Raw genomic sequence first — 72,089 nt, 5'->3', positions numbered from 1 at the left:
GGGAACAATAGTTAAACAATTAAATCCCGGCAAGGGAACAACATCAATAATCTCAACATCCCGGCAAGGGAAATCATCAAAGCAACAATATCCCGGCAAAGGGACAAGTTAATAACTCTTTCTCTTTCTTTCACTTTTATTTCATAACTCACTTTACCACTTGATCCAATCTTCCAAAGGGTTTAATCATCTCATATACTTTCACAATTCATAATATAACTTGAGTCAATGCTCTAAAGGGTTCAATCATCTCATATACTTTCACAATTCATAATATAACTTGAGCCAATGCTCCTCGATGTTCAAAGGTTACAATTCCTTCCACAAACTTTTCACAACAATTAGAAATCATCACCAAGGCATGAAAGATACAACGAAATCAAGATCTTTAAAATTTAAAGACTCGTGGTCATGCTAGACACCAACATATAGATACTCGTCACAATGCCTATACGTCATACTCAACAATTATCACGTAGCAAATAAGACTCAACTCCTAATCCCTCAAACTAAGGTTAGACCAAACGCTTACCTCGATACCACGAACACAACTCAAGGTTCAATTATAGCTTTACCCCTTGATTCCACCGCCAATTCGCTCGTATCTAGTCATAATTTACTTAATTACATCAATAAACGCTAAATGAATCAATTTGAATGCATGAAAATGAGTTTTCCAAAGTTTTACCCAAAAGTCAAAATCACCAACGGGCACATGTGGTCAAAAATCGAGGTTCGAACCAAAATCCGATTACCCATTCCCCCACGAGCTCAAATATGTAATTTAAAATCGGACCACAAATCGAGGTTCAAATCCTCAATTTTTGAAAAACCTAGGTTCTACCCAAAACTCCCAATTTCCCCTATGAAAATCTGTAATTTTAAGTTGAATCCATGTTGAAAGGTATTAATGATTGAAGAAAACTACTTAAAAACGACTTACAATTGATTTGGAGAAGAAAGGTTGTTTGAAAAATCGTCTCTTATGTTTTTGGGGTCTTAAAAAAAATGAAAAATAACTGAAATCCCGTCTAAATATACTGCTCTCGGATGCCCTGTGCAGACCGCACAAAATCAACCACGGCCGCACAGGCTTCATGTGTTCTGCAGTGACAGGTCTTAGTATTTTGGCCATAACGTTCTCTACAGATGTCTCAATTATGATTTCTTTACCTTTCTGGAAACTAGACACGTAGGGCTACAACTTTCGTTTTTAAATCATCTCATAATTCCTTGTAGATCAAAAGATATAGCTTCTGAAGTCGGACTAGTGAATTGCTCTTCACGCGGACCGCACCAAAACTAGTGCGGCCGCACGGGCCTCTCTGCGGCTGCAGTCCATATCATGCGGACCGCACTGCCCTGTTCAGAGGTCCTCCACCTCTCTGAGTCTGCAACATCTCAGTTTTTAAGCATAAGACACCCCGGAACCTACCCGAAACACACCCGAGCACTCGGAACTCCAACCCAAGCGCACACAAAACCTCAAAAAAATCCTACGGACTTATTCGTGTAATCAAATCAGCAAAATAACATCATGAACATCAAGTTAAATCTCGAGATCAATAAAATTTTCTCAAAACTTCTTTAAACATAAATTTTGGCAATTTCAGTCCGAATCACGTCATATGACATCGTTTTTCACCAAATTCCACAGAAATGTCTTAAATCATACTCCCTCCGTTTCAATTTATGTGAACCCATTTGACTGGGCACGGAGTTTAAGAAAAGAGAGAAAACTTTTGAACTTGTGGTGTAAAATAAGACATATATTTTGTGTGGCTATAAATCATTGCATAAAAGTAAATTGTTTCCAAATAAGGAAAGGGGTCATTCTTTTTGGCACGGACCAAAAAGGAAATAGGTTCACATAAATTGAAACGGAGGGAGTATATAAGACCTGTACCGGGCGCCGAAACCAAAATACGGGGCCTATACCATCATGTTCTAATTAAATTTCATTTCAAATTTCTTTAAACAATTCCAGAAAAACAATTTCCTTTGAAAATTCATTCCTCGGGCTTGGGATCTCGGAATTCGATTCCGGACATACGCTCAAGTCCAATATTTTCCTAGGATCTTCCGGGACCGTCAAATCACGGGCCCGAGTCCGTTTATCCAAAACGTTGACCGAAGTCAAATTAGCTCATTTTATAATCAAAACTTATCATTTTTCACAGATTATCATATTTAAGCTTTCAGGATACGCGTCCGAACTGCGCACGTAAATCGAGGTGACTCTAAATGAGGTTTTCAAGGCCTCAGAACACATAATTTTATTTTAGGGTCATCACAGTATAATATACTAGAGATTGAGCACCGGTGCTCAAATCTCCGGTATATTATAATGTATTATTTTTCCGTATTTTGAACAATATTTTTATTTAGATTTATCTTTACATGAAAAGTGGTTAAATTTTGATTACTTTTGAAACTGTTGCTATTTTTGAGTGACCACTTGTAAATCTGGCTATTTTTGAATTTCTCTCGTCGAAATGCGGCCTACATTGACTAGTGGCATGATATGGGTTGGGCTCAACGAGTTCTCTTCTTAGCTTGATTTTGAAGTCAAATTTGGGCTCAAAGTTAATATCAAATGGGCCCAATAATTAAAATGGGCATGTAAATTTCCCAAAATTTACGTAAAAATAGCACGATATAGCTAATTTCGGACTGATCATTCAAAAATAGCCAGCGTTTACCAAGTCAATGAAAAATAGCCACTATTTTGTTGCAACAGAGATCGGTCCAGCATAATATATTGGAGTTCGGTGCACCTGTGTATGAACTCCAGCATATTATGCTCGACCGGTATACTTTGCTGGCTCCAGTATAATATACAGGAGACTAGAGCACGAATGCTCCAAACTCCAGTATATTATGTTGGACCGGTATACTTGGTGGAACTCCAGTATATTATGTTGGAGTTCTAGTATACTTATGCTGGAACTCCATCATATTATGCTGGAGTTCCAGCATACTTATCCTGGTATGTTGGAGTTCAAGTATAGTTATACTGGAACTCCAACATAATATACTGACGTATTTTTCGGATTTTGAACAGTGTTTTCGCTCAGATTTATCTTTACATGAAAAATGACTAAATTTCGATTACTTTTGAAACTGGGCTATTTTTGAACGACCAATTGTAAATTTGGCTATTTTTGAATTTCTCCCAAAATTTAATTGTGCCTTCAGAGTATCTCATTTTATGCGATTTTTCAGCGTACCAAGGATCGTCTAGTTATCGAGATAAGGACATTAATCTCGATATAAAATTAAGATTATATTTATCTTATATTTAATTGCGAGTATAGCTACTAATATAAATTTTATACACAAATGATACTAATAACTACTAGTATCAATACCCGCGCGATGCGCGTACAAATCATTTTAAATTGCGATGCAGGTTGTTTGAATCATGTACAAATAACCTTAAAATATAAACCCCTCAGATAAAAATTATATAACATGAGAATTTAATTATGAAACATGATATGAAATTCTTGTTCAAATCTCGTAGTGAACAACCAATCTTTTTAATATATATTTGTAGCAACCTGACTCCTTGATTTTGGTACTTGTATTTCGTTCCGCTGTCGATATTAAAGAATACTAAACATGCCACATTGTGACCTATCTTGTTCGAGCACATTAGATCATATTATCTTAACAAAATTCTTATTATCACTTTATTTTTATCTAGAAGTCAAATATATCGTATTCATCACATCACTTTTACATAAATTCTTTTTTTGTTCTTTTCTTATAGTTATTGTATTATTTAATATTTAATCATAATATTTTAATTATTTAAATTTATCAGTAATATTTTTAAATATAATTTAATTATTTTATTTTATATATTTTTAAATTAATTTAAAGTATAAGTATCCTCACACTACCTCTATTTTTTTTTATGTACATTCTCTTCCCTACTACAAATGTTAATTAGTTTTTATATTAATGTTTTACCTAGAGCCAAAATAATGTCATATTTTATTTTAAATTGTAACTTTTAATTAGTCTAAAATATTAATACATAAGTTATTTGATTATCATGTTCCAAATGTATTGAGTTCTCTTATAATTAATTTTATATTAGATGTAGTTAAATTTTCTTTCTTTTTAGCTATAAGATACAATTTAATTTTTAATTTTCATTAGCAAGATTAACAATATTAGAAATTTATTTTGTATTTTTAAAATTTTATTCAATCATAGAAAAACAATTCTTAATTGTTTGAACACATTATTTCTAAATATTGTATTTTAGTTCTTTACGTAATATTTTAAAAAACAAAAAAATAATCTCATCTCAAATTCAAATAATTCTTATCATTTTATTTTCTAAAATGGACCGCATTTTTAAAAAATTATGCTATGCATTCAAACTAACTGCACTCGATTAAGATATTAATCATAGAAAAATATTTTTTAATTCTTTAAATATATTATATATAAATGTTGTAATAATATTTTCATTGTCATTTTATTTCTTCACATAAATTTTCTTTCTTTTTTACTTTTAATATATAAATTTAATTTTTGTAAAATTACCTACATTAGAAATTTATTTTGTAATTTAAATTTTTTATTTTTTATTATTATTTTATTTTTCATAAGTAAGACTTAAACTTCATGGTATTATCCATAATTTGAGCATTCACATCATAGTTTTAAGAATTTTATAATCTCAAATTCAAATAGTCTTTTCTTTTAATTTCTAATAGTAAATTTCTAATAGTTTAACATAATTTTGCTATTTTTTTAATCTAATATATAGTCTTATTACATTTTATGTGGCTTTTTGTTAACTTGTAAATTTATTTAATATCATTATCAACTACTTTCTTTAATAATATAAGATAAATATATAATTTTTTTAATTATGAAATAAATATTTATTTTATTTTAAAAACATTGCTCGAAAATTTTAAATTATTTAAATTTAATAATATTTTTAAGTATTGTATATTTATTTTATTTTATTTTCTAAACTTATGATTTATAAATGTCCTTACATTATCTCTAATATATTTTTATTGTTCAATTTTTTTAGTTTTTGATTTTAACTATTAGACTTGAGTTATGTGGACTTATATTATGACTTTCTTAACATAATATAAAAAACTTTCTCATCTCAAATTTAAATAAGTTTTACCCTTTTTCCTATGATAAAAAATATGAATTTTTATTTTTTCTCTATTTATTCTTTATTTTTGATTTTATATTATTCAATACCTAATATTATTATACTATCATGTGAATTTCTATTAGCCTGTTTGAATTTAGTATCTATTTTTACCACACTCATTCTAATACAACATAGATAAAAATTTAAAAACTTTCTCATCTCAAATTCAAATAATTTTTATCATTCTATTTTCTTAATTGGAATATATTTTTTAAAAATTATGTTATGCTTTCAAATTTAAACTAACTGAACTTAATTCAAATATAATCATAGAAAAATATTTTCTTAATTGTTCGAACACATTATATTTAAATGTTTAGTAATATTTACGTATAAAATATTCGTTTGCACGATTTATCAATATTAATATGAATTTATTATTCTTGTTATTAAAATATCTTTTGTTAATTATTTAATTTTTCTCTCACCTTATAAATAATTTGTATACTTTATGTAAGATCTTATTTTGCTGCTTGAAATTATTTAATTTTTAAACTCAATAAATCCTTAATATCTTAAGTAAATTTTAATTTTATTTTATATTTTAACTTACTCCAAAGTATAAATAGTTATAAGTTATCTCAATTTACGTCTTTATATATATATTTCTATTACAGTTTTTAATTAATTTTTCGCCTCCATATTTCTAGCTAATATAGAAAAAAAATCTATGTGTAGATAAATATATAAATATAAATATAGATATAGATACAAATATGCATATAAATTTAATTATAGATATATAGACTAGATTTGGCTTAGATCTATTTAGATTATGTATAAGACTCATTAAACTACTTCCATTAATTATGTTTCTATATATATTTTTTAGTTGTTAATGTTATCCTAAAATTGCCAAGTGGCTTCATTTTAGCTTGTCACTTGCTTTAACCACAATGCATATTACTCCTCTTTTAATATAATATAGATATAGATTCCATATAAAATATGAGATAGATAAACCCCTAAAATGACCTTTGTTTATATGAGACGTAACTAAATGACAAAGTTAATTTTGTATCTGTATTTGTCCAACAATACAATAGCAACAACAACAAATTTAATGTATTCTCATAAGTGAAGTTTGGGGAAGGTAGTGTGTTCTACTCCTACTTTAAAAAAAATAGAGAGTCTCTTTTCGGTAGATCCTCGACTCAGGGAAGAAGGTTCAATCTAGGAACACGCATCAAAAAAATTAAAAAATTAAAAAATTAACATAATTATTCATATAGGTTTTAGTTTACACAAAACTAGCCAAACCTAATTAAGTTGGCTAACTGGGATGCATAAGCAATGCCAATAATAGGAATACCGCCAACCCTCTTTATAACTGTCTCGTTTGTTCCGATATTTTTTGGCTTTTATAATGAATGGTTGTTATACACCTATAATAACATTTGACGTCTAAATACTTTTTGGCTATAATAGATAAATTTATCCAAAAATCAATTATTTTTCCTTTTTTAATATTATATATAAAGGATAAGAAAATTATTCAAATTTAAAATCTCAAAAGATAGACATATTTCACTAGTTAAATATTGAAGAAAGCTAATACTATTATTAATAAATTCATAACTAAACATATAAAGATTTAGAGGGTGTTTGGTTAAGCTTATAAGCTAGTCAAACTAGCTTATAAGCACTTTTCGGCTTATCTACACGTTTGGTAAAGTTAAAAGTGTCTATAAGCCAAGTGCTTATAAGTAAAAAATAAGCCAAAAGCCATAAGTTGGTCACCCCCAGCTAATGAATTTTTAGCTTATAAGAACTTTAAGTTTGGCCAAGATTTACTATTGTATCCTTAAAATATTTCTTTTTAGAACAAAACTTCTGCATCGATACTCACTGCCTCAAGTATTCAACCTAAACCACCCCTCTCCCTCTCCCCCTCCCCCACCTCTTCAAGTCTGCAATTTTCATTGACTATTTAAGATAAGCAAATTCTTTATTCTTTCGCATACTTATATCTATATGATTGTGTATTAATCTTTGAAATGTATGTAATAAATGAGGACATATCAATTTTTTGATGTATTGCTTTCTAGGTGTTGTGGTGATGAAGACAATATTTGTTTCTCTTCAAATAATTTGTCCTATTTAGGTTTATTTTTTACTGAGAAAATTTTGTCAATTTATTAATTATTATAACTTATGATTATATGTTTATCATAAAAAGTTATCTTATCTAAGCACAATTGTATTTAAAATAAAATGACAAATAAAATATTTTGTATTTGGAATCTAAAATTTTGAAGAAATTACGCCTTTATAAGTGTAAACATTTCAAAGGTTATTTAAGTCATTTTAATATAAAAAGAGCTTTTCGGCACTTTTTATCAAATACTGCAGCAACTTATTATTAATAATTTTAGCACTTGTACCCAAACACGTATCTGTTTATTTATTAAATCAGTTTCAGCACCTAATGTTTATCAGCTATTTCAAATCAGCTAATCCAAACGGGCTCTTAAACTTTAAGGTAAACATTTTAAAGCTACTTAGAAAAATAACTTCTTTCACGATTGATGGAAGAACTTTGAAATTGTAGATTTATTCTCTTACTAGCGATATAACGTTTGAATTGGCGAAGATTCGTACCCGGCTTTTCAGCAAAAAGGTATTGAAACAAGGAGCTGACTAGTGAATCATGGGGACATTGAGGCACTGTTAAAAAGCTTTGAGATACAGGGAAAGTTCAACATTAAGAAAATATATCAATTCTTTACTCCTCAATTTCATAAAGTAGATTGGAAGAAAACAATATTGGTGCAAAGTATCATTCCCAAGCATCAATTCATTCTCTGGTTATCAATTCTGCACATTCTATCTACCGTTGACAGATGTGTGCATCTGATATAGAGAAAACCTTGGAGCATATACTATTTGACTGACCTTATTCACATAAGGTGTCATATACCCTACTAGGCTGGTTGGGAATAAAAAGGAACATAGGCACTTAGCAGGAAGAAGTCACTTGGATAGCAAGCAGAATCAACAATCGACCAAGGACTCACATTCTAAGATTTCTCTTAGTAGCAATTGTCTATCATATCTGGGCGAAGAGAAATGCAAGATGATTTCATCAAAGGAAGCAAGAGGCTAGACAGAGAATGAAGGAAATAGTTATTGATCACGCCCAACTATGCCTTATAAAAAGAACAATGCGGAAGGTGCAAATATAACCTGAGTATTCTGCCCAGAGTCGAATACACAGAGAATTAACCTATCAATCACTATCTTTAGAACTACTAAACTCTTGAGTACCAACTTCCCCAAACGTTTGAATCACAGTTGATGGTGTCTTCAATAACTAAAATTGCAATTAAATAAACAGCTGTAAACTAAGGATGCTAAGGTTGTAAACAATAATGAGAAAACGCTAAGGTAATGACTTCCCCTATTGATGGAATCCCTTCTGTTTATGCTTCACACAAATTGGCCAACACCTTTCTATCAACCATAAACGCTCATCTTACCGTAATTCTCTCCCGAGTAATCACAGTAATATACTCAATACACTCTCCCGAGGTACACTGGCTAGCTCTAATTAACACGGTTCACTTTAGATTGCACTCAAGGCTTCGTTATTCCTAATCCCGCCTTTAAACCCGCAGTTATAGATCCCTCTTATACTTTGGGAGTGGTGTTGTTCAACAATAACCTAAATATGCACTCTCTCCCGAGTTATGCACACTAAATAGGCACAACTAATTGAGGATCCTGTCAATTAACTACAACATACACAAAGTTGAACAAGTAAAGATTGAGACTAGCAATTTATATTAACATAAACAAGAAGTCATCCCCAAATAGGTTCCATCAAAACCTTAGACAAAGGATTTAGCTACTCATAACTATAGGTAAATAAACTAAAACAATATTCATCATAAAACTTGCAAGAAAAATAAAGAGAAGAAGAAACCAAGATGTTTTGGGTGCTCTCTCACACTTGTTCATCTTGCCAAAAAAACTCTCCAAAATAATACATGCCTCTCTTGGGCGAAGTCTAGTGTTTAATATAGGGTTTTGGGCTACAAATCCCGTGTTTTGCACTTTAGTCCCTGAAGTTCTCTGCCTCCGCCGCGGTCAAACCGCGGCCAAACTTGCTCTCTGATTCTCACTTTGTCTGCAGCCCTCTTCTACCGTGGTTCTATCGCGGTCGCGGTTCCAGTACTCTTTCAGTTCTGACTTGAGCTGTTTCGCGTGGTTTACTTGATGGAATTTTACGATCGGCCTCTTTTTCTCCATATTTGATCCCAAAAGTACTCCATAGCCTTCTCTGGTCATATATAACATGTAAAGCATGGAAAACACTAATAAGAGCATTTTGTTATCACTTTTATCATCCAAACTATACAAGAAGGTGGTTATTTAGGGCCTAATTATAGTTAAATTCACCTATTATCAATACCCCACACTTGAACCTTTGCTCGTCCTCGAGCAAGTTACACCACACTTCTAGGCCTAATCGTTCGATGCATTACCCAATTTTTTTTATTTTTTTATGCCACACTCGCCATTATGAAGGAACAACCTAAGCAGTGCAACAGTCACGCCTCAGATGAAGACTCTAACACCATGACACACTCATGCTCACTCTAGTTACTCTAATAGAGGTGAAAACTCATTTTTTTTTCTTCCTGAGTCACATGCCCTCACATCATAATTCCGAGAGAAGTTCCACACATATAAAATTCAAGCAACAAGGAACCAAAGATAGGCAGAATTCACTCACTCTCGGCAAGGAACATTCACATGCCACACAGACACACCATAATCTTGCCCCTCGTGTAGTACTCTACTAATCGAACTATTCAGTCAAAGATCAAGATGTCTTTATTTGGTTGTAATGTAGGCTAAGGGACGAGTAAGATATATTTGGATATAGTGACTAGCCTCTCTAAGTACTTTTAATACACACTTTCTTTTTATTTCAATTTCCATGCTCAGCCCACTCGTTCTTCCATATTTCAGTTCATAGGTGACCCCCACTTTTCTTTAGGTGCAATTGTTGTTGTTTTTTACAAGTCCATTGCACCATTCAAGTATTTCTTTCCTGATCCCCCTTTTTTCTACTTCCTTACCACCCCACACTTTGACTTTTGTATGTTCTTTAGTAATTCAAGTGCTTCTAGGAGGTACAGAGTCAAACAATCAAACTATTCAAACACAGGGATATAGGTCATTATAGGGTTATCAAAGAACAGGATTCAGGATCAAAGGGGGTTAACTATGGCAATATATACAGGTGGATTTACAAATATACAGGCTACACAAAGAAATGCCTCAATCATCTCTAAAACCAAACAGCTTCTATTTCGTTTTGCAAACACACAAGACAAGTTCTAGGTATTACATGCAAGCACAGAATACAAGTAATAGCTCACACACTTGGCATATAACTCATTCCGAATCAGTTTATCAACACACTCATACGAGCGTTCAAGCAAGACAGGATGTGCAAAATTAAGGCATAGATTTATGAGTCTACAAACGAGCCTAGACGTCGCACCCTCATGTTCGTTTTTGTTATTCTCAGGTGTATACATCACGGGTTGCATTCTAGCCTTCACCCATTTTGGTCCTAAAACTACAAACGAAAAATCTACCTAACCCGGTTCAAGAAAATCCCTTGGAAAAGAACCGTGGTCAAAAGAAAAACCAAGGGAAAATTACTACACTACCTAAAAAAGAAAATAAAGAAACTATATGGACTACTTCCCTCAAGAGTACTGTCCAAGTGGTCCATCCTCAGGAAGAGTCCTCTACAATTTATTTATTTTTAAATCCAACTTTGACCCTCAAGAGACCCGTCGACAAGTGTCCGTCGTTGGGCCAAGTCAGTTACTTCGATTGTGAGTACAGTCAATTATACACAACAACACCAATCAAATACTACAACATACATCATGTCTATATACACTACAATACATTACCCGAGCAAGTCTCCTACCCCACACTTAAAAATTATGGCATGTCCCCATGTCATATAAAAAATAACGAGCAGAAGGGTAAGAAGACCTCCCTGAGCCTCAATCAGAGTCGGAGACGGTGCTAGGGTCCACATGGCAAGCTCCCCCCAAAGCACGGAACCAGGACATGAACCGACTCTCAGACTTGGCTTGCTGCTGAGACATGGCATCCATACGCGTGTGTAGGCCCTCCACCGAGGTGCGAAGATCCGCGATCTCGTCCTCCATAGTACGCAATATAGGCTGGGTGGACTGTGATCTGGATAAGCCTGCCCCAGCATGGGGGCGCCGAGAGGGTCCGACACTGTCATAGGATCTCCTGGATGGTGCCATGGGAACCGGGTCATCATCCTCATCATCGATCTGAATGGTGGTGCGGGTACTCCTGCCCACTCTGATGCCCGAAGCTCTGAAAGCTGCTCTAGGGGGCAACTCTCCATCAGTAGGATGGGTTGGGACATTCTTCAGCAGGCACAATGTATTCACTAGGGAGGGCAAATAGAATCCCTTTGACCTCAGTGGGGACCATAAGATCATTTCATCACCAATAAGTCTTGCCGTATCAAAATCTTTCTTTGTGACAAAGCACCACGTCAAGAGGGCTCTTTGGAAGTTCACGTCAGTCGTGTTGCCCGAGGGCAAGAACCGGCTGCAAATGACAGTGAGCCAACACTTAGCCAAATGGGCGAATGAATTGGAGTTCAGGCTGATATGGTCACGTATCCAGATTAGTTGCCCCCTGTGCAGAGTGCATCAGTCATAATATCCCAAGTGACTCCTGGTGCGTCCTGGTAATAGTCGACGTCACCAGTAAACTGGGGCAGCCACAACACCTATTGAATAGTGTCAACTGAGGCATCTACCAATTTGCCCCGCACAGTCACCTCCCGCAACGTATGTGATGGGCAGTTCACGTAAAACTCTCTTACAAGCATCCTGTTCACCATTTCAGGTTCATCAAATAAGAACTTAATTTCCCTCCGCCGGATTTCCTCATACATCTCCTCATTTTTTGCACGGAGGGCCGCCCTGTCAATTGGAATCTCAGGGATGAAGCTCTTTGAGGCCTTGGCATGAAAGTCGTCCTCTGCCAATTCTGATTCGAACCTTGAGGCATCATATGTAGGCTGTTGGGACGTGCCTGCCGATCTCTTTTGCTTCTTACGAGCCATATGACCTGGGCCCGACGGGGTCTGCCGCAATCGCGGTTGAACCGCAGTAGACGAAGTTCAGAGAGGGGTTCCCACCGCGGTGTGACCGCGTTCGCGGTAGAAACACGATGAACGAAGTCCAGAGAGGGTCTCTGACCGCGGTTTGACCGCGGTCGCGGTGGAACCGCGGTCTGGGCAGTTGTCTGATTTTATTATTATTATTATTTTATTTTTTTATAATGTGTTACACTTACAACAATTTCATGGGTTGCCTCCCACGCAGCGCCTGATTTAACATCGCGGCACGATGCAGGATGAGCGCATTTAAGGCTCGCTTGACCTATGTGGGTCAGTCAGGTGCAGTTCAGATACTTCCCTTTTCTCGCTCATGCCCACATATAGCTTCAATCTCTGACCATTGACTCTGAATGTACGAGAGTCATTCTCTGTGTCAATCTCAACAGCTCCTGAAGGGAAAACTTCAACTACTCGAAATGGTCCAGACCATCATGATTTAAGTTTACCTGGGAACAGACGTAGTCTTGAGTTGTATAGCAATACCATGTCCCCGGGTTTGAAATTTCTCTCAACAATGTTCTGGTCGTGCAGCCTCTTCATTCTCTCCGTGTAGAATTTTGTGCTCTCAAAAGCAAGATATCTGAACTCCTCGAGCTCATGCAATTCAGTGACTCTTGACGTGCCAGCAGCTTCTATGTCTAAGTTCAGCTGTTTCAGTGCCCACCACGCTTTATGTTCAAGTTCCACTGGGAGGTGGCAGACCTTCCCAAACACCAACTTGTATGGTGACATACCAATTGGAGTTTTGAAGGCAGTTCTGTAAGCCTAGAGTGCATCATCTAGCTTCCTCGCCCAATCAGTTCTTGTGGCGTTCATAGTTTTGGTTAACACACTCTTGATTTCTTTGTTGGATACTTCAACCTGTCCACTAGTTTGCGGGTGGTAAGGAGTAGCCACCTTGTGGCGCACATTGTACTTAGCAAGCAACTTTTCAAAGGCCCTGTTGCAGAAATGAGTGCCTCCATCACTGATAATTGCTCGTGGTGTCCCAAAGCGGGTGAATATGTTCTTCTTTAGAAATCCCACCACCACTTTTGCATCATTGGTGGGTAACGCCGCAGCTTCCACCCATTTGGACACATAGTCTACAACAACAATAATGTACTTATTACCATAGGAGCTGACGAAGGCACCCATGAAGTCAATCCCCCAGACGTCAAACACTTCCACCTCTTGAATTGGGTTCATGGGCATCTCGTGGCGTCGGGAAATGTTCTCGGTCCACTGACATTCATTGCAGCCCTTCACCCATAGGTGCGCATCTTTAAACACTGTCGGTCAGAAGAATCCAGCCTCTAGCACCTTTGCCGCTGCCCTAAACCCTCCAAAGTGTCCTCCATACGCCACTGCGTGACAAGCCTGCAAAACAGAAAAAATTGCTCTATCTCGGGGACGCATCTCCGGATCATATTATCAAGGCATATTCTAAACAGATAAGGTTCATCCCAGTAATACTGGCGGCTTTCACGAAAAAATCTTTTCCTTTGGACCGATGAAAGGTCGTGAGGAACTATACCACTGGCCGGGTAATTAGCAAAGTCTGTATACCATGACGCTTCCTGATGAGTGGTGGCAAGCAGCTGCTCGTCTGGAAAAGTTTCCAGTATTTCCTCAACCTCAACTACATTTGTAGCTCCCTCAAGTCGTGATAGATGATCAGTAACTTGATTCTCAGTGCCCTTACGGTGACGAATCTCAAGATCGAACTCTTGCAATAACAACACCCAACGAATCAGGCGTGGCTTAGATTCTTTCTTTTCTATTAAGTACCTGAGAGCTGCATGGTCCGTATATACAATTACCTTGGACCCTATCAGGTAGGATCGGAACTTGTCAAATGCGAACACTACAACCAATATCTCCTTTTCAGTCACAATGTAGTTCAACTGGGCTCCACTCAGTGTTCTACTAGCATAGTAGATTGGGTGCTTTCTGGCTACGTGTTACACCCCAAGTTTTCATACGTGAGAGTACATCGCAAGTCATTGATGTAAGCTCGGAAATGAGATTCTATTTGGAAGCAAATAAAGTAAGTTAATAATGTTACCTTGGAGGTTACAAATATTTAAGATCATGAATAACGATTACCAAGAGGGTTGGAAATCTTAGAAGTTAAACCAATTGAAGAAAATAAGTTTCGTCGAAAGTCGACAAGTTTCGAATGTTATAACATGTACTTTGGGGTGAGATTAGGGTTATTAACATGATAAGGAGGTTATTATATGAGTTATTTTAGTCGTATGATATTCATTTTCTACATTTTGAAGGCAAGCAAGTTGTGGAACAAGAGTTGGCAAAGGTCATCACAAGTTACATTCATAAATTTGCTGAAATTTAGGTCAAATGTATCTGAGAATTTCTCCAAATATACTTGGAATAATGGGGTGTTATACCTACTAAATTGAAGGTCTACGAGTCTAGTTTCTAACGCATTAAACCGTTTGTCAATACGACATCGGAGTAGAGAGATATTCGCATTTTTGCGAGACCGCGCAAGCAGCTCCCAATGGGACCCACTTAGGCGGTGGTTGACCTACTTCAATTTATAAACGATTTGGACGCCTATTTTTGCTCATTTTTCAACTAAAGTTCGTCTCCAAACTTCTCCTAACCCTACTAAACATATATCACAAGGGTTTGAAGTGATTCCAAAGTGATTACACCATATTTCAACATCAAAACTTAGTTCTAGTGAAGAACAACACCTCTTTGAGGTTGTGTTGTCATTGAGGATTGTTGTGGGCTGTATTTGGATGAAATTCCAAGTTGTTGCTGCTGTATAAGGTGAGTATAACAACCTACTAATTGTGCTTAAGCTTGCTTGTATGTTGGTTAAGTTGTTAGGATGATAAACTATAAGATAATACTTGGACTAGCTTAAGTCACTTTTATGGTGTTGTATTGCTATTAAGGGTTGTTGTAAAATGAATATAACTTGGATTTTGACTTGAAGTTACTGTAGGAGGTATGTATATTGTGTTCTTGCTTGTGCCTAAGGTTATCTTGATATTGATTAAGTTAAATGGATGGGCTAGACCTGAACTAGTGAATAAAGTTGCTAGTTGGGGATAGTTGAAGTTGTGGATTATTTTCGTTGTTATAAATATATGGTATAAGGCTGGAATCATTGATTAATGACTTCATTATCAAGTTAATGATACTTTTATGTTGAAGTAAGAAGTCTATAAGGATTGATAACGGGTATACAGATTCCAATCGGAGTTTGCCACTCGTCGTAATGTAGTTGTGACTTGTTGTGGTTATATGGTGTCTTGATATTGATAATTATGTATTGATGGATTGCTCTGGTCATTGTTGTTGGTATATGGTATTGGAGGAGGCCCTTGTTACAATGGAGATGCTGCCCAAATTTACGCAAACGAGCTACTAGCTTAAGTTATAGACTTAGCCTTTGCTCAGCACTGATTTTGAATCTCCTTATACTATGATAGATTGAGTTGACTTGTTTGAAGAGTTGCTTGGAAGGGATTAAGGACTCAACCGGTTTAAGGTATGTTAAGGCACTTTCTTCTTTCTTTTGGCATGGTCTAAAATGAAATAAACATAAATGATACGCTATTTCATAATGACTCTACTCCTAGCAACTAAGGTTGTCCATGTTGTTCTTTCCTTATAAAATTATTCTAAACAAGTGTGTATGATCCTTAAATCCTACTAAGGTTCATATTGATGGTAGGGATGTCCATAATGTTCTTAAGTCACTCCAAAAGGTTTAGAAGATGATTCCATGAGTCTAGCATGCATTATATATAGTATCTATTTTACTCTACCGAGCCGCGCTATAGTCGGCCGGGTACGGCACCTATTGTGCAACCACTGATCAGTTGGGTTTACCGAGCTCCACGTGGCCGGGTACAATTCTACCAAACCTTATGATGGTCGGGTACGCTTTTACCGAGTCCTCTTTGAGGTCAGGTACGATATGATGATGATGCCCACAGAGGCGAATGTTTTAAAAAGTTTATGTATATATATGTATTATGCATTTCATATCAGTAACCCCCAGAGGCACTCTGATGTTACAGGTTGTATCTCCTTTATCTCTCTCTTTACATTACAGTTCTTGTTTATGCTTTCCTGCCTAACATACTCGGTACTTTATTTGTACTGACGTCCCTTTTGCCTGGGGACGCTGCATTTCATGCCCGCAGGTCCCGATTGATAGGTTGACAGTCCTCCTAGTAGGCTATCAGCTCAGCGAAGGTGTTGGTGCACTCCACTTGCTCCGGAGTTGCCTATTTGGTCAGTATGCTTTGGATATGTATTGATTGATATGGCGGGGCCCTGTCCCGACCTTTATGATTTTATGTACTCTTAGAGGCTTGTAGACATATGTCAGGTGTATGGATAATTGTATGGCCTTGTCGGCCTATGTTTCGAGTTTACTAATGGTCATGTCGGCCTTATAGGCCCGTATGTCACATATATTAGTTTGTATATCATGTTGGGTCTTCATATGTTGACTATTCCCTTATATTTTATTCTTGTTATCTCAGGACGAGTTTTCTAGCTCATTTACTCATGATAACATGATAAGAAAGATATGTTACGTTGGTACTCGGTTGAGTAAGGCACCGGGTGCCCGTCGCAGCCCTTCGGTTTGGGTCGTGACATTTCGCTGGCCCAACACTGCTCCCACTGCATAGTCACTGGCATCACACATTAGTTCGAATGGTTGCTCCTGGTTGGGGGCAACAATGATGGGTGTTGTGACCAGTCTCCTTTTCAACTCCTCAAATGCTATCCTGCAATCATCAGAAAACAAAAATGGGTGATCTTTTTCTAACAACTTACATAGGGGGTTGACGATTTTGGAGAAGTCTTTTATGAACCTCCGGTAAAAACTGGCATGTCCAAGGAAGCTTCTGATGGTTTTGACTGAAGTTGGTGGAGGCAGCTTTGCTATTACATCAACTTTTGCGCGATCCACCTCTATTCCCTTGCTTGATACCCCGTGCCCCAAGACTATGCCTTCTTGTACCATGAAATGACACTTCTCCCAGTTCAGAACCAAGTTGGTCTCGATGCACCGTTTCAGCACACGCGTCAGATTTGTCACGCACTCATCAAATGAATTCCCCACAACTGAGAATTCATCCATGAACACCTCCATTACGTCCTCAACCATGTCAGTGAATATGGCCATCATGCACCGTTGAAATGTGGCAGGTGCGTTGCATAGGCCAAAGGGCATCCGTCTAAAGGCATAAATGTCATACGGGCATGTGAAGGAGGTCTTCTCTCTGTCCTCCGGTGCAATGGAGATCTGATTGTACCCTGAGTACCCATCAAAAAAACAGAAGTGTGACCTCCCTGCCAATCTGTCCAACATCTAATCAATGAAGGAAAGTGGGAAGTGGTCTTTCCGGGTGGCTAGATTCAACTTTCGATAGTCCATACAAATTCTCCAGCCTGTGACGGTTCTTGTTGAGATCAATTCATTGTTGTCATTTGTCACAACCGTCATGCCACCCTTTTAGGAACACATTGCACTGGGCTCACCCAGCTGCTGTCAGAGATTGGGAAAATAATTCCCACATCCAACCACTTTATCACCCCCTTCTTCACCACTTCCTTCATGTTGGGGTTCAGCCTCCTCTGATGTTCCCTGGAAGGTTTGTGCCCCTCTTCCAGCAGAATCTTGTGCATGCAGTAGGCAGGGCTGATCCCCTTGATGTCTGCCATGGTCCACCCTATGGCAGTTTTGCACTCCTTTAGTACCTGTAAAAGTTTTTGAACCTGCACTAGATGAGATAATAATAGGTAATGTGGAGTCAGGTCCCAGAAATTCATACCTGAGGTGGGTTGGCAATGACTTTAACTCCAGCTTTGGTGGTTCTTCAATGGATGGCTTAGCTGGAGGAGTTTCTCTCTTTTCTACGTGCAAGGGCTCAAACTTTAGACTTCTCTCCCAGAACCCTCTACCTTCCAATGCCAACACCCATTCCACCAAATTCTCACCATTCACTTCATCCAAGTTCATCAAACATGCAGCAAGGGGGTCCTAAATTGTCAACACCTCATCATCAGACTCTACAATTACATCCACGACATCAATAAGAGAGAAATTGGCGAACTCGCTTGGTCGCCTCATAGACTTCTGCACATTGAACGTTATTTTCTCGTCATTGGGTCTCATTTTGAGCTCCCCAGTCTCACAGTCAATCAGGGCTCTTCCCATGGCCAAGAATTGTCTTCCTAAGATTATAGGAATCTCTTCATCCACTTTGCAATCCAAGATCACAAAATCTGCCGGGAACACAAATTTCCCCACCTGAATAAGCACATCATCAAGGATACCGAATGGACGCTTCACAGTCCTGTCGGCCAGCTGCAGCAGTATGGAGGTGGGTCTAGCTCTCCCAATACCCAACCTCTTATAGATAGACAGGGGCATAAGATTAATGTTGGCCCCTAAATCACAGAGCGCCTTAACAAAGATGAAATTTCCAATAGTGCATGGAATTGTAAAGCTACCTGGATCAGACAGCTTTTCAGCAATAGGTCTCGTCACCACTGCACTACAGGTCTGAGTAAGTGTAACCATAGCCAAGTCTTGAAAATCAAATTTCCGGGACATCAAGTCCTTCATCATTTTTGCGTACCCAGGCATCTCCTTTAAAGCTTCAATAAGTGGAATATTTACCTGGATTTGTTTGAGCATTTCAAAGAACTTTTTATACTGCTCCTCCTTTTGATGCTTGGCCAGCCTCTGTGGAAAGTGTGCAGGAGGTCTCTTCTTCCCAATCACTTGGGACTTCTCTTTATCAGATTCTATTTCAACTACTAGCTCTTTAGCTGGCTCAGCTACTTTCTCGGTCTCCTGCTAAATGTTCTTTTCTTCCAAAGAAGGTTGGACTGTTACTTCTGTGAGTATCGTAGACTCATCCAACTCAATGGGCCCTGGAATGAATGTCTCAGCCTGTATATTTTCCCGGGCTCTCTCTTGTTCTACATCTAGATCCCTGCCATTACGGAGACTCACCGCCATCAGCTGCTTTGGGCCCTGATCTTTTGGATTAATCTGGGTGTCTGCTGGTAATGTTCCCTGAGGACGATTGTTCAGAGACATTGAAATTTGGCCCAATTGCACTTCAATATTTTTGATTGCTACGTCATATGCATCTACTCTTTCATTTATTTTTGCATTGGACCCAATAACCTGCTGCATCATTGCTTCAAGTCTCGTGAACCTATTTTCTTGCCTTCCACCATGTGGTTGCTGAGGTGGGGGATACCCTTGCTGCTGATTGTTGTACCCTTGTGCCCTTTGATAAGGTGCCATATTGTTGGGAGGTCTCATACATCCCATGTTTCCAGCGTTGTACTGTGGCTGAAGTGGCCTGTATGGCTGCTGAGTTTGCTGGCCCCAGTTCTGATTGCCCTGTCTCTGGCCTCCATAGTTTGACACATATTTCATGTCTTCAGGGTGCTGCTGATGATGATCATGTTCTGCATTCCAAGGATTACCAACTGGCTGACTAATGCAAGATGTGCACAAGCCTCCATTGGTAGTATCTACAATGTGCACTTGCTATTTCTGCCCTGATTCCTCCACCTTTTTGGTGAGTATGCTCATCTGTGTCAAAAGGGTCGCCATATTTTCAGCCATGGAATTTGATGGATTAAAAGGCACTGAGTGTACCACTAGAGTGATAGGTGCATTTCTCGTCGTCCACCCCGAATTCTGAGCCATTTTGTCAAGCAGACTCTGACCTTCTCTCCATGTTTTGCTCAAAAATGCCCCACCAGCTGAGGTATCTACAATGTTCTTCATGCTATCTGACAGTCCCATGTAAAACCATTGTCCTAACATCTGATCTGGAATACCATGGTGTGGACATATAACCAATATTCCTTTAAAACGGCTCCATGTCTCATGTAGTGTCTCCATTGGTTTCTGTTTAAAGCTCACGATCTCATCAATTTGTTGAGCTGTTTTGTTGGGTGGGTGGAACTTGATATGAAATTGCTTGACTAACTCATCCCAAGTTTGTATAGAGTTTACGAGGAGTGAGTTTAGCCAGACCTGAGTAGCTCTTGTCACCGAGAATGGAAATAATAACAGTCTGATTGTTCCTAAGTTACATTGGGTTGCCTTTGAGTTTTGCAAATCGACAGGAAGTTCTTCAAGTGCTGCTGAGGATCTTCGGCTGGTGTCCTAGAAAATAGTCCCTTGTTTTGCAGCAAGTGCAGCATGTTGTTCGTGATATGGAACGATTCAGCTTGTATCGTGGGCACAACAATGGCAGTGGCCAGATTGTCAGTTGTGGGTTGTGCCCAGTCATATAGTGCAGCCTCAGGCATAGGAGGTGCCATATCTCTGACGTTTCCGTTGACGTTGTCTACGTCACCCATGTCAATTTCAAGTTTGTGTGTTTGATGAGGTTGTTGAAGTCTTTTGTTGGCACGATTCAATTTTTGGAATGTTTTCTCGGGGTCTAAGAATCCTTCAAGTAATTCGCCAGTCCTCGTAGAGTTTCTAGGCATACACCTGTGCAACCACGTTAACAACCGTCAAAATTTTCAATCAAAACTTGGTGTAGAGAAAACTGACTACACTAAGAATTTTTGTATTTCTATTAATGGTAATTGATAATTCCGTTAGTTCCCCGGCAACGGTGCCAAAATTTGATCACGCCCAACTATGCCTTATAAAAAGGACAATGCGGACGTTGCAAATATAACCTGTGTATTCTGCCCAAAGTCGAATCCACAGAGAATTAACCTATCAATCACTATCTTTAGAACTACTAAACTCTTGAGAACCAATTTCCCCAAACATTTGAATCACAATTGATGGTGTCTTCAATAACTAAAATTGCAATTAAATAAACAGCTGTAAACTAAGGATTCTAAGGTTGTAAACTATAATGAGAAAACGCTAAGGTAATGACTTCCCCTATTGATGGAATCCCTTCTGTTTATGCTTCATACAAATTGACCAACACCTCTCTATCAACCATGAACGCTCATCTTACCGTAATTCTCTACTGAGTAATCACAGTAATATACTCAATGCACTCTCCCGAGGTACACTAGCTAGCTCTAATTAACACGGTTCACTTTAGATTGCACTCAAGGCTTCGTTATCCCTAATCCCGCCTTTAAACCCGCAGTTATAGATCCCTCTTATACTTTGGGAGTGGTGTTATTCAACAATAACCTAAATATGCACTCTCTCCCGAGTTATGCACACTAAATAGGCACAGCTAATTTTAGGATCCTGTCAATTAACTACAACATACACAAAGTTGAACAAGTAAAGATTGAGACTAGCAACTTGTATTAACATAAACAAGAAGTTCATCCCCAAATAGGTTCCATCAAAACCTTAGACAAAGGATTTAACTACTCATAACTATGGGTAAATAAACTAAAACAATATTCATCATAAAACTTGCAAGAAAAATAAAGAGAAGAAGAAACCAAGATGTTTTGGGTGCTCACTCACACTTGTTCCTCTTGCCAAAAAAACTCTCCAAAATAATACATGCATCTCTTGGGTGAAGTCTAGTGTTTAAAATAGGGTTTTGGGCTACAAATCCCGTATTTTACACTTTAGTCCCTGAAGTTCTCTGCCTCCACCGCGGTCAAACCGCGGCCAAACTTGCTATCTGATTCTCACTTTGTTTGCAGCCCTCTTCTACCGTGGTTCTTCCGCGGTCGCGGTGGAACCGCGACAGTACTCTTTCAATTCTGACTTGAGCTGTTTCGCGTGGTTTACTTGACGGAATTTTACGATCGGCCTCTTTTTCTCCATATTTGATCCCAAAAGTACTCCATAGCCTTCTCTGATCATATATAACCTGCAAAGCATGAAAAACACTAACAAGAGCATTTTGTTATCACTTTTATCATCCAAACTATACAAGAAGATGGTTATTTAGGGCCTAATTATAGTTAAATTCACCTATTATCAGCTGCCTAGTAGCCATCAAAGTTGTATTCATGAGAGCTCTAGAGACTAGGCCAAAATCTCTTAGGAGCGACCTTACTCCGCTCTCATATAGGTGAATTCATGAAGTGTATACTGTAGACATATAAATTTTATTAAAATTAAATCCATGAAATAATTTGGATTATATTTTAAATTCACGATATATTGGTCCAAATAAATACTATGGGTTAATATAATTGAATTAATTATATAAGTCCAATATATATGGATTAAATAAATAAGTCTTAATACATTGGGCTAAAGTGATGAGTTTAGCCCAAGATGTCATCTTCCTAGAGGTCCAGTTTGATGCCACGTGTCAAATGATGTGGCATGCCAAGTCAAAAAGAAGAGACAATGAGACCATGCCACGTGTCAAAATGACAAGGTATGCCAAATCAAATTAAAAGGCTAATGAAACTGCGCAACATGTGCAAGTGACATATTCTGGCCAATCAAATGCGACCTTGTCACTCTTCAATCTGATTGGTCGGAAAGAGTTTGTGCTCATCACAAGTCTTCCATCCCACAACTATAAATAGGGGTCTTTATAACTCAGAAAAGACACCAGGAATTATAACAAGAAGACACAAGAGAGCTCGTGGATCAAACGCCAGAATTCTCTGCAAACTGCAAATGTTCAAGCATTCAAGCACTTCAACACAAATTTCAAGTATTCAAGATCAAGAACGAAATCAAATTAAATACAAGGCGTTCAAGATCAAGGTTACTTGTTCGTGATACAATTCGTGGCAACAATCAAAGTGTTCATAATGGATAAATCAAATTCAGATTCAAGCTCAAGCTCAAAGGCCCTTGAATTTATATTGGAAAAGTAGAATCAGAGGAATCATAGAGATTGTAACACTTAAATTACCCGAAATCAAATACTACAATTGTTGCAATATTTTTCGATCTTGATTTTATTTTTTCGACGCAATTGATTGTCTACACTAACTCTTAAGTCCAAAAGAGTTAGTTGTGTATAAATCTTTACTTGGTTGAATAAAAATTTTATTTTTACAAAAAAAAAATTAGTTTGTTATAAATAGAATTTTATTTATGGTGAATGTCTATATTTAAAGAGATTTTAAGATTCATTACTTGGTGGCTAAATCACCCTCTCCCTATAAATAGAGGGTTCTATTCCATTGTAATTCATCCCAATATCAATAAGAATTCTCTCTCTGCTTTTCTCTGCAATACTATTCTTCTTCTTTTATTGTTTTATAATACGTTATCAGCACGAGACGCTAATCAATTGAGTAGAAGATTTGGGATTGAGCATAATGATTGTCAATTGTTCCATGAACTTCCTTCATGATTAAATTCTGGATTTAAGGTAAGTATTTTACTTTTCTCTTTCAAATTTTTGACATTCTATAATTTGATTTTAAATACAAGCAAAGACGATAAAATGTGATTGTAACTCTAATGGAGTTTGAAAGAAATTATAACCACCCAAAGTGGTAAAATTTATATGCCTTGCCATGATCAAATTCATGTATGATTGTGGGCAAAGAATTAAAAACCCATCCCATTGAATTTGCTCCATTCTTATTCCCTTAAGAGAATGTGATTGCAGTATGTAATAAGTCTGAAAGAAGACAAAATTATTACTATGAATGTATCAATGAATGTGGACGTAGCAATAGACGAAATTATAATCGTCATTATTGTAACAACGAGAACAATAAGGATTCTCAAAATAATCTTCACTATGTGAAAGTAATATTTGTCACCGATTTGACATGAGATTTTGTAAAGCACATAGAGATGATTATGGTTCATTCATGATGTGAATGTGACAACATGTGATTTATGAATACATATTCATTCTTGGAAGAATATGAGTGTGCTAGTGGTATATACCACACTCACCTCTAGAAGGAGATTTGAGAGGAAATAAGAAAATAATGTCATTATTATGGCATAAATGGTCATTGGTCACGTACTTATTATACGCAAAAATATTTCGACAATATGATTATTTAAAGACAACAGTAATGCAAGAAACATATCTTGCATATAATTTTGACCATAACCATAATGGTATAACTTCCTTCTTAAAAGAGATATTCACCATATGGATGTTGATGAATATGCGGTACTACAAAATTAATTGGGAACTCTGCAAGAGCCAATTATACTATTTTGGAGAAACGCAATTGATTACCAATAAGGTATTATGTTGTAGTAAGTCTCAAAGAAGCTTATTCAGTTTCCAAATTATACGCGAAAGCGGTTTGGTTATATTGAGACTATAAATAAAGAAAATATTTGATGTTTTCTATTACTACAACTTGTAGCAGGGTAATATGTATGTAAAAAATTACTCATTTTATTCTCCAGTTTGTACTACACAAATAAAAGAATACCACACTAAAGTGGATGTTTATTGATATAAAAACCCATATCATAATAAACTTGGAGTTTATTGATAATTGCACACGTCATGGTGTAAACCTGAAGTTTATTAATATTGATAATTTATTCAATTGGCATAATTGGTTTAACCATATCAATTTAAGTATGATGTGCAAAAATAATAGAAAATTCACATGGGTAAATATTAAAGAACTAGAAAGTCCTTTATGAATTCTCCTATGTCGACTGTTCTCGTTAATTAATATACCGACTAAAATTGGGATTGAATCCCATGAATGTTGGAAATATCAAAGGTGAATATGGGCACAGTCACCTGCCAGGTATACCACGCAAGATGCATCTATGAGATGGTTACATGTGCGATTATTATTAACCTGCAACCTGGTGTTTGCGAGGTAACTGCTCAATAATTTAATTTAGAGCATATTCCAGATTTTTTTTATTCAAGATAGTTCATCGTGATAAGTTGGTTTGCATCACAGTTGGTTTAGCAAAATGATTTATTGAGTGCCTCCACTTAATAGCTAAACAATTACTTATACCAAAGTTATCTATATCAGTTTGATATAGGTTATATACGAAAGTATATTACATTATCCCCTCACAAGTGGTTCAGGGCCAGGAACTAAATAATTCTATCTTATTATTATTATTATTGATGTGCGGTGTATATTTTAATTAACACCATGACACACAAAGATGGGCTTTCAAAGTTGAGGAAACAAGTTAGTTTTTCTAACATGAGAGGGATACATGATAAACAGTTGAGAAAAAGTTACGTGGAATGAATTATCATTTGTATATATAGATCCTCAAATACGATAATATGAACTTGAAGTTCATAAAACGATAATTCATCTGCAATATATTGCAAAGTATGCTAGAATCATTTGCTGACCAAAAGAAAGTAACTATATTCTCATTGCAAATGCTCCTATTAAGTCCTAGAAGACAAAGTCTATAGTACGCTTAAACCATATAGACAAATTGGTTTCAACTAAACTTCTTGATAAAGAAGACGAGCAAATGATCAAAATGATCATAATAAAGGAGGCAAGTGATCTAGAAGATCACATGACATAACACTTCATAAAATCTCATGAGAGATTCAAGTACCTGAATATATGAATGAAGAGATCTCTATGTTATGTCTTTATGAAAAAATATTGGAACCGATATAAAATGTTTGTCGACGACATCTATCATAGCGCTAAGTATAGATGAGGATTTTAAGTCTATCGAATATAGACATAAATGTATTGGCCAAATGGAAGAGACATAATTCAAGAAGAATTGATTCAATATGAAAGACATATAGTTTTGTCTATATTGTTCAAATACTTGAAAGTATAAAGTCAATGGTATGTGCAATTAGTTTCCGATATCTTATATGTCTAGCATGACATAAAAACTTGATATGCATCTAAAGTCTATTATATGGCTTATATGACTTAACTTATATGACAATCCATGAAGGATTTAAGTCGCTTAAAGCATATACAATTCTGGGTCTTGAAGTACCACATCCTAAGTGCAATTTGTGCACATATGTATCTTGCTATAACTATAAGCATGATAATGTGATAGCGAGAATACCTCTATGGAGATATTGAAAAGGCCATTCTACAGAAGTTTATGAAGACATTACATCTCTATCAAGAATGATGATTTCAAGATGCAATATATTCATTCGAGTTAATATGATTTATTTGTTTATCAAGTCTCTACCAAAGACCGTTTTGAAGATGGTGCACAAGATTGGAATGCAAATGCTTAAAGATGTGAATTGATGCTCTCATCAGGGGGAGTTAATGCACGTTGCACTCTTTTTCCCTTACAAGGTTTTGTCCCACTGGATTTTCCTTGCAAGGTTTTTAACGAGGCAACCAAAAGACGTATTATTAGATATGTGTACTCTTTTTCCTTCTCTAGAATTTTTTTCCCGCTGGGTTTTATTTAGTTAAGATTTTAATGAGGCACACTATTTGTTGAATAGACATTCAAGGGGAGTGTTATAAATAGAATTTTATTTATGGTGAATGTCTATATTTAGAGAGATTCTAGGGTTCATTACTTGGTGGCTAAGTCACCCTCTCCCTATAAATAGAGGGTTTTATTCCATTATAATTCATCTCAATATCAATAAGAGTTCTCTCTCCCTACTTTTCTCTGCAATACTCTTCTTCTTCTTTTATTATTTTATAACACGTTATCAGTACGAGACTCTAAGCAATTGAGTAGTTGTGTTCAAAACCACAAGCTAGAAAATGATCAAAATGGCCCTTAATTTATAGGGATTGGACTATTTTAGTCCTATTTTAGTAGTCTGCTCGTGTTTCTCAATGTTCTGCACGAATCCCTGTTGCTAATCAAATTTTCTCCTGCAGTTTCATCGCCTGTATCCATGTCGGTATCATACCTTCGGCGTTGTCTACACACCCGAATACCCCTTCGGTGCCTTTTCACAGAATCTTCAGTTAATTCAGAGCCAACCTCATCCTCAACTTCAACACCCAATTTGGTTTCAAACCCACTTTTCAAATCTAGAGTTTCAGAACTGATTTCAAAGCAGCACTGGTCTCAACTGAAGGACCTAATTAAACCCATTAACCCAACTTATTTTCTCCAACAACTTTTTGATTCTGGTTTTGATTCTACCTCCATTTTGCCTTTCTTTAAATGGTCTCAACATGGTTATCAGGTTTACCACCCTCTTGACCATTTATTCAAACTGCTTATTTTGTTAGTCAATGATAAAAGATACCCAAAGGTTCGATCTTTATTGCATGATTTTGTTAAGTATGGGAAAACCCATACGGTTTCTTCTGTTTTTCATACACTCTTGACTTGTAGTGATAATGTTTGTGCTAATTCTATTATTGTTGACATGTTGGTATTAGCTTATGTTAATAATGCTAAGCTGGATTTAGCTCTGGAGGCTTTCAATAGAGCTGGAGATTATGAATTTAAGTTATCTGTATTGTCGTGTAAACCGATGCTTAAAGGGGTGGTGAATGAGGGGAAATTTGAGGTAGCAGAGCTTTTGTATAAGGAGATGATTAGGAGGAGAATTGAGGTTGACATGTACACATTTAATATTGTGATTAATGGGTTGTGTAAGGCGGGGAAGTTGAATAAGGCTAAGGATGTGATGGAAGATATGAAGGTTCGGGGGATTATTCCGAATGTGGTTACTTACAATACATTGATTGATGGGTATTGCAAGAGAGGTGGGGATGGGAAGATGTATAAAGCTGATGCATTTTTGAGAGAAATGGTGGAGCAGGGGGTGAGTCCAAATGAGAGAACTTATAATACTCTTATTGATGGGTTTTGTAAGGATGACAATGTTGGGGCAGCTATGAAGCTCTTTAAAGAAATGCGGTTTCAAGGGATGAGACCGGACATTGTGACGTTTAACTCGTTAATTAATGGGCTCTTTGGTGATGGGAAAGTTGATGAGGCTCTTGGTTTACGTGCAGAAATGTTACGTTTGGGGTTGGAGCCTAATATTCGGACTTATAATGTACTGATAAATGGGTTTTCAAAAATGAAGATGTTCAGAGAGGCTAAAGAGTTGTTTGATGATGTTATGAAGCAAGGGTTAGATTTTAATGTACTTACTTTTAATACAGTTATTGATGCTCATTGTAAGGCTAGCAAAATGGAAGAAGCAGTCGCACTACGTGAGTTGATGTCGAACAAACTGATTTGTCCTAACATTTCGACATATAATTGCTTATTGGGTGGTTATTATCGAGAGGGAAATATTGAAGCAGCAAAAAAGCTACTAGAGGAAATGGAGGAGAAGAGTGTGAGGGCTGATGTAGTAACTTACAATATTCGAATAGATGCAATGTGCAAAAGGGGAGAATCAAGAAGGTCAGTTAGACTTCTGGATGAGATGTCTGAGAAAGGGCTGATCCCAAGTCACGTGACTTACAACACTTTGATGGCTGGCTATTGCCAAGAAGGAAACCCCAAGGGAGCTGTTACTATTAGGAAAAGAATGGAGAAGGAAGGAAAACAACCGAATGTTGTTACTTACAACGTCTTGATTAAAGGTTTCTGTCAAAAAGATAAGTTGGGAGAAGCAAATGCTTTTTTGAATGAGATGTTGGAAAAAGGATTGGTACCCAATAGAACTACCTATGACATTATCAGAGAAGAAATGATAGAGAAGGGATTTGTCCCTGACATAGATGGACACCTCTACAATGATGTTGTCAATTGTTAACTATGGTGGAGAAGTTTGAGAGCGGTCTAATAGACCCATTCTGTCATTGCTTTTGGTACCCCATATTCTGTCAATGTTATTTCACACTTAAACTACTTTTGAGTACCCTGTTCTTCGAGAGGGAGCGAAAATCTTTGTGGTTCTTGGTTCCAGTGCAATGCAGGTGTGTGCTTTTCTTCTCTTGACACTCTTTCTCTCTTTTGGTTAGAGTAGTTAAAGATACGAGTTATATGGAGGTTATCTCATCTTCATAAATTTTTTTGTGTGCATCAAGGATTGGTTAGTCATATTGAATGGGTGCAACTCAATGGAGGATGTGTCTGCTTCTCTTTTGCGCCACAAAAACAATCTTCTGTGCTCAGACATAGTCGCAACTCGCAACTGATGCAAAAGGTGAAATTAGATAACAGTTCTTTAGTTCTTGTTTTTTCATTTTCTTCGTGCAATCCTTCTATGTGATTATACTGAGATATACGTCATAATGGTGTCAATGGATGAGCTGTTATTTCCGAGAAATGATGGTTGATTTCATCCAATATCTGGTGATGTTCATTTCGCTGTTGAGTCTTTACCACTAAAATCTGTCAACTGATGTATAATATGATACACAACATATTAATGTACTCAGGTCCCTGAGTATCATGTAACAGTTGAGTTAGTTTTGCGAGGGGTCTGTGATGGATAGATTAATGTTCTTGAATCAATACAAGATTAAACTGAAATACTGCTCAAATGCATGGAAGATATAGAGTTGTTGTGAGGAGCCATGCATGAATGTCAAAATAAAATGGTAATTTGAGCTCTTGGGGAGATTGTTTGCCCTTTGTAGGAAGGTTCAACTTTATGAGAACCTTAGATAGATGGTCGGTTAGACATGATGCTAGCTCTGAGTTAATTGAATCATTTAAATGATGAAACTGTAAGTATAAAGATCCAAAAGATAAAAGTATGCCAGATAAATGAGGTTGCTGATATTGTCCTAGAAACTTACCTGCAAGAGTTTGAGACTATCTTTTTTATCAATATAATCATTACTTACCCGTTCAAAGAAAAAATATCTGAAAGAGTTTGAATTGTTCTTCCATACTCTTATTTTATTCTCCTGGAAAAAATGGTTCATACAATAAATGATTTGCAAGTCATATGTACTGTCATGCTTACAATATTTAGATACTTACAAAATTTACATTTTTGGTGTAAGAGGAGGACCATTGTACAGGACATAGGAAACATCCGGACCTTATGAGCTTCTTTCGCTCATAGTAGGAGACATCCAGGACTACTTGTACATTTTCAGCCACTGCATATAAATGCAACAGAAATGAATAACACCGTAGACATTGAACTCTATTGATCTAATAATAGGAACGTGTTACTATCTTCATTTTGCTACTAGGAATTCCAGTTTGTAGATGATTTGATTTAGATGAAACTAGTATTCCCTACTCATTCTTTCTCTTTAATTCAAGAGTAGGTAATGTTTTCCGGGCTTATGGTGGTGGGAGTTGGAATGAAGCTGCATAGCATTGTCAGAATATGACTTCTAATCTAGTTTTTGTTTGTTTACTAATTGTATGGACGAAAAACTTCACGTCATATATTTGACTTGGTCAATGGAGATAAAGCCTTTGAAGGCCATGACGTGTCGATGTTGTGACGTGTCGACCTGACCCAAAGGTCGAGGTCACGTAAGGAAGACAAATTTTCGTCGAGGACGAGTTGGCTCGACATAAGGCGAGGACGAGGACGAGTACCCGACCTCAGTACGCAGTAACGACTAATTTAAGGATTTTGATTTCCTAAGGGAATATTCTAGTGAATATTCCTCTCTGTTGTACTATCTAGGGTTTTATGGCCCATGTACCCTTATAAATAGGAAGAGATGAAGTTCTAGAAAAGGGGATCAAACATTTCTGTAATGAATAACATTGACATTCTCCGTGAAGATTCTCTCTTTGTTGAATACATACAAAGTTTACCTTTATACTCCTTTTCTTCTATCTTTCTCTCCCGATCCAAGAAGAATCAGAATATTCAATTGCTTATCATCATCCATCATTGCCAGAAAGCTCAGTGTAAAATCTCACCCTTGTCAGGTGAACCTTGTTCTATTTATTACTTAAATGCCATTTATTGCTATTTTCACGTTCTTAAGCCATTATTGCTTTAAGACACTCTTATCTTATAGTACACATCTGATACTCTCCATAAAAATACTAGATTTCCTACTCGGATATTATATTGACTTGGATTAATCCTTTTCTCTATAAATCTAATTGTATTTAAATCTAGATTTAAATTTTGGGTTATATAGTTTGGTGCCATGTGTGGGGATTTCTTAGTCAAATTTTAGTTTCCATTCGGATCTACAACTTTCGTGACTTGTTAACCTAACGTGCTGTAAAGTTATCCTTTCTCTTTGCGTATACAAGGATTCTACGGCAAGTAACCAAGGAAACAGAGCAAAGGCAACGGAAAATGTCCCGCTCAACCTTATGAGTGACATCGACGAAGGGTATGAAACCCAAGATGAGGAGGTAAACCCTACGGCCTCCCCCAGATTAGGGAAGTCACCTACCTACACCCTTTTGTAACACCACTAAACCGAATGGGATAGGGGCTTCCACGTCTGCGGGAGAGGGAGCGCCACCCGCCATGAAAAAGCTCCTCAAAACATGGTTGAGCGACACTCTGGACAGCGTAATAAGCAAGCAAGCTCCATGCGCGACCATGGAGACCACCGGGATCCATGCAACACAGCGTAGGAACGAGCAAGGCGAGCTACCCGACCCTCCTACTTCAGGTATCGCTCATACAATTGTTTGACAGTGCAGGTGACAGCGTCTTCGCCGCCGTGCTAAAGAGAATGGAGGAAATGGAAAACGAAAACAAGATGCTCAAGGAACAAATGAAGGAGCATCATGAACGGGTAGACAAAATGCCCCCAAACTGCTTCCAAAAAGAGACGCTGGTAGGTTTGTGGAATAGCCGTACAGGGAGGAAGCGACTTCTCATGCCATACCAAAAACTTTCAAGATGCCCCTGTACCTCCGAATCTACGACGGAACGACTGATCTCGAAGACCATGCGACTCACTATGTCACCGCCGTAAAAGACAACGACCTCACCGAAGAACAAGTTTCCTCCATCTTGTTGAAAAAATTAGGTGGAACCCTCACAGGAGGGGCGTTAACGTGGTATTCGCAGCTGCGGGCCTATTCCATAGAAACATTCGAAGAGATAGAAGACAAGTTCGTGACGGCACATGCTAAGGCCAAGAAAGCCTAAACGAGGGTGAATGTTCCTAGCCCGATTCCACATGGTGAGGATGACTTTACCAAACCTCTCCGAAGGAATGGCCATAGCAGCCTGTCAAAACGGGCTGCACAAAGAAGGCTCAAAGGCGACCAGAAAATTACTGAGTCGATTAATGAAGTACCCGCCGGCTATGTGGGACGAGATCAATGCCTACTGTGCCGAGGTCAGGGCAGATGACAAAGACCTCAATGGGCCAACCCAACGACTCACCTCAATACAATCCGAACCCCGGAGGGAACTCAGGGACAACGCGAGGAGAGACCCTCCAGTACTGCAATGGGGCAGAGATCGGCATCAACCTTACATCAGGGCACCCGTCCCTAACTTCCGCTGTGAAGACGATACTTCTAGGTCGAGATCAGACATTCACAAAAACGATCAAGGTATGCGCCCCTTACTCTCTGCTCATAACTTTTGTGTGTCACCTACAGAGGTGGTCTACACACTCGAGAAGCTCGGAAAAAAGGTGAAGTGACCACCAAAGATGAGGTCCGACCCAGGCACCAGGAAGTCAGACGCCTTTTGTGAGTTCCACCAAGAACGTGGACACAAAATGGAAGATTGCCACGCTCTAAGATTAGAAGTAGCGAACCTGCTGCAGCAGGGACACCTCAAAGAATTACTCAGCGACAAAGGCAGGAACACCTTAGTAAGGGGTCGAGAACGCCCAGGCCCACCAAAGCGGCCCTCGCCCGCTCGTACCATCAACATGATTATTGGTGGCAGTGACGACGCCTCCATCAATGACATCAAGTCCACCACCACTCACAAACTCAAGAGATCAATCACCCACGAATGGTATGACGACCTCAAAGAAAGTATCATCTTCGACGAGTCAGATGTCGACGGTTTGACTTTCCCTCACAATGATGCACTTGTCATTACTTTATGGATGCTTGATACTGATACTAGGAGAATTATGGTAGACGACGAAAGTGGAGCGTGCATCATCCATCCTCGGCTCCTCGTACAGATGCGACTTGAGGATAAGATAGTGTCCCACTGCATTACACTAACCGGTTTTAACAATGCAGCTGAACGAACTTCTGGCAAGATCACACTCCTCGTCCTTGCTGGTGGGGTGACGCTAGAGACCACATTCCATATCATGGATTAGGTTACCGCATTCACCGCCATCATAGGTCGACATCCTATGAGGGCAGCCCCCTCCAGCTTGTACCAAGTGATCAAGTTCCTGACCCCCGGGGAATATTCAACATACGACGAGAACAACACACATCTCGGGAATGCTATTGGATCGCCCAGAACGGTACGACGACCCAAAAAAAGAAAGAAAAGGAAGCAAAGTAATCAGCAGGGTCGAGGTCCCTGCAGGTCGAAGCCAAAGATACCATTATGGACCTAGAGACGGTCGAAGCCGTAGGGTCGACCATAGAGGACCTCGATCCCGTCCTGCTAGACCACACCGACCCTAGCAAAAAGGCCTACATCGGTTGCAAACTCCAAAACCCAGGTAAATTTAGTCAATTCTTAATAGCTAACGCAAATTTGTTTGCCTTTAGCCATGCAGATATGCCCGGTTTTTGAACATTTTCATGACCAACCTTTGATAGGTAGCTCCCGCGTTCTTCAACCCGAATGGCATGACCCTGTAGCAGTACGTTCCCCTGTGAGTGATGAACGTAGTTTTTTCTTGGTCGTCTTCCTCCATGAGTATCTTATTGTAGCCTGAGTAAGTGTCCAGGAAACTTAGCAACTCATGTCTTGTTATCGTGTCGATGAGTTGGTCGATGTGTGGCAATGAGAAAGAATCTTTTGGGCAGACTTTGTTCGGATCGGTAAGTCCACGCACATCATCCATTTCCCGTTCTTCTTTTTGACCATTACCACGTTGACAATTCACTTGGGGTACTTAGACTCCCTAATAGAGCCATTGGCTAATCATTTCTCTACCTCCTCGTGGACGGCTTCATTGATGGTGGGGTTGAACTTTCGCTGGACCCGCCTTATTGGGGGTAGTAGGGGTCGACATTTAGCTTGTGCGTGGCTATCTCTTTGGTGATGCAGGGCCTATCTGCATGGCTAAAGGCAAATAAATCTGCTAATTATTAAGAATTGACTAAATTTACCTGGGTTTTGGAGTTTGCAACCAATGTAGGCCTTTTTGCTGGGGTCGCTGTGGTCTAGCAGGACGGGATCGAGGTCCTCTATGGTCGACACTGCGGCTTCGTAGAGAGAAAGGATAACTTTACAACACGTTAGGTTAACAAGTCACGAAAGTTGTAAATCCGAATGGAAACTAAAAATTTGACTAAGAAATCCCCCACACATGACGCCAAACTGTATAACCCAAAATTTAGATCTAGGTTTAAATACAATTAGATTTGTAGAGAAAATGATTAATCCAAGTCAATATTAATATCCAAGTAGCAGATCTGATATTTTTATGGAGAGTATTAGATGTGTGTTGTAAGATAAGAGTGTCTGAGAGCAATAATGACTTAAGAACGCGAAAGATAGCAATAAATGACATTTAAGTAATAAATAGAACAAGGTTCACCCGACAAGGGTGAGATTTTCCATTGAGCGTTCTGACAATGATGGATGATGATAAGCAATTGAATTTTCCGATTCTTCTTGGATCGGGAGAGAAAGATAGAAGATAAGGAATATAAAGGTAAACTTTGTATGTATTCAATAAAGAGAGAATCTTCACAGATAGTGTCAATGTTGTTCTTTACAGAAATGTTTGATTCCCTTTCTAGAACTACATCTCTATCTCTTCCTATTTATAAGGGTATATGGGCCATAAAACCCTAAATAGTACAACAGAGAAGAATATTCTCTTAGGAAATCTAAATCCTTAAACTAGCCATTACTGCGTACTGAGGTCGGGTATTCGTCTTCTGTCGAGCCACCTCGTCCTCGACGACAATTTGCCTTCCTTACTTGACCTCGACCTTTTAGGGTAAGTTCAACACGTCATGGCCTTCAAAGGCTTTATCTCCGCTGACCAGGTCAAATATATGACGTGAAGTTTTTCGCCCATAAACTAATGTCTTTGGATTTCTGATTGAAAATTCTTGTTCTTATCTATTTATTTCATTTCCTCCTTAAAATAAAATTAAGAATTATAATGGACCCCTGTTAAATTTTTTGAATTATTATCTGTTCCTGATCTAATGCCAGATTGTTCTTCACTGTATTCTAGCTTGCCCATTGGAAATCATAGTATGTTACTCTTGCTTTGATATTAACCTTTTAATTGTGCTTGGAAAATCCTCTTCAAGGTCTTACTGTCATAAGTAAGTAGTTGTGCTTTCTTTTTTGGGATCTGTGCCTGAAATAACATTTAGGCTGACAGGTACAACGATGAGTTGGAATTCCTCGGGCATTTCGAGAAATATGATTTTGTGGTGTAGATTGCAAAATTTGTAGCGTTCTAGAGGCCCGTGATGGAATATTTTTCCTGGATCCTTGACTTGTTGATGACCACGTTCCACAATGTGATTTATGGTGAGCGACATGCCAAGATAACTCTTGTCTGGCTAGGAGTACTCACGTTGAGCCTCATATATCTATTCTGCAAAACATGGCATGACATTTTGATTTGATCAGGTTTTTGGAACAATACTCTGTATCAACATCTCGATGAGAAAGTTAGAGAAAGATAATAAAGAGTATTCTTGAAGAGAATTGTGTGACTGAAGTAGGGAACTGGAGGAGGCACTCTTTGTTACTTTTTCAAGAGAGAATGCAGGAGCCAGGAACAGAAGCTTGATGTTTTTCTGCTGGAAAATTGGTATAGAATTCTCAAATCTGCTTATTCTAACCTGATGCTTCCTTAGTGGAATCACCAGGAATGGAATCCTCTTCTTTTTCTTCTTTTACCCTTACTAATCTATTTGGTACTGTAAAAATGCATGAAAGAACTATCCAACCAAGTTCTGAAATCCCCATTGCTTGTGTTCTCTCTGTAGTTCTTTTATTACTTTGTCACGTTACTCGCTTCCATTAATTATTATATTACTGTTGTTATTGCTTGTTGCTTTATTCTTACCGTTTCTTTAGCCGAGGGTTTTTCGGAAACAACCTCTCTGCCTTTATAGGATAGGGGTAAGGCTGCGTACACACTACCCTCCCCAGACCTCATGTATGGGATTAAACTGGGTTTTTTGTTCTGTTGTTGTAGTATTTACTATTTTTCATATAGACTGAAATAGAGAGCGCACTAATTCCCCTCCCCCAAAAAAGGTAATGCGTGTGTTGTTTGCTTCTTGGTAAAGTTCTGGTGGGCGTAACCTAGAAGATTACAAGAGATAGAGTTGAATCATTGTAATTTCTAGTTTCTATTATGCTTTGACCTTGTTCATGATAAGTTTGCATATCGCTTGATTGTAGGACTGTTGTATTTATCGACAGAACTTCACAAAATTATTACTCATTCAATTTAATAATATATCGAACAATCGTTGTTTGCGACATGCTTCTGACCAAAATATTGTCTCTAGAAGCTTTTACTTATTTTTTAGTCGAGATATCTAGAAGACTTTTCTGAAAAGGGCTCCTTATGGGTAAATTAAACAAGGAAACGAACCCATTCTGGTAACGAGGGCCTATTAGAAGAAGTTCTAATGCACTCCTAAACTGATTGTTCTTCTTGAAATTACAAACAAACCCCTCTTAAATCAAAGCTCCAAATTGTATGAGAAAAAAAATGAAAGAATTATTTACCTCATTCATCTAATCTCATCCACGCTTTAAGCATTTAATAATCCCTACATCCAGAACAAAATAATAAAGTTCAGTCCTATCCTAATCTATCTTTTTCGCGCCATCCGTTGCTACCCTTATCCAATTCAACAAACTTTGACATTATTTAAATATTAAAATGATTACTATTCGATTAATTATTATTTTGAATATCTAACTGAATGATTTGTGATTAGAGTTGCAATCAGTTAGGCTGAAATTCCATCTTTACTTTACAACTAGTTAATTTACCCGTCACTTCGCGCGATCGTTAAAGGGAAATCAAAATATGAATAAATAATAATTGTTAGAATTTTTGTTATAAAAAATTTATCTTTACTAATCAAGGAAGCAACAATAATTGTTAATTTCAAAGTCATCCTTAATATTTACTAAAATAGTAACTCTTATTCTTGTGCTTTTTTTTTTATACCAAAAATATTAAATTTATGAATTAACAAAGTAAGTATTATGTTTAAAGAAAAAAAGTAAGTCTAATCAAGTCTATTCTATATCTCAACATCATTCAATGAATGATAAAGGAAATAGTAAGATCAACTTTATCTTTTACATATTCTCCAATATAACAATATCAATTGTTCCTTTTAAAAAAAAAATCATTTTATATCCAAAGTCACTTAGCTAATAATTAATTAGGCTTCGTGCTAGTATAAATATATAAAAAGAAGAATTCCCCTCTAATACAAAAGCAATAAGTCAAATTGTACCTAACGCAATAAAAAAGTTTTTATATTTGAATTTGTTTACCCATATGTGTAATAGAGTTCAATGAAGCATGAGTCAAGTAGCCAGTCTTGGTCAATTTAGAATATGTAAAGAAACATATTAAGATTCAAATTAATTCTCCCCAGATATCAAGGTTTAAAATTACAAAAATAATTATTACATCCACTTCATGTTAATATTATTAAAAGGAGATTTTTGTGTTTTAATTTGAAAATAATGCTATAACCTAAAGAACATTACCCTAAAAACTGCATATATGATATGATAGATAAGATTTCAGGAAAAAGAACAACTACAGTGCATAATTGATTGTTAGCCAAATCTCATAAACTAATATCTGCAAAACTAATAAATCAAAATCCGAGAGTGTGTGGAGCGGGGGCATAAGCCATGAATCTTTAGTCTTTTAGTATTTTATAAATTTATAAAATAAGACATAAATAAATAAAAAATCTGAAAAATATGTTTAGAATTTTTTAATCAATACTATATACACACACTATATTAGTACACATACTGATATGAATGTAAACGTATTAACATATTACAGCTTATACACTTCTAGTATATTTAGAATAGAGTTAATATAGATTCAGTCAAGAAACTATAAAAAAAAATATAAGACTTACTTTCGGAGAATTATTCAAAAAATGATTGATAGAACCAATTAAAAACTGAAAAGTTAAACAATATAAACATACCTTAATAAAATAGAAAGATGAAGAATAAGAATTAACAAAAACATATACATGGTATCATGAGTAAGCACCATGGTCTGGTGATATAGCGTAGTGAAATATGGTCTTCTTGCTTTTCCAATAAATCCCTTTCGAGAAGAAAATATATATTATAAAAAACTTTCTCACTAAATATAAGAGAGATTTCATCTTCTTCCCCAAAAATTTGTTTATTTATTAAGAAGTCAGAATTCATATCAAGCAAATGAAGAGCCATGTGAAATTGTAGATGAACTCTTACTTTGTTAGGCGAGATAATTCTTCTCTGTTGAGTATGTTCTTTGTGCTACACTTGATGAAGAGAAAACACTGGGAAAATGGAATAAATAGAAAGATTATTGTAGCTTTTAATTACTGTCATTATTTTCATAATTGAAACTGCCTTATACTTTATTTTTTACAATTGCAATGGTTGGATCCTTTCTTTTTAATGCTGAACCGTTACATTCTTCAATCTTAATTCTTAACTAGGAGGTGTAAGTTATGGGATGTGGATTTAAAAAAAAAAAAGATATATAAAGGAAAAAAAGAAAGAATAAGTCAAAAAAAGGAGAATAAAGATAAATAGAACACATATACTATGAAGTATGCCATATCACCTTTTTCATTCCTAACTTTATATATATATATAGATAGATAGATCTTACAAAAAAAACCCTCTGTCATTCAGAATTTACGAGTTTAGTCAACTTGAGAAAAATTAAGAAGTGCCAAAAAATCTATTTGTTGAAAATTATTTTTCCTCCCTTGCCATGAAAATTAAGGCAAAATTGACGACTCTTTAAACTTCCATTTGATTCATGTTTCAAATTCTCTTACTCTGGTTTGGAATTTGGATTCCAAGTATAAAAGCAATAAGTGGAAATACAAATGAGCATTTTAATTATATTATTAATAAGTTTTGCTATCGGGAGGGGAACTTTGGCGTAACTGGTAAAGTTGCTGATGTGTGATCAGAAGGTCACGAGTTTGAGCCGTGAAAACAACTCTTACAGAAATGCAAGGTAAGGTTGGTCACGGGTTTAAGCCGTGAAAATAGCCTCTTATAGAAATATAGGGTAAGACTTGTCACGAGTTTGAGCCGTGGAAACATCCTCTTGTAAAAATATTGGGTAATGCAGCGTATGATAGACCCTTGTGGTCCGATCTTTTTCTGGACCTCTTACATAGATGGAGCTTAGTGCACCGGGTTTCTTCTTCTTCTCCTTTTTTTTTTTACAGTCAAAGACTAGTTAGGAATTTCTAATATAAAGACTTAAAAGGGATAAACATAAACATTAATATAATTTCCTTAAAAGGAAGAAATAATACTCATATAGTATTCCACTGCTGTGCATTACAATTGTCATCACGAACATTCTTCTCGCCTTCAAACTATCCTGTACCAGTTCAAAATCACCTTTCATAGGTTGAGTAACGTAATCCTCTTCTCCTCCTCCCAAAATAACTTTCTGGCTTCTCCTTATTAATCTCTTCCTTAATTATCTCCACCTACCGTTTTTGTCCTTGTCGTTCATTATCTTCTTTCCTATTTTTGGCTTACTGATTTCTGCTTCTTTTTTCCTCCTGTTTCCCTTTTTCTCAATCTGCTTCGGTATTGACAACCTTTGATCATTGTCTCAAACAAAGATTTTGCCTTTTTCTGACAAACCCATATCTTGAAATTATATTTCTAACTTTGTTGTTTGTATTCTGTTAGGAGATTCCAAGGTGGTTTTTTTTTTTGGATTTGTTGCTGATTTTACTTTCGACAATGAATTTGAGGTTTCTCTAGTTAGGAATCAATCTATGATATCTGTTATTTCCACCACTCTTTTAGGCATTTGTCTTCTTCAATCTTTCTCTGTATTGTTCCTCTATCATTTCTATGTTTTTTCATGAAGACCCTTTTGGAAACACCCTCTGAATAGAAACTTTCTTTTATTAAAGAACAAAAGAACCTCTTCGATTGTCCCAAAAGTACAAATTGGCATTTCTGAAATCACAGAATTGAGGTGCTATTGAATTTATAGCCACAATATTGAAGAAAAATGTCAGCTTTAAGGCAGAGTGCTAGTTCATCTGCATCAGAAGATGATCAAAGGTATGCAGGAATGGATGAAAAGAAGAGGAAAAGGATGATTTCTAACAGGGAATCCGCGAGGCGCTCGAGGATGAAGAAGCAAAAGCTTCTGCAAGATCTGACTGGGGAAGTGAGCAGATTACAGGCTGCTAACAAGAACATTATGGCTAAAATTGAAGAGACCACAGAGAGATATACAGTTTGTACTGCACAGAATAATGTGCTGAGGGCACAGGCAAGGGAATTGGATGATAGGCTGAGGTATTTAAATGATGTTATTAATGACACTGGTTTAGCTGTGGATGCAGCTGATCCTTTGCTGAAGCCATTGCAGATTCCTTGTTCAATGCAGCCCATTGCTTCTTCAGGCTTGTTTAAATTTTGACGTCGATTTGGTTGTCTTTAATGGCTAGTTGGATACCTTTGCTTCCATTAGTCCATGTCTTAGTAGTGGTTTCTTTGGATGGTAATGTCATGTTAGTTATGTCTTTGTTGGTTATGCTTTAGTGTATGCTGTGTCTGCTTACTCTTTGAACCATGTATATACCAGGAATTATCTGGGAGTTGTTGGATCAGATGTTTCTATCTTGCTTGCTGGTCTTTTGTTTATGATGATATTAACAATGAGGGATCACGGATTTGTCCTGTCATGGCTGATATTGAGAATCAGGGGATGATCATAGTGAAAGCTATCATGAATTAACTAGTATTACACTAGCCACTCAGTCCTCCTTCTTTGTCCATTCTTAGGAGCGGTAACTGATATTGAGAATTGAGTGATCATAGTGTAAGCTATTTATTGACTAGTATTGCACTGGCCACCCAATCCTCCTCCTTCATCCATTCTTGAGGAGGCAACTAGTTTGGGCTTGAAGAGCAGTAGTAGTTATTATTGTTGTATTGTCAATGCTACCGACAGTGGCAGAGGCAGGATTTCCGCTAAGGGAATTCAAAAACAAAAAAAAGTTAAAAAAGATTGTAGCTAGTGAGAATTGAACTAATGACCTTACAAAGGTTTTGAATCTCCTTGACGACTAAGCTATGCTTTTGGGTTGTGTCAAGGGGATTCAAAACATAATATATAGAGGTAAAAATAAGAGTTTGCATTATATGTATAGTGTAATTTTTGCCCCCCTAAATCCGCCCTTGGCTACTGATGTCCTTCTCATCACACATGATTATCTCGCTTGCCTCAGTTTGTCCAACGCCTTTAGGTTTGGGTCTTCTTTAGGCTCAATCAGTGCACCAAAGCATGCATAAGTTCCAAGAAGGGGAGGGGGCGGATGGAATTTCACTCTTTTTCAGGAGAGCTGCATCCAAAATGGTGTCAATTGGTAATAGAATATAGCTAGATAACTGATGCCACAACATCCAAAATATGTCGGATGATTTCATGGTACACAATATTTTATTAAGGAAATAGTTATATAAAATTATCCCTTTTTTCTTCAATTTACTCCACCTAGATTGGAATATAACAATCCCTCCGCCCAATGTTATATAGCTACGATGAGGCCTTCCTTTCTCTCTCTTTGTAGTGAGGTTTTTGATAAAAGTCATGGTGTTACCTTTCATAATAGAGTTATCTATTTGCTGGGCACTATTGAAGTCTGTATTGATGTTTTAAACCGATTTCTTAGATTGGATTGCATCACTATATATCAAAATGCTGTCAAAGGTAAAAACTGTAAATATAATGTTTTCAGTTCGTAATATCTTGCTACTAGTGGAGTAAACTTCTGCTCTTCAGCTTGCTTATAATGAGGCCTGATCATGGTAGGGAATCAGTTTCAAAAGTATATGTTTTTATTATAATCAAGCTCTATGGTTTCTAAATTGAACTAAATGAACTTTTCCTTGCCAAGTTTTGGCCTCAAAGTAGGAGTAACTGTGTTTTGAGTTCTAGTGCTCCTTACATAGAGATACACTCGTTGGTGACAGAACCCTTAGACGTGAAATTTCACAGGTCAAAGCGATAACAATTAGCTTGGGACCGAACTCCACAATGGATACTGGTGACCCAGCCCATGAGAACAAAACGGTGAATTGCTGAAGTAATCTCTTGGAAACCCTGGTGAGATAACTCTGATGCCTTAGTTGCAGGCAGTAAGATGTTTCCTGGGGAAGAAAAGAGAGGGGAGTATCTGATGAATGGGGTTACCTTCACTAGGGTTTGCATGAAGTATATATAAGGGATATTTGGGTAACCGTGATAGTGAGTTCTTAATCTTAAATAATGAAATTCCTTTTCTTGGAATTCTAGAAAGTTGAATGTTAAGAGGGAAAAGCTGGTCACAGTTTGATGATTGGCCTAGAGAAAATATGTAAAAAGGTAGAGGAAGTCTCAGCAACAGTTAAACCTACGCTCTTTGGAAAACTCTAGTTCATTTTCTTTGTGGGGCTCGACAGATACATTCCATATCTTCATCTGCATTGTAACTTACATCAGATGTAATACTTGGGAACTAGGACCATCATGGGCGGAGCCAGCCCTTCGGCCGAACCCAATAGCTTTGGTTAAAACCTTATATTTGTCTTAAGAAATTCATTGAATATGCACAAAACATTAAATTAGGACCTAGTAATTTAAAAGAACTTGAGTCCTGAACTCATAAGCTTCAAATCCTGGCTCCGCCTCTGAGGACCATACATCTCTGTTGCCTTTGATAAGTTCAATAATTGGGGATAACTTCTCTATTCTGGTGCTCCTCCTCTTTACTGCATGATGTAGCCCTTGAGGTTTAGTAAATTGTGATTGTGTTGAAGTTTTATAATGCTACCTTGTAAAAACGGTTGAGGTGGTCTACTGAAGTTAGGATTTTGGATATTGTTTTCAAATTCTTTGACTTGGATTCAGATATTTCTTGTCTTAGTAGAATGTTTTCCTCCTTTAATCACATCCCAGAATTGTGTGTTTTATTTTGATTGGTTCTCCAGCAAAACCTGTGAAGTCCTAAGCCTTTTCTGTTCATTTTTGGTTAGCCCAAACATGTACTGTAGTTCTGAAGTAGTTCTGGTTAATCTGCTTTGGCATTATTGCCATTTTTCTAGAGATCATTATGTGGAGGAAACTATGCTTACAGCTGGACCGGCTTGTTATTTACACAGATTATTTCTTGATCGTACATAGAAAAGCTTATCATGCATATACACGTGTAGAAATTGTTGCGGAAGCCAAATGTATAGAGTGTGAATAAGTCACAACTACTATACCAAAAATTATGACAGCCACCAAATAATAAATAAGACAATAAAGCAATAATAAAGGGAACACCAGAATTTACGAGGTTCGGCTAATTCTGCCTACTCCTCGGACACAACCAAATATTTTATTCCACTCCAAAATACAAGTGAAATAATACTAAAGAGAGAAGATACAAATGCCTTAAACAGATGAGAAGGCAAATGAGAGGTGTGTCTCAATCCTAAACATTAGGCCTTCTTTTATAGGGGAAAAATCCCTCCAAACTTAACTCCCAACCAATGTGGGACTTTGGCATTTTGCCAAACTTCAACAAATCTCCACCTTGGCAAAATTCCACATTTTCAATTCTCTCTCAATAACAAATTTTGGTTGTGTCTTCATCTTCAATCTTCAGTGTTCAACAATGTTGATCAAATCCAAACAATGTTGAAACTTGACCGCAGTCACCACCTTTGTCAGCATATCAGCAGGATTCTCTGTAGTATGAATTTTCTTCACCGTGACTCCACCTTCTTCTATGATTTCTCGTACGAAATGATACCGAACATCAATGTGCTTCGTCCTTGCATGATAAACTTGGTTCTTTGCTAATTGAATAGCACTTTGACTATCACAAAAAATTGTGATACCTTTTTGTTCAACACCAAGCTCCTTTAGCAATCCTTGAAGCCAAATTGCCTCTTTCACAGCATCTGTAATAGCCATGTACTCTGCCTCTGTTGTAGACAAAGCAACTGTTGACTGCAAAGTAGACTTCCAACTAACTGGTGCCTTTGCAAAAGTAAACACATAACCAGTAGTTGATCTTCGTTTGTCCATATCACCCGCAAAATCTGAGTCACAATATCCAACTACAGACTGATTGTCTTCCTGCTCAAAAACTAACCCGACATCTACAGTATTATGAATATACCGTAGAATCCACTTCACAGCTTGCCAATGCTCCTTCCCTGGATTGTGCATATATCTGCTAATAACTCCAACAGCTTGTGAAATGTCAGGCCTTGTGCAAACCATTGCATACATCAAGCTACCAACAACATTTGCGTATGGTACCTTTGACATATACTCTCGTTCAGCTTCATCCATTGGCGACATAGTAGTACTTAGCTTAAAATGGGAAGCAAGTGGAGTACTAACTGGCTTAGTCTTGTCATCTATGCCAAAACGTTGAAGTACTCTCTTCAAATATTCCTTTTGAGATAAACAGAGTTTCTTTGAACGTCTATCTCTAATTATCTCCATGCCAAGAATTTTCTTTGCCTCACCCAAATCTTTCATCTCGAACTCCTTCTTCAGTTGAATCTTCAACTTATCAATTTCTTCCGAATTCTTGGAAGCTATCAACATATCATCAACATATAGGAGAAGATATACAAAGGAACCATCTTTAAGCTTGTGCAAATACACACAATGATCGTATTTGCTTCTCTTGTACCCTTGCCGCAACATAAACTCGTCAAATCGCTTGTACCATTGTCTAGAAGATTGTTTCAATCCGTACAACAATTTTTCAAGTTTGCACACCATATTTTCTTTTCCAGCAACTTTGAATCCTTCTGGCTGAGTCATGTAGATTTCCTCCTCCAAGTTTCCATGTAAAAACGCAGTTTTTACATCCATCTGAACTAGTTCCAAATCCAATTGTGCTACCAAAGCCAACATAATTATAATGGAGGAATGTTTTACAACTGGAGAAAACACTTCATTGTAATCAATTCCCTCCTTTTGAGCATATCCTTTGGCCACCAATCTTGCTTTGTAGCGAACATCTACTTGGTTAGGAAATCCTTCCTTCTTTGCAAATACCCATTTGCACCCAATTGCTTTCTTTCCCTTCGGGAGATTGGCCAATCTCCATGTATGATTCTGATGAAGGGACTGTATCTCATCATTCATGGCAATCCTCCACTTATCTTCTTCTGAACTTTGAACAGCGTCTTTATAAGTAGTAGGAACATCATCAGCTACAATTGAGGTTGCACAAGCAACCGTCTCTATGAGACGAACAGGTTTCGTTATTGTTCTTTTTGGCCTGCTGGTTGCTATTGATTCAAGTTGTTGTTGAGATTCCTGAGTTGGAATCTCCTCTACTGGCTCTCCTTCCAGAGGGTAATCTTCATTTGTTTCCTCCTCTGCTTCTTGTGTAGGAAAAATAAATTTTCCCTCAAACTCCACCTGCTTAGAAGCACCTTCATTTTGTTTGGTATCTTCTGTTACCTTATTTACCATAGCAAATTCATCAAAGGTAACATCTCTGCTGAATATTACTTTCTTTGTCATAGGGCACCATAAGCGATATCCTTTGACTCCAGAAGTAATTCCCATAAAAATAGCCTTCTTTGCCCTTGGATCCAATTTTGACTCCGTCACATGATAATATGCAGTTGAGCCAAACACGTGCAAAGAGTTATAATCTACAGCAGGTTTTCCGTACCATTTTTCAAATGGTGTTTTGCCATCAATAGCAGCAGATGGTAGACGATTAATGAGGTGGCATGCATATGTAATTGCCTCAGCCCAAAATTCTTTGCCCAAGCCAGCATTGGACAACATACACCGTACCTTCTCCAGCAAGGTCCGGTTCATACGTTCTGCCACTCCATTCTGTTGTGGTGTATGTCTAACAGTGAAGTGTCGGATGATGCCATCATTTTCACAGACCTTATTGAAATGATCATTTTTGTATTCACCTCCATTGTCTGTGCGAATACACTTGATCCTCCTGCCTGTTTGATTCTCCACCATCGTCTTCCATTTGAGAAAAATTCCCAGCACTTCATCTTTGTTTTTCATTGTATACACCCACACTCTTCGAGAAAAATCATCAACAAAGGTTACAAAATAGTGCTTCCCACCCAATGAAGGTGTTTTGGAAGGACCCCAAACATCAGAGTGTACATAATCCAAAATGCCTTTAGTATTATGGATCGCTGTACCAAATTTAACCCTTGTCTGTTTCCCTTTGACACAATGCTCACAAAACTCCAAGTTGCAAGCCTTTACTCCTTTTAACAATCCTTGATCTGATAGAGTTTTCAAGGATTTTCCTCCAGCATGTCCCAAGCGCATGTGCCATAGCTTGGTTGCTTCTGCCTCTTTGTCGTCACTGGATGTCACTGTCGCTGTCCCAATAACTGTACTGCCACGATAGCGGTACATATTATTATTCTTCCGATTAGCCTTCATTACCACTAGTGCACCGGAGCATACTCTCATCACTCCATTTTCTGCAATGATTTTGAACCCTTTTGATTCTAGGGCTCCCACAGAGATGAGATTCTTCTTCAAATCCGGTACATATCGAACATCTATCAATGTTCTGATCATTCCATCATGGTTCCTTAATCGTATTGAACCAATGCCATATGAGGTAAGAGGGCTGTTATCCGCTGTGTGGACGACTCCATATTCTCCTTCTTGAAATTCCACGAACCAGTCCCTGTTGGGACACATATGATAGCTACAAGCCGAGTCCATCAACCATATGTCTGAAGATGTTGATGACTCTGTTGTAACTAATGAGAAGTCTGAATCATCACAATCAGCTACATTTGAATCCATAATGGCCTTTCCATTGTTATGTTTGGCCTTATTCTTCAACTTCGGACAGTCTTTCTTCCAGTGCCCTTTTTCTCGACAAAAGGCACATTCATCTTTGCTGGGTCTGGATCTTGACTTGGATCTTCCCTTCTTTGTCCTCGTTTGATTTTGAGGACGACCCCTCACAAATAGTGCTTCTCCTTCTCCGCCCTTCTGTTTTTCTCGCTTTCTTTGTTCATAGCTGTACAAAGCCGAACAAACTTCTCTGAGAGAAACTTCGTCATTTCCATGGAGTAGAGTAGTTTCAAGGTGCTCGTACTCATCAGGAAGTGACGCCAACAACATCAAGGCCAAGTCACCATCATCATAAGTTGTATCCATATTTTGCAAATCTGTAACCAACTTATTGAAACTGGTGATATGTTCATTCATCGTGGTACCAGGAACATAGGTGAAGTGAAACAGTCTCTTCTTCATGTACAATTTATTTTGACTGTTTTTCTTCAAAAATTTATCCTCCAGTGCTTTCCATAATTTACATGCAGAAGTTTCCTTTGTGTATGGATATTTCTGCTCTCTAGCAAGGTAGGATCGAATGGTACCGCAAGCAACACGGTTGATAATTCTCCAATCTTCTTCTCCAATAACATCTGGTTTCTTTTCTTCAATGGCCAGATCTAGCCCTTGTTGAAAAAGGACATCTAGAACCTCGCCTTGCCACATCCCAAAATGTCCGGACCCGTCAAATATTTCGACCGCAAATTTCGCATTTGACACAATTCTTGTCATAAGCGAAGATGCCAATGATGACGTATTGTTGACACTTGATGTAGATTCTTCTTGTTTATTGTCTCCCATCTTTGACACAAATATTATTTAATAGCTGACGACACAAATCAAGATTATTTCCTTTCTGGTGTGGAAGATCAGACTAAGCTGCAACCACAGAGCATACTCAGACAGAACCTTGACTCAGTTACCAAGATAAATCTTTTCTGATGTGGAAGATCAGACTATGCTGCAACCACAGAGCATACTTAGACAGTACCTTGGCTCTGATACCAATTGTTGCGGAAGCCAAATGTATAGAGTGTGAATAAGTCACAACTACTATACCAAAAATTATGACAGCCACCAAATAATAAATAAGACAATAAAGCAATAATAAAGGGAACACCAGAATTTACGAGGTTCGCCTAATTCTGCCTACTCCTCGGACACAACCAAATATTTTATTCCACTCCAAAATACAAGTGAAATAATACTAAAGAGAGAAGATACAAATGCCTTAAACAGATGAGAAGACAAATGAGAGGTGTGTCTCAATCCTAAACATTAGGCCTTCTTTTATAGGGGAAAAATCCCCTCCAAACTTAACTCCCAACCAATGTGGGACTTTGGCATTTTGCCAAACTTCAACAAAGCTTACATGGACAATAATAAAAACTAACGAGAATTCTATTTGTCGAGCTGGAAACAAAGAGCAAATATGACCCAAAACAGTAATTGCAGGGGTAAATTTATTGTCAGCAAATTTGTAGCACCGTAATAGAATCATTACCGATGTGCGCCTAAGGTAAGGCAAAATAAGTGAAAGCCGATAAATATTTGAACATTGTCCCTAAACTAAAACCCTTGACAAGGTCGATCCAATAATTAAAAGGTTTCGAAAAGTGGCATGTGGAATCTCTCCCTCAACAATTTTTTCCTGTATCGTAAAGAGAACCTTCATTGGGGAGAATTTAGTGGCCTAACTTTCAAATAAATTATGGACTTATAGTAAATTTAATTTGGCAGAGATAAAGTGACAGCTTAAACAAGTATTGTATTCTAAAGGATCAAGTTCATTTCTTTCTTTATCCCATCATTTGTCTGAGCCTCCCAAAAAGAAAAAAGAAAAACGTAGTTAGTAAACAGACTGCAGATCATTTAGTAACTAACATACACAATAACAAGACGAAAGTGGTCTTTAGGTTGGCTACATAGAAGAAAATGATTCTAACACAATAGTGTACATCGTTTGACTTCTAACATAAATATTCTGCATTAGTAAAATTTAATTTCTTCATTATGAATACAATGTTGGATCTCTAAAACTATACTCTTTCTAATTCATTTTAATTAATTTTTTTGGCATTTTCTTTGTGGTTCACAATATTTGATTTTTTCAGATATCAAGAAGACATTAACTTCTTTGGAGTAAAGAGTCTTGAAGTATTTTTATATTTTCAATGAACAAATTAAATAGATAATAAAAATCAATATAGTTAATTTAATTGTTAATTAGTGTTAAAATGTGGATTCCTTTAACATGTGTGAGAATCACCAAAAAATCAATTAAAGTGGATCCGAGGGAGTATCTAAATAAGGCAGCATTTAATTTGCTGTATTATACTCTGCATTAGGAATATCAGCCTATCATGAACAAGAAGTTTTGTATTATGAATAAGAGTATAATAATCTCTCTATTTAATTTCGAAAGAAATGACTAATGAGCTTGGTTTAACGGTAAGACTTGAACAGTACAGGTGTGCCTTTTCCAAGTAAGTTTTTTTTTTTTTTTTTTTTTTTGTGGTCTCCCGCTTATTAACAAACTGAAAAATTAAAGATAAAATAGTTAAGGTTCTATTTTGCTTTCACATTTATTCCAAACCGCTCTTCGCCTTCTGAGTTAAGTTTATACTCTACCCAACTGCTGCAGATCCACCGTTCCCGGCTTCTTAGATTACACAATTTATTCCGTTAGGGTTGTGGTGTAGTAATTTAAGGTTCAATGATTGAGAAAAAGAGGGTTCAAGTTCTTCTCTTTCTCGTTGGTCTCCTCCTTCTTAGCATCACTGGTATGTACCCAAATCGATGTTTTTCTTTGATTCGCATAATTTACCTCCTTTTTTTGGGTCTAAAAATGTTTAATTGCTATCGATTTTATAAGTATTTGATCAAGTTGAGTGTTGTGTGTTTATTAAGGGCTGAGTATAAATTGAACAAATCTTCAAGTTGACTTAAGCTTAATCATTTGGGATCTAACAAAGCCATGATTTTTACCTTTTCGCCTACTTAGCTTTAGTTTTTTACGACCCACTGTGTGCGTTTGGGCTTTTATATGCAACAAAGATGTTGACCGCCCGCAGATGCCGATTCATGATTTGAAGTTTATGGGTTCCTACAGTGACCTCAAGTTAACATGCAATAATATTTTGGTTCACAATCAAATATGTATAGATTTTTAGTGGATTTCTTAATATAGATACATGGTTTGGACAAAAGTTACAGGGTTAGGATACATGGTAGATCCGGCCCCGACCACTTTTACAGCTCTATTGATTTGTAGTGAAATGAAATTACATTTTTAAGTTCTCAAGCATATAGTGTGGGTGATAACTTACACATAAGTGAGAGTTCAACAGTGTGGATTTGAGAATTCTGTTAGTTTGTTTGGACAACTTGATCCAGATTAATTCTTGATTATAGAGACTTGGAGGTTAATGTATATAATATAACAGGATTTTGTATTTGATGTAGCTTTACAAAAAAGAAATTGAAGTGAAAGAGGGTATCAGTTGTTGTCGGTACCACTGTGTAAAAGATTAGAACTAGGGGTTCTTGGCTGATACATGAATATAGAAAGGTGCATATAATCTGTCAAAGTTGAAATAAATTTGGCAAAGTGCACGTTTTATCTATGTTTAGTCTGTGCTATGAAATGGGGAAAAGACTCAGTTTTCTTTATCAGTGTCATTAAGTTTTAAGTTCCTACAGTAGTGATAGCTACTCTTTCTTGCAATTTGCAAGCGTGCTTCATCCTTTTAGTCAAATGCTTTATTTAGCACTCCCCCAGGCAGACTTTCCTTCTTTAAGTTAGAAAGTAAGGAAATTATAGTTGGATGGGAAGGACTCTTCCCTATTACACTGTGTGAGAAATAAGAAAAAGAATGCACGAACAGTAATGTCTTGCCCCTTTTCTTCTTTGATAAATCAAATAATCATTTCATTGAATATGCTCCAAGATGGTTCCAAAGAAAAGTACACATAGTTTAGCAACTTTTTGTAATTTAAGTAATTACCATTTCTTCAGTACCCTCAGTGTGGAAAAAATTATATACAAGTGAAGAAGTAGCTTAATCACAATTAGCAAACAAGTCCAAATTGTTTATATACTCACCTGTACCTCCTCTTTTACCAAAATATAACAAGTTTTGTATTTAGCTTTAGAAATTGCATTGAGCTATGTTGATGACATAATTATTACGGAGTCTTCATCAAAAGATAGTTATTATGGACAGTCTTTAGAAGAACGTTGCTAAGTTGAAACATCTCTTTAAGCTTCTTGTGATTAACGGTTTTTAAGGTTGCTAAGTCTAGATGAAGCACAATCATCTCACAGTATCATGGTATCAACATTCTTGAGGCTAAAAGAATGAAAGATTGTACTGCTTATGCAAATATACTAGATTAGTAGATTGTGATGTAGAGTTTGGGGAGTCTGCTTTTCATTTTTTTTTCTTATTTTGACATGGTAACACGGGTTTTATATATAAGAAACCTGGATTTCACCTACCTAATGTACTGGTTCCTCTTGACTAATTAGAGAAAGTTTTTTAAACATGCATGATTCCCTACCAAATCCCTGTGCAATGGAGACTAATTAAACCATGGGTTCTCCACTTCTTCAACAGCAGTGTATTTCTCTTCAAGTATCCATAATGAATAATTAGATTTAAGATCTTTTAAATTTTAATTAAATCCTTTAACTAAAGGAAGACAAGTACTCTGCATATCTTGGAATCCACTGCCTTTTGTTTGATAAAGATCATGAAATCCAATTCCTTTAGGGGGACATCCACATTTGTAACCCCGTGTCTGCTACAACAACAACAACAATACTCCCAGTATAATCCCACAAGTAAGGTCTGGGGAGTGTAGTGAGTACCTAACCTTACACCCTACCTTGTGCAGGTAGAAATGCTGTTTTCGATAGACCCTCGGCTCAAAGCGAGCATGCACAATCAAACCCCCTGCCTGCAAACCAAATATTTGGTATAGGACTGATACTCATCCACTCAACAATACCAACCAAACACTACTTGGCATCCTTACAAACAGCCCATCATCCGCTCAATAACACCAACCAAACACTACTTGGAATCCTTACAAACAACCCATGTTTTTCATAGATTAGGTGGATATTATCCTCTCACCAAGATGGTATATCCTTTCCTATCCCTTTTATCCCACATTCTGTTGCGAAATACGCATCAGCATAATTTTTGAAAAACAAGGTGAATTGCTGGCATTCCTTTTTGAGAAATCTACATGGTATGCCACTGGAAATGGCAGTTAGCTCCATATACCTTTGAAACATTTATTTTACCTTGTATACCTACTTTATAAAAGTTTATTACTTTTTAAACTTTTAATATCATTATATGCCGTTAAATAAATTCCACCTTTTAAGGAACTAAGTTATCTCTCACTTCAACTTAATAAATTCCTTAAAACACTCCATCATCCCACGTTTTAAGGAATTGGAACTATACTTGTTCACCAAAAAGTCCAAATCCTAGTAATTTCTCTATGTAGTCCTTCATAATCCTTTTCTTCTCTTTCATCTATGTAAAGAAAAACAAAATAAGGTGAAAATGTTCTAATTTGTAGGGGTGCTTATTCAATTCGAACTGAAAGGACCTTAATCATGATGGTGATGATGATTAAGCCCAAACATGTACTGTAGTTCTGAAGTAGTTCTGGTTAATCTGCTTTGGCATTATTGCCATTTTTCTAGAGATCATTATGTGGAGGAAACTATGCTTACAGCTGGACCGGCTTGTTATTTACACAGATTATTTCTTGATCGTACATAGAAAAGCTTATCATGCATATACACGTGTCAAGCTTACATGGACAATAATGAAAACTAACGAGAATTCTATTTGTTGAGCTGGAAACAAAGAGCAAATATGACACAAAACAGTAATTACAGGAGTAAATTAATTGTCAGCTAATTTGTGGCACCGTAGTAGAATCATTACCAATGGGCACCGACGCACCGTAGTAGAATCATTACCGATGGCACGTTGTGCGCCTAAGGTAAGGCAAAATAACTGAAAGCTGATAAATATTTGAACATTGTCCCTAAACTAAAACCCTTGAGAAGGTCGATCCAATAATTAAAAGGTTTGGAAAAGTGGCACGTGGAATCTCTCCCTCAACAATTTTTTTACTTTCTTGGATGTATCGTAAAGAGAACCTTCATTGGAGAGAATTTAGTGGCCTAACTTTCAAATAAATTATACAGTAGTAAATTTAATTTGGCAGAGATAAAGTGACAGCTTAAACAGGTATTGTATTCTAAAGGTTCAAGTTCATTTCTTTCTTTATCCCATCATTTGTCTGAGCCTCCCAAAAAGAAAAAAGAAAAACGTAGTTAGTAAACAGATTGTAGATCATTTAGTAACTAACATATACAATAACAAGACGAAAATGGTCTTTAGGTTGGCTACATAGAAGAAAATGATTCTAACACAATAGTGTACATCGTTTGACTTCTAACATAAATATTCTGCATTAGTACAATTTAATTTCTGCATTATGAATACAATGTTGGATCTCTAAAACTTCACTCTTTCTAATTCACTTTAATTGATTTTTTGGCCTTTTCTTTGTGGTTCATAATATTTGATTTTTTCAGATATCAAGAAGAAATTAACTTCTTTGTTCTAAAGTTACCCTTGGAGAAAAGGGTCTTGGAGTATCTTTATATTTTCAATGAACAAATTAAAGAGATAATAAAGATTAATATAGTTAATTTTATTATTAAAGTATCTAAATAAGGCAGCATTTAATTTGTTGTGTTATACTCTGCATTAGGAATATCAATCTACCATTAACGAGAATTTTTGTATTATGAATAAGAATATAATAATTTCTCTATTTAATTCCGAAAGAAATGACTAATGAGCTTGGTTTAACGGTAGGGCTTGAACAGTATGGTGTGCCTGTTCCCAGTAAGTTTTGGTCAGTTTTTTTTTCTTTGTGGTCTCCCGCTTATTAACGAACTGAAAAATTAAAGATAAAATATTTAAGGTTCTATTTTGCTTTCACATTTATTTTAAACCACTCTTTGCCTTCTGAGATAAGTTTATACTCTACCCAACTGCTGCAGATCCATCGTTCCCGGCTTCTTAGATTACGCGATTTATTCCGTTAGGGTTGTGGTGTAGTAATTTAAGGTTCAATGATTGAGAAAAAGAGGGTTCAAGTTCTTCTCTTTCTCGTTGGTCTCCTCCTTCTTAGCATCACTGGTATGTACCCAAATCGATGTTTTTCTTTGATTCACATAATTTACCTCCTTTTTTTTGGTCTAAAAATGTTTAATTGCTATCGACTTTATAAGTATTTGTTCAAGTTGAGTGTTGTGTGTTTATTAAGGGCTGGGTATAATTTGAACAAATCTTGAAGTTGACTTAAGCTTAATCATTTGGGATCTAACAAATCCTTGATTTTTACCTTTTTGACTACTTAGCTTTAGTTTTCGTTTGGGCTTTTATATGCAACAAAGATGTTGACCGCCCGCAGATGCCGATTCATGATTTGAAGTTTATGGGTTCCTACAGTGACCTCAAGTTAACATGCAATAATATTTTGGTTCACAATCAAATATGTATAGATTTTTAGTGGATTTCTTAATATAGATACATGGTTTGGACAAAAGCTACCGGGTTAGGATACATGGTAGATCCGGCCCCGACCACTTTAACAGCTCTATTGATTTGTAGTGAAATGAAATTACATTTTTAAGTTATCAAGCATATAGTGTGGGTGATAACTTACGCATAAGTGAGAGTTCAACAGTGTGGATTTGAGAATTCTGTTAGTTTGTTTGGACAACTTGATCCAGATTAATTCTTAATTGTAGAGACTTGGAGGTAAATGTATATAATATAACAGGATTTTGTATTTGATGTAGCTTTACAAAAAAGAAATTGAAGTGAAAGAGGGTAGCAGCTGTTGCCGGTACCACTGTGTAAAAGATTAGATCTAGGGGTTCTTGGCTGATACATGAATATAGAAAGGTGCATATAATCTGTCAAAGTTGAAATAAATTTGGCAAAGTGCACGTTTTATCTATGTTTAGTCTGTGCTATGAAATGGGGAAAAGACTCAGTTTTCTTTATCAGTGTCATTAAGTTTTAAGTTCCTACAGTAGCGATAGCTACTCTTTCTTGCAATTTGCAAGCGTGCTACATCATTTTAGTCAAATGCTTTATTTATCACTCCCCCAGCCAGACTTTCCTGCTTTAAGTTAGAAAGTAAGGAAATTATAGTTGGATGGGAAGGACTCTTCCATATTACACTGTGTGAGAAATAAGAAAAAGAATGCGCGAACAGTAATGTCTTGCCCCTTTTCTTCTTTGATAAATCAAATAATCATTTCATTGAATATGCTCCAAGATGGTTCCAAAGAAAAGTACACATAGTTTAGCAACTTTTTGATAATTTAAGTAATTACCATTTCTTCAGTACCGTTAGTGTGGAAAAAATTATATACAAGTGAAGATGTAGCTTAATCACAATTAGCAAACAAGTCCAAATTGTTTATATACTCACATGTACCTCCTCTTTTACCAAAATATAACAAGTTTTGTATTTAGCTTTAGAAATTGCATTGAGCTATGTTGATGACATAATTATTACGGAGTCTTCATCAAAAGATAGTTATTATGGACAGTCTTTAGAAGAACGTTGCAAAGTTGAAACATCTCTTTAAGCTTCTTGTGATTAATGGTTTTTAAAGTTGCTAAGTCTAGATGAAGCACAATCATCTCACAGTATCATGGTATCGACATTCTTGAGGCTACAAGAATGAAAGATTGTACTGCTTATGCAAGTATACTAGATTAGTAGATTGTGATGTAGAGTTTGGGGAGTCTGCTTTTCATTTATTTCTTTTCTTATTTTGACATGGTAACATGGGTTTTATGATTGAAAAAAAATGGTAAAGAACCACGTATATAAGAAACCTGGATTTCACCTACCTAATGTACTGGTTCCTCTTGACTAATTAGAGAAAGTTTAAAAAAAAATGCATGACTCCCTACCAAATCCCTGTGCAATGGAGACTAATCAAACCATGGGTTCTCCACTTCTTCAACAGCCCTGTATTTCTCTTCAAGTATCCATAATGAATAATTAGATTTAAGATCTTTTAAATTTTAATTAAATCCTTTAACTAAAGGAAGACAAGTACTCTGCATATCTTGGAATCCACTGCCTTTTGTTTGATAAAGATCATGAAATCCAATTCCTTTAGGGGGACATCCACATTTGTAACCCCGTGTCTGCTACAACAACAACAACAATACTCCCAGTATAATCCCACAAGTAAGGTCTGGGGAGTGTAGTGAGTACACAACCTTACACCCTACCTTGTGCAGGTAGAAAGGCTGTTTTCGATAGACCCTCGGCTCAAAGCTAGCATGCACAATCAAACCCCCTGCCTGCAAACCAAATATTTAGTATAGGACTGATACTCATCTACTGAACAATACCAACCAAACACTACTTGGCATCCTTACAAACAACCCATCATCCGCTCAACAACACCAACCAAACACTACTTGGCATCCTTACAAACAACCCATGTTTTTCATAGATTAGGTGGATATTATCCTCTCACCAAGATGGTATATCCTTTCCTATCCCTTATATCCCACATTCTGTTGCGAAATACGCATCAGCATAATTTTTGAAAAACAAGGTGAATTGCTGGCATTCCTTTTTGAGAAATCTACATGGTATGCCATTGGAAATGCCAGTTAACTCCATATACCTTTGAAACATTTATTTTACCTTGTATACCTACTTTATAAAAGTTTATTACTTTTTAAACATTTAATATTATTATATGCCATTAAATAAATCCCACTTTTTAAGGAACTAAATTATCTCTCACTTCAACTTAATAAATCCCTTATAACACTCCATCATCCCACGTTTTAAGGAATTGGAACTATATATGTTCACCAAAAGTCCAAATCCCAGTAATTTCTCTACGAAGTCCTTCATAATCTTTTTCTTCTCTTTCATCTATGTAATCAAAAGAAAAACAAAATAAGGTGAAATGTTCTAATTTGTAGGGGTGCTTATCAAGCGGATATTTACGCTAACGGTTTGACTTATCGGTTATCAATTTATAAATGTAGTAATCCACTAGCCATCTAATAAGACATCAGACGGATTGGTATCGGATTAACGATTATTGGATGGTTTATCGGCTAAATCAAATAGACAATTAAAAAAAATTGATTTAAGAGATAAGGAAAAATTTAGAGTAAAGCATCACATCTGCTCAGATGTATGTATATATACCTATCCAGTTGATTGGTTTTGTGCCAAGTCTGTTTGTCATGCATTTACGGTTCAAGTCAAAAATTCCTAGTGGTTCAGCTTGACCTTGATTTCCCACTTCAACTAACAAAGTTTAAGGTGATTTGCACTCGGATTCTTCTTCAATTTAGTTTAACAATGTTGTTTTGCATCTAACTTATCTAATCACTTAAATACCATTTCCATAGGAAAATCAAACAAATCCAATCATACATACGAGATCGGGAGAAATTTTAATTAGGGATTTAGGTGATAAAGAAGAGAAAAAAGACGAATTGAGATTTGATAAATTAGGGATTTAAGGTTTCAAATATTAATTTATATATATAGGGTAAAAGTATAAATATAAAATTCTTAATGGGTTAACAATTTACCCGATAAGGAAATTGAGTAATCCGCCCCCAAACCGTTAAGACGTCAATTATAAAATTTTAAGCCGTTCACCAACCATTACCCCGATAACCCGATAGCGATACCAGTAAGCCAATAAGCCGTTTTTGCGGTTCGGTTAATGGTTACGGTTCGGTTTTGAACCACCCTACTAATTTAGGATACAATGTCTAAACTAAAATAAAATATTAGAATATGCTATTCAAACCAATACACCACAATATCCTAATGAAGAATACAATATTTAAATCAAACAACTATAATATTCTAATTTAGAATACAATATTCAAACCGAATATACCACAATTTTCTAGTTTGGAATACAATATTCAAATCAAACATACGATAATATTCTAATATTGAATATAGTATTCAAATCAAACATACCACAATATTCTAATTTGGAATACAGTATTCAAATCCAATATACCAAATTACAATAATTTAATGAAGAATATATATTTGGTTTGAATATTGTATTCCAAATTAGAATATTATGGTATATTTAGTTTGATTGTTGTATTCCAAATTAGAATATTATAGTATCTGAATAATGTATTACAAATTAAAATATTATGGCATATTTAGTTTGAATAATAGATTCTAAATTAGAATATTGTGACATGCTTGGTTTAGATATTATACTTGTCATTAGTGGTGTAGAAGATATTCTCCATAAAAAAATAAAAACGGGAGAGGCATCTATAAGGAGGTTTAATCTGGTGGCTATGACATGAAGTGGAAACATTAGATTCTTTTTAATCATTTGAGAGGATATAAAATAAAGAGATAGCCAAAGAAGAAGAAGTTGACATGGTAAACACGGTTTTTATGATCGAAAAAGGGTAAAGAACCCCATCTATGATTAAGAGAAATTAAAAGACAAATGAAAGAATAAGATGGAGAAAAGGAAAGAAGATGGGTCAGCTTATATCACAAGATCGTAGGTCTCCAATTCCTGATTTAATGATAGTGAGAGGTAAATATGCTGTGAAGTTAACAATACTCGGCTTATGAATTTTTGTTGTTTATATATTATGCCTACCATTCTAGGATAAAAAGGCATGAGAACTATCTTTGTGATTTGTGAAGCACATACCTAGTTGGAATGCTGAACCGTGTAAAAGAGAGATGAGAGGAGACAAAGACTACTTGTCTTGATGGTTAAAGTCGATGCACGACTCTTTATTGAGGAATTGTTTGCCTGCTTTAACAAGTAAACATATTTACAAGGATTCTGTGAAATAGAAGCAATATCTTAATCATTACAGAATAATCTGGAGTATTTTAGATGAATCTGGAAATATTGTTGACATGTTTCTTCAAGGTGGAGCATATACGTCATAGGCTCCTAGATTGTCACATATATGATTAATTCCCAGGCCTCAGAGCGTCTTGTTGAATGTATCTGCTAGCTGATCATTTGGACTAATGGAATCGATGGAGATGAGTTAAGATTGGATTTTTCACAAATAAAGTGTTTATCGATCTCAAATATGTTTGGTAATTACTATATGGAAGACTAAAGCGGAGACAGTGTATTTCGTGCCTTGTGTTATTTATCAATTCCATTTTTGTATTCTTTCCGAACTTAACTTTTGAAACCGCTGTTTTAATCACATAAGCTCACATGTCGCTACGGTGGTAGCTTGGTTCTCATCCTATACCTTGGACCTTGCAACCACATCTTGCTTCTTAGTTTTTCATGGAGCCAAAAGGGGTTCTCTGACACCATAAGAATCTTCTTCTTCCTAGGGGTGTCAATGATGAAAGCAAGCTTCTTGGTCCAACTGGACTTGACTCATGGTAGTTTTCGGTAGACTTCTATCGCTTCTAATTCTGCAAAAGATGCTGCTCCAAAATCACACATGTCAAGTTTCCGTTTATCAAACATAGTGTTCGAATATGGACTATCTGGATGGCCTAACCAATCTGTATAGGCATCTCCTGTAATATAAGCATTCATTCAGCCTTCATATTGAACGCTTTGTCCCTGGTGGGTCTTGATATATTGATGGATGCATACCACTGCTTCCCAATGGCTGTCACGAGGATCCTGTAAATTTTGACTAGCAATATCAATACCGAATGAGTTATTCAAGCGTATGATGGTAAGATAGTACGACATACTGACCAATCTCCTACCTGGAGTTGCAGACGACTTTCACTTGACATTAGAATGCTGGATGAGTCAATTGCTGAGAGCAACTCCTGAAGCTAAAAGTGCACTCCATTTTTTATAGAGTAATCAATTTTATAGCCCGCATTATAAATTCTTCATTTTTTCCATTTGCCCCCTCTAGATTAATCTTGTGGTTTTTGACTCCTTAAAGTTTTTACTTCTTTTTACCTATCGTGGTTAATATCTTGTAGAGAAGTATTTCATGCTTAAGTCCTGAAGTTAGGTTCTAGGTGGGTCGAGTGCTAACCATGTTCATTGTTCTCAATATAGCAATCACTTTGCGTTGAATGTTGGAAGTTTTTAAACCTTTGAGATGTTGCAATTTTGTTATCATATTGTGCATTCATTGCTACAGGACACTTCTTTTGGGGATAAGGTAAGGTGAATTGTTACAGGACACTTTTATGTCCATACTTCATAATCTGCTTTTATTTCCCTGCCTAGCATCAGTTTCATCAAGGGGCTATATTGAGGCAATTTTTTCTTCGTATTTTGTGCTTTGAATTGTATTATTGACATGGTCACTAACTTTTAAGGTTAAGGATTTTCTTCAGTTTAACAGTCCTACATACCATTATTTGGTGCTTTGCTTATTCTGTTCCACCTTATTTTATGTATACAAATTAATTTTCTATTATCTTGTTGCTTTACAGCTGAAAAATGTAGGGAGTTGGTTGGTCAAGAGGCTGCATCGAAGAGTGGGGAGTTTACTTGGCTGCACTGTTTTGATGGGAGTACAGGAACCGTAGCATGTTTGGTCAAGGAAGGCGTGAAGCTGTACGCTTATAACATCAGGTCTTCTCATGTGGAGAGAGCAAGGAACTCAGCAATTGAGGCTGCTCTGACTGATGCCGTGGCACAAGGCATGGCAGCAAAAGAGGCAGCTAAGCTAGCTCAGAAAGAAGGAGCAAAAGCTGCAAAACTGGCAGTGCGACAAACCAAGCGCATTGTTGGTCCGATTATTTCTGGGGGATGGGACTTTTTTGAAGCACTTTATCTTGGGGGTACACCAACTGAGGGGTTCCTGAGGGGTTCGGGTACCTTATTTGGTGCCTATTGGGTTGGCTATCTAGGGGAGCAGACCATGGGTAGGTTTGGTTACCTGGTTGGAAGCGAGTTGGGCAGTTGGGTTGGAGGAAAGGTTGGGCTGATGGTGTATGATTTAGTTAACGGAATGGATCATTTACTTGTATTTCTCCAACTAAAGGAAATAGAAGTCGCTGCCACCCTGTCAGATGAATTTTACAAGGATAGTATAGCTGAAAGTTCCGAGGTCCCCAAGGACTCGTATTATGGTGAATCAACTACGTATACGAGCCTTGAAGCTTCTGAAGAGTCTGGTAGTTATGAGGCTCCTGCTTATGAGGACCCTGAAGTCCGTGAAGAATTTTAGATCAGATGAATTTCAAGCTGTGTTATACATGGTTCTTTTCATATTATTAATCATTTGTCCTTTGCTTTATCACTATTTGTACAGGGATTTGTTTGGGGAGGGGAGGAGGAGGTTTGTATTTGAGTCTGTTATAGGAACCTTTTTACCTCAGACTTGTAAAATGACACCACAGTAGAATTTCTTAGCCCACACATAATGAATTTGGTTTAGCTTTGGATGTATTTCTGATGAGAAGGCAGGAATTAGACTACTTGTTCCCTTGATAGTGGTTATGTTACATTTTAAAAGCAGCTCATATGTAAAGTAAAGATAGTAAAGAAAGTTGCTTTATTGCCAACGGATTTTCTGAGGCGCTGAAGCTTGAAAATGTGGAGGCTGATGTTCCGAACACACACACACACAAAAACACCCGGCCCAAAAGAGAGAAAAATAAAAATATCCTTCCAAATGCAACAACAACAAAAAGTTGACCATATATGTTTCTACCTTACGAAGGGAGACTTGGTGATAACAACTAGGTCGAGAATCCAAATTAGAGTAAGAATTTGAGAAGTAAATGCGGAAGCAATAACAATAAGGAATTGAACAACTAGAATTAAAGAGATGAAAATAAAGGATATGGGAAGAATTCAAGGAAAGAATTCCAAGAACTTCCAAGAACGCAAGTTCTATAGCCTTGACAAGATCAAAGTAACAACGTCTTGATTTATGGAAGAAATCAAACGCCTTTACTTAAAAAGCAAATCAAAACAATAGATTCGGATCTTGACCACTTTATGAGTAACTTGAGACAACAATTAATAACTAGTATTAATCGCCTTCTAAGAATACCACAAAGGAATCAAAGATATCATAAAAGAGAAGTAATCTTACTACCTTGAACTAAGAATTAGTAAAGATTGAAAGATAAATCTCAAAGCACAAGTAACAAAGGTTCAAAAGAACTCTCAAAGTATGATATACTTAATCAATAAATGTAGTGTCTTATGAATGAGAAGAACTCCTTATTTATAGGAGTTAAAAACACTTAAAATAATGTTTGGGGTTGCTAAAAAGTCATCTAAATTAGGTAGGGGGCTGCTAGGGGTCACAATAGCCATCAAACTTAGGTAGATGGCTCCTAAGGGGTAACAAAAGCCATCAAAATTAAGTGGGGAGCGGCCAAATCCTTTTGGGGCAGATTTGAGCCTTAAAACTATTAGTTTGGGCCATTGGTTTGGACTCCAATCGGGCTCCTTTTGAAACACCCCCTTTTGGACCTCTTTTAAGGTCATTTTGAGCCCTATTGGTGGACTTCAAGGGCTAATTTGGTAACCCAATCTTCCTCCTCTTGGACTTCAATTTGGACTACCAAATAATTGTAAAACTTGGACAATTCATCTCCTTTGGGCTTGAGCTCTTCCTCTACAATTAAAAGCTTCTTTATTTGCCATTGAAGTCTAGCAACCTTAGCTTGCAACTCTTTAGCTTGAGATCTTGTAAATGACCTTGGAGCTTCCAAAACTCTATCATCTCTATCATTGTCCTTAACTATATCCTTGTTCTTGATGCTATCATTCCCCCCTTCTTGAAAAGAATTCGTCCTCGAATTCGATCCTACATCAAACAAAGATAAGTCAGCAACATTAAATGTGACACTTACTTGGAACTCACCAGGAAGGTCCAACTTGTAAGCATTGTCTCCAATCCTTTCAAGGACTTGAAATGGGCCATCTCCTCTAGGATGCAACTTTGACTTCCTTTTGGAAGGAAATCTCTCCTTTCTAAAGTGAACCCAAACTAAATCTCCAGGTCTAAAAATAACTTGCTTTCGTCCCTTATTCTTTCTCATGCCAGTTTGCTCATTTTTCTTCTCAATTGCAAGCCTTGTTTGTTCATGAATTTTTTTCATCATCTCAGCCTTTGTCCTACCATCAAGATTAGCAATATAATTAGTTTGTAATGGTAATAAATCAAGGGGAGTGAAGGGATTAAAACCATAAACAACCTCAAAAGGAGACATACCTGTAGAAGAATGGATTGTTCTATTGTAAGCAAATTCAATCATAGGTAAGTGATCTTTCCATGAAGTTAATTTACCTTTCAAAATAGCCCTCAACATGTTTCCTAAGGTTTTATTAACTACTTCAGTTTATCCATCAGTTTGTGGGTGACAAGAAGTAGAAAACAACAATTTAGTACCTAACTTCCCCCAAAACACACGCCAAAAGTGGCTCAAAAACTTAGCATCCCTATCACTAACAATAGTTCTAGGTATACCATGAAATTTGACAACCTCTTTTACAAAAAGATCAGCAACATGTGAGGCATCATTAGTCTTTAAACAAGGAATAAAATAAGCCGTTTTGGAGAACCTATCTACCACAACAAATATACTATCCTTACCATATCTTGTTCTAGACAAACCTAACACAAAATCCATGGAAATATCAATCCAAGGTGAAGTAGGAACAGGTAATGACGTGTAAAGATCATGTGGTAACACTTTAGATTTAGCTTGTTTACATTCCAAACACTGTGCGCACATTCTTTCAACATCTTTTCTCATTCCAGGCCAAAAGAAATTTTCAGCCAGTATGTCTAGTGTCTTTGAGACTCCAAAGTGTCCCATAAGCCCTCCACAATGTGCTTCCCTTACAAATACTTCACGCAAAGAGCAATTGGGAATACAAAACTTATTTTCCTTAAAGAGAAAGCCATCTTGGAGGTTAAACCTCTCAAAAGGACTCAACTTACAATCTGCAAAAATTTTGCCAAAATCAACATCATTAGCATAAAGTCCCTTGATTTGATCAAAACCCATTAATTTAGAAGTCAGGGTAGAAACTAAGATATACCTCCTTGAAAGTGCATCAGCAACAACATTTTCTTTCCCTTGTTTGTAAGAAATTACATAAGGAAACGTTTCAATGAATTCAACCCACTTAGCATGCCTTCTACTAAGCTTACCTTGACTCTTCAAGTATTTCAAGGATTCATGATCAGTTTTAATGACAAACTCTCTTGGCCACAAGTAATGTTGCCATGTGGCTAAAGCCCTTACCAAAGCATATAGCTCTTTGTCATAAGTGGAATAGTTCAATGTGGCTCCACTCAACTTTTCACTAAAGTAGGCAATAGGTTTAGAATCTTGCATCAAAACAACACCTATTTCTTTGCCCGAAGCATCACATTCAATTTCAAAAGATTTAGAAAAATCAGGCAATTGTAACAATAGAGCAGAACACAACTTTTCTTTCAACAAGTTAAAAGCATCATCTTGTTCTTTTCCCCATTTAAAAATCTTATCCTTTTTAATAACTTCAGTTAAAGGAGAAACAATGGTACTAAAGTCTCTCACAAACCTCCTATAAAAACTAGCAAGTCCATGAAAACCCCAAACTTCAATTACACTCTTAGGTTTAGGCCATTCTTTTATTGCTTTGATTTTCTCTTCATCAACCTCAACTCCTTTAGAACTAACTACAAAACCCAAGAAAATCACACGATCCACATAAAAAGTACACTTTTTAAGATTAGCAAATAAAAATTGCTTTCTAAGAACTTCAAAAACTTGTTTTAGGTGTTCTACATGCTCTTCTAAAGTGTTAGAAAAGACCAAGATATCATCGAAGTACACCACAACAAATTTTCCATGAAAATCCTTAAAAACATGATTCATTAATCTTATGAAAGTCCTAGGTGCATTAGTCAAGCCGAAAGGCATAACTAACCACTCATAAAGCCCATATCTGGTCTTAAACGCAGTTTTCCATTCATCTCCAGGATTCATTCGAATCTGATGGTAACCACTTTTTAGATCAATTTTAGAAAAGATTTTGGATCCATGTAATTGTTCCAACATGTCATCAAGACGAGGAATAGGGTGGCGATACTTTACCGTAATCTTGTTGATTGCTCTACAATCTACACACATCCTCCAAGTTCCATCCTTTTTTGGTACCAATAGGACGGGAACCGAGCAAGGGCTCATGCTCTCTCTCACAAAGCCTTTCTCAAGCAACTCCTCAACTTGCCTTTGAAGTTCTTTTGTCTCTTCTGGATTACTCCTATAGGCTGGCCTATTTGGGATTTGTGATCCAGGTACAAAATCAATTTGATGCTCAATGCCACGTAAAAGTGGCAATCCATTAGGAATATCTTCTGGAAAGACATCTTCAAAATCCTGCAAAAGATAAGAAATACTACTTGGCAAAGAAGAAGTTAGCAACTCAGAATTAATCAAAGTCTCTTTGTAAGTAAGTAGTATTATGGGCAGCCCCTCTTTTCTTGCATTTAAACACTCTTTGGTTTTTATATAAAAACTCTTTTTTTTCTTTCCTTAACCTCTTTCCTCTCACCAAGACTGTCTATTTTTTCATTCAAACTCTTTTTTATCTCTTCTCTCAAATTGCTGCCCTCTCTCTCTTTCTCTCGGCCATTTCTCTTTTTTTCTAATTCTTGGCCTTCTTTCTTTTCTTTTTCCTCAAGCTCACTTTTTATCTCTCCCCTTGGTTTTCCCATTATTTCCCTTAATCTTTTTTGATCTTCAAACACTTGAGAAGGAGATAAAGGTGCAAGAGTAAGTTTCCTGCCATTTAGTTCAAGAGAATATCTATTCTTTCTTCCATCATGAAAAACATTCCTGTCATACTGCCAAGGACGACCTAGTAAGATATGACAAGCTTGCATAGGTATTATGTCACAAAGAATATCATCCTCATATCTACCAACATTGAATGAAATCATGCACTGTTTGTTTACCTTTAGTTCACCACTATCATTTAACCATTGGAGTCTATATGGAGTAGGGTGTTTCATGCATGCAAGTCCCAATTTTTCCACAAAGTATGAACTCACCACATTAACACAACTACCACTATCAATGATCATAGAGCAATTTTTCCTTTATCCCACACCTAGTATGGAATATATTCTCCCTTTGTTCTTTACTATTGCTTGCCAAATTGATAGTCATAATCCTTCTAACTACCCCAATCATGCCCTTATTAGGTAGTTCTACATCATCTTCATCACTCACATCTCCCTCTTCTTCTCCCTTACCTTTTTCACTCTCATATCCTCCATCTTCTCTAAGAATGATGTTTCTTCTACTTGGACATTCATGCATCATATGTCCCCTTCCTTTACATTTATGACATTGAATAAAACTAGAAGGTGTAAAAGGTTTAGGGTTAAAGATTTTACCTCCCTCTTTGTTCTCAAATTTACCTTTACCCTTGTCTTCTTGAGGTCTAGAAGAACTCTTCATCTCATGATATGGCCATGGCTTCTTGGAGATGGTGCTTGTCCGACCTTTCCACGAGCTAGTCTACTTTCTTTTATTTTGATTTTCTATCTTTACACACAAATCAACTAACTCATATATTGTTACATATTGTTGTAATTCTACTACATCAGCTATTTCCTTATTTAAACCATTTAAAAACCTAGCCATTGTAGCCTCTTCTTCCTCTGTACAATTAGCTTGGATCATAGCCATATCCATAGCCTTAAAGTACTCATCCACAGACATGGACCCTTGCTTCAATGTTTGAAGACGTTGTTGTAGCTCTCTTTGAAAGTGTGATGGCACGAATCTCTTCCTCATCACCCTCTTCATCTCAGCCCAAGTAGCAACTGGTGCTTGTCCTTCTTGCAATCTATTCCTAGCAAGCTTTTTCCACCAAACAACAGCATAGTCAGAAAACTCAACAACAACAAGTTTAACTTTCTTACCCTCAGAGTAGTTGTGACAATCAAAGATGGCTTCAACCTTTCTCTCCCAATCAAGGTACAAGTCTGGGTCCCTTGTTCCCTTGAATGATGACATCTTCATCTTTGTACTGCTTATATTGTCATCTTCTACTCTACCTCTTTGTCCCCTCCTATATCTTCCCACCCTATCAAAATCAATATCATTAAAATCATCTATAGGGTTTTCTTGATTTACAATGGGAACATGGGGTACATTTCTCCTAGCTTGGGGTCTAACATTATTTTCCCTCCTAAGTTCAACTATTGTATCATTTTGATCAGCAATGGTATCCCTCATATCTTGGAGTTGCAAATTCAACCTTTCAAATTGTTGATGCATAGCTTGCAAGGTAAAATCATTTCTTGCTTTGATTTCAGCTTCTTGGAGAACTCTTCATTCATCATCACTACCTGTACGTGACATCTTTAAAAAAAAGTGTAAACTGTATCACAAAAATTGACTCTTTTTTTTCTCGGAATAACCTTTGAACAAAATACTTTGTAGATTTATAATTAAACCCAACTCGTATGAAATTCTTAGTAGTAAAATTCAGATTTTTGGAGAACTAATGAAAGAAAAACCAAATCCTAGAACTATTAGGCTCGGTTGAAACATGACGCGAACAAAAAGGAAAGGATTATATGTTTAGATTAGAAAGAGTAAGAAAATCTAGGATACCCTCTTCTTGTTTCCTTTATTAATTTTTGGTAACAAATTAGATACAAAAAAATATCCCGGAGAGCACGCAATTCTATTTTTTGTTCTAAAAACTGATTTTCGTTTTTTTTTTCAATTTTTTTTCTTTTCTTTTCTTTGCTCTTAGTATTCAAGAAATCCCAAGACTTACCAAGAACGAAATCTTGATAAAACCGCTCTGATACCACTTGATAACAACTAGGTCGGGAATCCAAATTAGAGTAAGAATTTGAGAAGTAAATGCGGAAGCAATAACAACAAGGAATTGAACAACTAGAATTAAAGAGATGAAAATAAAGGATATGAGAAAAATTCAAGGAAAGAATTCCAAGAACTTCCAAGAACGCAAGTTCTATAGCCTTGACAAGATCAAAGTAACAACGTCTTGATTTATGGAAGAAATCAAACGCCTTTACTTAAAAAGCAAATCAAAACAATAGATTCGGATCTTGACCACTTTACGAGTAACTTGAGACAACAATTAATAACTAGTATTAATCGCCTTCTAAGAATACCACAAAGGAATCAAAGATATCATAAAAGAAAAGTAATCTTACTACTATGAACTAATAACTAGTAAAGGTTGAAAGATAAATCTCAAAGCACAAGTAACAAAGGTTCAAAAGAACTCTCAAAGTATGATATACTTAATCAATAAATGTAGTGTCTTATGAATGAGAAGAACTCCTTATTTATAGGAGTTAAAAGCACTTAAAATAATGTAGGGGTTGCTAAAAAGTTATCTAAATTAGGTAGAGGGCTGCTAGGGGTTACAATAGCTGTCACACCTCCTTTTTCCGAGCCCGGGGGGCGCAGGGGGAGTTTTTTCCAATTAAAGGACAATCGAAACGGGATTTATTATTTATTTCAGAGTCGCCACTTGGGATATTTAGGGTGTCCCAAGTCACCAATTTTAATCCCGAATCGAGGAAAATAATGACTCTATATTATAGTCTGCGTACCAGAAATCCGGATAAGGAATTCTGTTAACCCGGGAGAAGGTGTTAGGCATTCCCGAGTTCCGTGGTTCTAGCACGGTCGCTCAACTGTTATATTCGGCTTATTTATCTGATTTTAAATACAATTATGAACCAATGTGCCAATTTTGACTTTTTAACCGCTTTATTATTATTATTTTTACAAGAATGTGAACATCGCTTAAAACATGTCTTTGGACTGCGTCACATGAAATGCACCCACAATCCGGAACATATTTTATTTGATGTTTTGGGATTTGGATCTGGGTCGCATGAAATGCACACCCAAGTTTAAGAAAGTAGATTATTAAACACGCACCTAAAGAGACTATCGTGTTATTATTTTGGGAAGGCCGTGAAATTCGCTAAACGGCCCTCCTGAATTCTAAGTAATTTAAAACAAGTATTCACTGAGGGCCCCGCAATTTGTATTTTTATTCGGGAGGCTCATCTCATTCTTGTTTTTTTTAAGGAATTTGCAACGTCGTGGAAACGCATCTCAGACCACGTCACAATCAATGTACCCGTGATTAGAGACACATTTCGATTTCGCTGAGACTTGGATTTGGGTCACATAAATGTGCACCCGAGCTTAAGGAGATAATATTATTAAAGGCGCGCCTAAAGCAACTAGCGCATTATTATTTTGGGTAGGGCCGTGAAATTTGCTAAACGGCCTATCCCGGAATCTAAGTATTTAATACATACATTTTTGTGAGGGCTCCGCAGTCTGTACACTTTTCATTTATGGTGAAGCTTGTCTCGTTTTTTTATTTATTTATTATTTATTTATTTATTTTCAAAAGAAAAAAAAAGGGATAAGGCTAAAATAACTACATTCTTTGCTACTTTGCGAGGTCATAGGTTATAGATTGAACCTATTTGATGAAGCGAGTATTTTTCCGCGGAATTAAAATTGCCACTATAATTTCAACATTACTACCACATGTATAAACAACTATTAAGACAAACTAAATAATTAACACCTTTCATGCAAACCTCTATTACGACAAATATTTGGATAACAACAATTTAAACATGAAGAAACAAAATGTCAAATAGCTACTAAAAATAACGAAACAACGGAAGAGACATTCACGGCCAAATTTCAATACCATACGGATTTAATTATCAAATATAGCAATTCGCAATCATCATGTATATATGTCTCGCGTAATTTCGCGTACTATCCGCATGAACTAGGATTGTATTTCAACAAAACACCTATACATATTACTAAACAGCAAACATGAAGGACACGGGCAGAGATAACCTACTTGAGATTAACGTCCGATGCGTTGGACCTGCGACGAAACCTCGGACAACAACCTCGACGTACCGGACCTCGACGAACCAAAGACGACCTCGATGGAAAGCTTGGACCCCACAACTGTCGACGCCCCAAGATTGTTAGTTGCTGCTGTATCTCCGACGCAGCAACGGCTGCCTCCCTGACGACGAAGCAGTAGTAGGGGGCGACGGGCTGAATGACGAAGAAGATGATGGCGATGGTCGCCGGAGTTTGCTGGTTCGGCAGGTGGTCGTGGGGGGTGTGACTGGTTCGGGTAGGTTTTTGCTAGGGTTTTCTCGGTCTTGAGGAAAGGAGGAAGACGATGGTGGTTTTGGGTAGAGCTGGAGCTCGCAGGCTAGGGGGTTAGGGACTGGTTGTCGACTGGAAAGTGACGACGAGAAGGTGGAGCTGGTGGTTATGGCGTTTTGAGACGTGAGGAATGGTGGGTTTGGGTGTTGGTTATGGTGGTTATGGCGTGGAGGTGACGGGGAGGGGTCAGCTGGTGGTTATGGTGTCGTTTGGTTGGTGGTTATGGCGTCGAACGGAGGTGTTCGCTGGTGAGGAAGGCGACGGGGAGTTGGGCTGCTTTGGACCTCAGGTTTTTCGGACAGTAGCCCCTCCTTTAGGTTTTTTCTATCTTCTTCCTTTTTAGGAAGGAGATGAATGAACAGTGTTCCCAGTTATTTTTTGAAAATCTGTCCGTTTTTTTTCAATTCAAAAATCCTCCTCCCTTTCATGTTTTGTCCGTGTATTTGTAATGTTTTGCCCTCAAAAAATGAGCCCCACGCGTGGTGGGGTTCAAGGCATATGTCCCCCACGCGTGGTGGGGTTCCCCACGTGTCCTGGACACGGTTTATTATGGGCTCGGTCCGAAAATTAGGCCTAAAACCGGGTAGTTTAAACCCGAATATTATTCTTTTGCCAGGACCCGAGAAATAGGAACACGTTGCTTAACTAGTCCTATGTAAGCAAAATAACTACCAAAAATAAGACTAGTATTTAAACAAAACTATATCTTTTTGAATATTTTCCAAGATTTAAAATAGCTACAAAATATTAATAAAACTATATTTTTTGTAATTTTCGTTTTTTAAACATTAAGATAAAATATGAGATAATATTTTTGTATTTTTTCCAAAGTTAAAAATGCCTATAAAACTTTAATAGAATTATTATTTTTGTATTTTTTCGAAATTATATAAGGTACAAAAATAAAGTGCAATTTTTTGTATTTTTCAAGTTTATGAGAAATACATAAACTAAAATTTATATATATATTTTTTGAAATTTTCTTTTTGCAACGAAATAAAGTAAAAATAGTTAAAATAGCTATACTAGACCCAATTTCACATATTCACACTAAAAATGTGAAAATTTTCGGGAAGGGTCAAAAATCACGTGCTTACAGCTGCCCCTCTTTGACTGGAAACACGAAGAGTTTTCCGACAAAGAACGACTAGACGTGTTTTTGACCCGACCATTGCTTGAACGGACTACACTTAAGGAAAGGGAGGGAATGTGACCGAGCCCTGGTATCCGAGCTGCCTACATATCCTTGGTTATACAGGAATCAGGCCACGTGTAGTTCGGAAATGAGAGAGATAGTGAAGTGTACCGAGGTGAAGAGCCGATCGAGGTGCCGTTCCGTTGAGGTTCCGGTCCGCGGTCCTGTCGTTACAACAAAAATGAAAACTGAAAAAGACTAACTAAGCCTATCAGCTA

General features: G+C 36.8%; 5 protein-coding genes across 7 annotated transcripts; 4 read left to right on the top strand and 1 right to left on the bottom strand.

The window, feature by feature from the left end:
• Positions 1 to 18,429: 18,429 nt before the first annotated feature.
• On the bottom strand, positions 18,430 to 20,319 carry LOC107788027 (uncharacterized). Its single transcript, XM_016609668.2, has 5 exons — positions 19,984 to 20,319; positions 19,588 to 19,902; positions 19,291 to 19,473; positions 19,072 to 19,248; positions 18,430 to 18,954 (listed from the first exon to the last, which is right to left on the bottom strand). Exons 1-5 carry the CDS (start codon positions 20,317 to 20,319, stop codon positions 18,430 to 18,432), a joined length of 1,536 nt encoding a protein of 511 aa, XP_016465154.2.
• Positions 20,320 to 27,045: 6,726 nt separating this feature from the next.
• Positions 27,046 to 36,307, top strand: LOC107818887 (uncharacterized). 3 transcript variants are annotated; one of them, XM_075217606.1, is made up of 4 exons: positions 27,046 to 29,153; positions 29,275 to 29,383; positions 35,634 to 35,785; positions 35,888 to 36,307. In XM_075217606.1, the coding sequence occupies exon 1, from the start codon at positions 27,158 to 27,160 to the stop codon at positions 28,988 to 28,990; it is 1,833 nt and encodes a 610-aa protein (XP_075073707.1). In that variant the 5' UTR covers positions 27,046 to 27,157; the 3' UTR covers positions 28,991 to 29,153; positions 29,275 to 29,383; positions 35,634 to 35,785; positions 35,888 to 36,307. The 3 variants fall into 3 exon arrangements, with proteins under 3 accessions (XP_075073707.1, XP_016500445.2, XP_075073706.1); XM_016644959.2 differs by having other exon boundaries at positions 29,265 to 29,383; XM_075217605.1 differs by having other exon boundaries at positions 29,265 to 29,383; positions 35,626 to 35,785.
• Positions 32,793 to 33,425, top strand: LOC107818884 (uncharacterized). The gene has a single exon (XM_016644954.1). The coding sequence runs from the start codon at positions 32,793 to 32,795 to the stop codon at positions 33,423 to 33,425; it is 633 nt and encodes a 210-aa protein (XP_016500440.1).
• Positions 36,308 to 39,836: 3,529 nt separating the features above from the next.
• On the top strand, positions 39,837 to 41,214 carry LOC107818886 (bZIP transcription factor 53-like). Its single transcript, XM_016644957.2, has one exon. It carries the CDS (start codon positions 40,536 to 40,538, stop codon positions 40,950 to 40,952), a length of 417 nt encoding a protein of 138 aa, XP_016500443.1. The 5' UTR covers positions 39,837 to 40,535; the 3' UTR covers positions 40,953 to 41,214.
• An 8,715-nt stretch (positions 41,215 to 49,929) lies between these two features.
• On the top strand, positions 49,930 to 61,887 carry LOC107818885 (uncharacterized). Its single transcript, XM_016644955.2, has 3 exons — positions 49,930 to 50,155; positions 54,478 to 54,616; positions 60,927 to 61,887. The coding sequence occupies exons 2-3, from the start codon at positions 54,550 to 54,552 to the stop codon at positions 61,664 to 61,666; spliced, it is 807 nt and encodes a 268-aa protein (XP_016500441.1). The 5' UTR covers positions 49,930 to 50,155; positions 54,478 to 54,549; the 3' UTR covers positions 61,667 to 61,887.
• The last annotated feature ends 10,202 nt before the right edge of the window (positions 61,888 to 72,089 follow it).

Source organism: Nicotiana tabacum, chromosome 7 (assembly GCF_000715075.1).
Source record: "Nicotiana tabacum cultivar K326 chromosome 7, ASM71507v2, whole genome shotgun sequence".
Classification (NCBI taxonomy): Eukaryota; Viridiplantae; Streptophyta; class Magnoliopsida; order Solanales; family Solanaceae; genus Nicotiana; species Nicotiana tabacum.
This window is presented reverse-complemented; position numbering and strand designations above follow the sequence as displayed.

What these genes read in the sequence shown, in the direction of transcription:
- LOC107788027 (XM_016609668.2), bottom strand. Translation starts at nt 20,319, where the DNA reads ATGGAGACACTACATGAGACATGGAGCCGTTTTAAAGGAATATTGGTT. An exon ending in TGAGCATACTCACCAAAAAG is followed by an intron (nt 19,903 to 19,983) that starts GTGGAGGAATCA and finishes TGCATTAGTCAG; the next exon opens with CCAGTTGGTAATCCTTGGAA. An exon ending in AGTCTACGATACTCACAGAA is followed by an intron (nt 19,249 to 19,290) that starts GTAACAGTCCAA and finishes AACATTTAGCAG; the next exon opens with GAGACCGAGAAAGTAGCTGA.
- LOC107818887 (XM_075217606.1), top strand. Translation starts at nt 27,158, where the DNA reads ATGTCGGTATCATACCTTCGGCGTTGTCTACACACCCGAATACCCCTT.
- LOC107818884 (XM_016644954.1), top strand. Translation starts at nt 32,793, where the DNA reads ATGAGGTCCGACCCAGGCACCAGGAAGTCAGACGCCTTTTGTGAGTTC.
- LOC107818886 (XM_016644957.2), top strand. Translation starts at nt 40,536, where the DNA reads ATGTCAGCTTTAAGGCAGAGTGCTAGTTCATCTGCATCAGAAGATGAT.
- LOC107818885 (XM_016644955.2), top strand. Translation starts at nt 54,550, where the DNA reads ATGATTGAGAAAAAGAGGGTTCAAGTTCTTCTCTTTCTCGTTGGTCTC. An exon ending in CCTCCTTCTTAGCATCACTG is followed by an intron (nt 54,617 to 60,926) that starts GTATGTACCCAA and finishes GTTGCTTTACAG; the next exon opens with CTGAAAAATGTAGGGAGTTG.